Here is a 72089-nt window from a genome sequence, read left to right as displayed (position 1 = left end):
TGCATTTGTATACTCTAAAGCTCTATTTACCTTTAAAGCGACCCTCACTTTAAAGTAAATCTACTCATGAGCAACAATTTTCGGATTGTAATGCTTCGGCTCGTATGTAACAAGGTCATGATACTATTACTTTCACAAAGTAATATTTTTGAATAATAAGACATGTGCGATAAACTCCCACTGAACTATGCTCTCATACTATCTTCATAGATAATAGTTCAATACCAACTCCCACTCTATAATTCTATTACTTTCACAAAGTAACATTTCAACTATAAGAGATGTTTGTGACGATACATTCTACTCCCACTCTATCTCTCAGAAATACATCTAACTTCTTGAGAGATAGCTTTGTGAGGCACAAACATATATATTTAACGGAGTTTAGCTTTCAAAAGGCTATCCTAACATGGCAGCTTGATTATATGACAGTCTGATCCATGTAATCTGGTTTAATAGACTCTCTATTATAGGTATCTCATGGTTGACCATCCGTTTAGAATAATGTGTCCATTTGGTATCGTGAATTCCCTACTTGATGAGTTCAAAAACTCATTACAACTTTAGAATTGATCTTATATAAGTAAGTTGTTACTTTAAGTAACAAAGGCATAAGGAGAATCAAATTCATAGCTTATGGACATATAATGATCCCATCATCATAATCGTCTAATCAATCAATTTAAGTTGTTTATCTAATGTTTCTCTACGCAAGTAATTAATGATGATGATTTTAGAACAAATAACATAATAAAACAAGTGATTTGGGTTGAAAACCAAATCACCAATATCCAAAATACAACCCGTGTTTAAAGGATACAAACCAATTTCCGAGTCACACAAGGAAATCAAAATAGTTCTAAAACATGAAATACATCAAAAAATTAAAGACAAAGCAAATTAAAGCCAAGCTTCCATTGATCCATCACCATGGTCGGCTACTCTAGCTTTCCTCGTGATCCTCTAGACTTGCTTTTCCTTGCCTTTGTCCTTGGTAGGAGCCCCTATTTACAATAAAAAGGGTAATCATCACAACTTGTATCACATACTAATTGAGATTGAAACATAAAAGATAGGAATAGTTATATACCTACTGGAATAACCTTTCCAGCTTTGATTTCGCCAAGATACTTGGAACAGTTTCTCTTCCAATGCCCAACTCCACAACAATAGTGGCACTTGTCCCCGGAGGGGCCACTGTACTTGGGCTTGGAGGAGCTTGCTTCATAAGTCTTAGCTATGTTCCTGTTGGGAGTTCGCTTCTTTCCCTTTTTCCCGCTCTTCTTGAAGGTTCCTTTGCTCTTATGATTGACATTGAGCACATCTTTGGTGGTGCTAACACTTAGCCCCATGTCCCTTTCGGCTTGCACAAGCATTTTGTGCAACTCATCAAGGGAAACCTTCTTATCTTGCATATTAAAATTCACCCGGAATTGAACATATGCTTTGATTTTGCTTTGAGGAATGGAGAATTCGATCAATTACAAGTTCATTAGGAATTTCCACCTTATGCATTTTCAAGGTCTCAACATGCTCCATCAACTTGAGCACATGAGGGCTCACCTTTTGGCCCTCTTTGATGTTAAGATCAAAAAATGCGGAAGCCGCCTCATATTGAATGACCCTAGGAGCTCGTGAAAACATGTTCACAAGCTTCATGTAGATCTCATGAGCGGTGCTAATCTTTATAGCACTTCGTTGGAGTTCGGCCTCCATAGCAAAGATCAACACATTTTTGATCGCGGCCGACTCTCTTTGGTAAACCTCATAGGTTTGCCTAGCGGCGGGGGTGGACCTAGTAGTAATTTCGGTGGGAGATGCCTCGGTAAGGTAACGAAGCTTGTCGTCACCTTGCGCGGCCAAGCGAAGTTGCGCGTCCCAATCGGCGAAATTGGACCCATTCTTTTCTAACTTACATCGATCCATAAAGGATCGGAGCCATGACACATTGGTAAGCGTGGTGGAACTATTGGATGCGGACGCGTTTGGAGTTGCCATTGCGGTTGATTAAAACAAATTTTGACTACAAAATAGGAAATGAAGGAATTAATTTTCATCTATCGTTTTAATAATACTCGTAAATTTAACTACAAGCATTGCATTTATATAGTGACCTCCACCCAACTACATAAATGATTCCAAGATCCAAATTCATATCAACTCGGGCACGGTGAGCCGATTAAACCCTTATTAATATAACTCGGTGGATTAACCTTTTAATCGATTCTACTTTTAGAACTCCCGGTTAATAAAAATTACTCTAATTCTCATCTTTAGCCCGGAACACATGCGACTACGGTCAACAATACTTCCGTTGAGCTCAATCCAAATTTCGATGTAATAACTTTTTACTACCCCACTTCGCCAACGTAACAAGGTTTGTATTACGGTGAAGCCGGATTAACTCCCTCATGAAATTGGTACTTCGTGGGTTTCTACTATTTGGTAAGGCTATTTCTCAATTTTATTATATGTGAGAGGTCTTGTCAATTTATTATCTATCACGTTTTAGGTGAACTAAAGCGGTGAACTACGATAATTATAATTGACACGGTCGATGACTCGATATGATATGCATGTGTTGTTATGGCGATTTGGCAATGCATGCAACATATTAAAAGAAATGCAAAGCAATAAATAAAATTCCTAGTATGGCCTTCCTAAAAATAGAAAATCAAATAATCTATTACATATTCGGAAACCAACTCCCTTGGTCCCTTGAATCTTCAATTGGCATGCCTTCCAAGACAGCGTCTTTGTCGGATCACCTTTTCGAATGCACCGTCATTGAAGATGCTCCATAATTACAAATAATAATAAAAATACAAAGCTATTCCTATTATACATTTGTAAAATGGAAAAACTAATGAAATAAAAATAAAAATAAAAATAAAAGTGATACGAGATCACATTAAATTACAACCGAATCAATATTCCCTTTCATTACGGGTAATATCGATTAAAACTAAGGCCATACTAAGATAAAATTACATAATTCAAAATTATATAAATAAAATACATTCAACAATTGAAATATGCAGCATTATAATATGTACCTATCATGCAAAATCATGTGCCAAATCGCCCTATTTAACTTATGTCGTACATATAACCCGGTTTCATGGAAATGCGTGATAATAACCTTTTAAAATCACTAATTAACGCTTAAATCACATCTAAGCTCAAGTTAATTATACTAACACATTTTAGGACTCAAAAATCAGTCATCACTAAATTTTTGAGAATAATTCAACTTGATTTAATTTTATGCTCATTTTTGACCTTAAAAACACAATATTTATGAAATAAATCCAAATTAATTCATAAAAGTTTCAAAAAATGAATTTTACATTTTTTAACATTATGGATTAAATCCATGACACTCACAATGTCAAAAATAATGGTTAAAATTTTCGAATTAATTTTGAGAAAATATAGTTGCATATTTATCGTTTTTATCTCATAAAATGTATAAAGTATACGAAAATTAAACCAATAATTTTTACAACTTTAGATCTGATAAGTGGGATATTAATGCAACTTAAAATAATTTTCTCAAGCCATGCAATACGTTTTAGCTAATTTTTGCTAAAATAGTCACTATTTATGCCATTTTTACTCAAAAATCCATAAATCATGCTAAAAAAGATATTTAAATCTAGAAATTTACATACTCTCTGTAAATCTTGCATGTGACATCATATTAAAATATCATGGCTTAATTCGAAATTTAACTATTTTTAACCATTTTACCTCTTTTACTCCATCTTTATCTCATAAAAATCATAAATTATGCAATATTAATCAAATTAACTCGTCCTTTTACACAAAACTTGTAAAATATGCATGTGAGGTCATATAAATTTTCTAAGGTCAGAAACGAAATTTAACTATTTTTAGCATTTTAATTACCATTTTAGTCATAAAAATGTAATAAAATGACCAAAAATCCTTAAAATGAGCAATAAATTTCCATGAATCATAAAAATGACCTAAAAACATTTTAGGACCAGAATATATAACATGCATGGTAATTTCGTTTCTTATACTTATAAATCACAAATTTTTAAGTTTTATATGTTAACCTTTTAACTCGGAAAAACAATAACCGATTATGCATGCAACATCCTTATGCTCTGATACCACTTGTTAGGTTCATATACCTATTATTAGACTCCTCTAATAGTGAACTAATTAACTTGTTAATTATTTGTTCTTTAGATCTAGTGCATGCATAACTAAATGAAAGATTTATAAGAAAAACAATGTTCCTTACATTGTTGGTTGGTTCGAAATTAAGGGCACAAGTAAGGTCACCTTCCTTCACTTGTTCTTGAGCTTATAATGGTGGATGATCCTCCTAAGACTCCAAGTTTAGAAGCCACTCCAATAAATTGCACCCAAGATGAATCCCAAAAATCTCTACTAATATTAACTAGATATATAGTAGAAATATTACCTTAATCATACTAATATTCTTATATTACTACTTGTAGTAATAGATTTAGTGTATTAGTATTTATAGAGAGCTTTGTTGCATTTGCATGTGAGGATTTATTAGAGAAAAATAAGCAAAACTAGCAAAAACCAAGTAGTGTAAAATGAGCAACCAAATGCTCCTTTTAACATGCCAAAACCGGTGGCTTTGGGGATAAAAGAGGAATCTTTTTGTCATTTGTTTTTACTCTTTGTTTAGTTATAGGTAGAGTGTAGGATGTAGGTTGTAAGATGTGTCATAGATATGTCTCTATCACACTAAGTTACAACAAATGAACAAGACAAACTAGAGCATCTTTTGCTCTTGTCTTTGGCCGAAATATTGGTCCTTTTATGGACCATTTTTGCCTTTTGTCATTTGTCCCACAAATGCTTATAAGTCATATGTTTAACTATCTTACATATTTAATTATTAATGTAATCATTTAACACTTAAATATTACAATTAATAATATAATATACACTCCACTATTTGAGTAGTATACTACCATTATATCAACATATAATGGGTCCCATAATTACTAGTTGGTTAAAATTACAACTTCTTGTAACCAATGTTGTCAGGATCGGGATTCTACTTTGGATCGATGGGGAGGGTAGGATCGAATCGATAGAATCGGATCGTAGAATCGTAAGATTCTACAAACTCACTAAAAATAATTTTTTATTTAGTAAAAACATATAATTGAAATTCAAAACACTTATTTATTAATATTTATTCATAAAATATTGGTAATTAATGATTTTTGTATCATTGTATGAACAACTTACACGAAATTTGGGTGTTACGGTGTCATTATATAAAAATATATATTAATTTTTTTTATAATGGAATCGGATCGTAGGATCGTAAAATCGTAGGATCGTATTATGATCCCATCTCTAGAAATTTTCAAATTAATAGGATCGTAAGATTCTACAACTATGATAGAATCGTAGGATCCAGGATCGGTCAAGCATTTTTGGATCGTAAAATCGTAGAATCATTGGATCGAATCGCGATTCTGACAACAATGCTTGTAACTTTAAATAACTAATTACTTCTACCTCAAAACTTATATAATACCTCAACTAATTTAGTAATTTAACGCTTAATTACTAAATTAAATCTTATTTAATCACATTAAAATAAGACGCAAAATTGCACTCCCACAATTAAGGAATTAATTAATTCGTATCGCATACAATTAATTAAATATCTATTTGGGCCTCATCCTATAGGTGTGACCTAATGGGATCAACTGACCACCACCGTCACACGACAGTAATGCCAAACTCTAGTTAGCCAATCATTACCGATTAATGACGGTCAATCGACTGTATAAAGAATCATCCCTCACGTATTCTTAATATGAGATTTAATAATGATATTTAAATCATATGATCGCACTATTGTTGAGGACACATTTCCCAACAGGCCGGGTTTGTAAAATCCTCCCCATCTAGGTCACTCAGTCTCACTGCGCCCCCCGAAAGTATTTTCTTGACCAGGTATGGCCCGGCCCAGTTGGGTTTGACTTTTCCCCTCGGATCGACGGGTAGTGGTGCTCGGACCGATTTGAGGACCAAGTCGCCCTCCTTGATGTTCCTGGGTTTGACTTTCTTGCTGAATGCCCGTTGTTTACGTCGTTGGTATAGTTGGACGTTGTGCAAGGCGTTTAGCCACCGCTCGTCTAGAAAAGTGAGTTGCTCGTACCTTCGACGAGTCCATTCTGCCTCAGGGACTTGACTCTCCAGTAGGATGCGTAGAGAAGGGACCTCTAACTCTACCGGTTGAACCGCCTCCATACCGTATGCTAGGTAGAAGGGTTTGGCGCCTGTCGGTGTTCGAATGGAGGTTCGGTATCCCCAGAGTGCGAATGGAAGTTTGCTCGGCCAATCGCGGTAGTTGTCTTGCATTTTCTTGATAATGGTGACAAGAGTTTTGTTCGCTGCCTCCACCACTCCGTTGGTTTGGGGACGGTAAGGGGATGATCGATGTCGTTTGATCTTGTATTTATCCAGCAAGGTCTGTGTTTCCGCCCGGAAGTGAGAGCCTTGATCGCTGATGATTTCATGGGGTACCCCATATCTGTAGATGATGTTGTTTTGGATGAATTTGGCCACTTGTTTGGCGGTCAAGATTGCACATGACTGTGCTTCACCCATTTGGTGAAGTAATCGATGGCAACGAGGATGAAGCAATGCCCCTTAGTGCCTATCGGGTTGACTTTTCCGATGATGTCGATGCCCCAAGTGGAGAAAGGCCAGGGTGACGTCATGGTGTATAAAAGGGATGGTGTTATGTGTTGTATGTTGGCGAAGATTTGGCAATTGTGGCAATGTTTGACGTAGTTACGGCAATCGGCTTCCATGGTGGTCCAGTAGTAGCCTAGCCGCATGATCTTCCGGGTAAGCATCATTGCGCTCATGTGAGGGCCACATTCTCTGTCGTGGACCTCTCCCATGACTTTTTTCGCTTTGTGATGGTCAATGCAAAGGAGGAGAATTCCTTGGGGTGTTCTTGTATAATTGGTCTTGGTTTATCACGAATTGTGATGCAAGCAAACGGATGGCTTCTTGTCCTCTTTGATCAGAGTTGGGAGGGAATTCGTTTTTGGTTTTGGAGTTGAGGATGGCTTGGTACCAAGGTTCATCATGGCTTTCCTCATCGTCGTTGATGGCACAAATGTGAGCTGGCTCGCTCCTTCTTTCGACACATAGGGGCATCGATGTCATGTCGTCGGGTATATTGACGAGTGCGGCAAGTTTTGCTAGGGCATCAGCAAATTTATTTTCCTCTCGTGGCGAGTGGAAGTAGTCGATTTGGTCGAAGAACTCGGACTCTTGATTGATTTTCGCTTGGTAGGGAGCTAAGCTGTCACTTCGGATTTTCCATGATCCGGACACCTGATTGATGATGAGCGAGGAATCGCCGTGGACCCTCAGTCTCTTGATGCCAAGTGTGATGGCTGCTTGTAGGCCGATGAGGAATGTGACACCCTCATTTTTAGCATTAAATAAACACGTAAATTCTACAGAAAAACTGACAGGATATGTTTGTAATTGGTTCAACTAGATAAAACCTGTAATTTTTAAAACTTTTCTAAACCATTCACAAACATTCCAAAATGAAGAGTGCCAAAACCTGCAAATACTAACAAAATAATTTACATAACAATACTAAGTCGTGAGAATAAAGTGATACAAACCAAAGTAAAAGAGGGAGACATATGTCCCTCCAAAATATAAACACAACCATATGTTTAAAGGTTTACTACAAAATATAACCAAACTAAGTCCAAGGTTCTTTTGCTCACTAGCTCGTCCGTGTACCCCATCTAATCATCATCAACCTGTCAATCGCATTTTATACAAACACGAAAGCCACAATTAAGTGGGGAGTAACTTCGAGTCCTCCCAGCCACGAAATGTCATATTTAATGTAACATGTAATGTAACATGTAAACAACATCATAAATAAACTAATTATCGAATATACTAACATATGAACACTAAACTGACCAAATTAAACTATCATGTGAAACATATAACAAGCAGTAATCCAAACTTTATCAATAGTAACCGGCTTTCATCTCACCTATTACAATTCATAAAATCACCATACAAGAAAAGGCAATATATCAAAGACAGGCATAAGTTCTTAGCACCGTCAATAGTCACTCTGTAACTCGAGTCTATACCACGAGGTAGGGAAGGTAATCGAACCGGTATCTTGGCTCAGAGGTTCTACCAAAACATGGCCAAGACACAACACAACCCTAGTCCTAAATCTGCGCAGACCTAGACATGCGGATACACACCACCGCACCCAAGACCCACAATTTTTTTAAAACAAAGTGAGTACCCTAAGTAGTCCACCAAAGGGTTGGCTAGTACTTAAGCTGACCACTTACCCTCAAAATAAGTAACGAGGTCATGCCCCAACTTGGATATAAACCCACCAAGTCAGGAACACAAAGGCTATTAAGCAGTGAACATATACTCGTCAAAGACTATAAAGACCTATCTATGACAAACACAACAACCTGCAAGAAGTATTCAATACCAATTCCATTTCAAGCAATATTAACAATATTAAAGGTTTCAGGGAATCTAAGGCCGTTTCTACAATATAAGAACCCATTCAAAACAACCAACCACTTATGTGAAATAAAAACATAATTAATGGCCTAAAACAAGAATAAGGCCAAACATCCATTTTTTTCACAATAATTTCATCCAACCGAATTTTTACCCGCAACCCCAGTCCTGCGACAGGTACGGGTTCAATCGCGGCTGACCAATCACACAATTGACTGACATCGATTCAGTCAAAGGGACCAAGGGCTCAGTTTTCGGCATAATCATCCAAACATTACAATTATCGCTATAAAATTCATTTTATGCCTATTCATTACAATTTCATATTATAACCTATCCTAACATGTGCCAACTACCAATATAAACATAACTTTACCATCAACATTATATTTACTACTAACATTATTCATTTCATAAGACTACCCATATGTTACTTATACTAAATATAACATTAATACGCCCGAAACGACGAACAACGCATGAAAAACCGCGAAACAAGCAACGGGTCGACCCGGGCCAACCCGAGCCTGCCGTGGGCCTGCACGGGCCTGTCGGGCCTGCCGGGCCTGCTGGGCCGCCACCCCCAACCCTCCATTTCTCCATTTTTGTTCAGTTTAACATCGTCTGAAGCATCAATTAATCATTCCCATTTCATTTCCATACTAATATGTGAACTTAAACATACAAAAGACATGAATTTAACACATATTTTCATGTGAAATAAACTACTCAAATAATATTCACAAAATCATACAAAAAGCAAAGAATGTGACATTAATTCGTCGAGTAACTCGAAATATGTTACCTTTAGCAACAAAATGAGCAATTAGCACCTTGAACACCAAACCCTAATGTGCAAACTAGCCACTATCTTCAACAATATACGAGTCTCCAAACTCGTCTTCTAAATCTTCACCTAAATAAACAATAAAAACACACCTATAAGCACTAATAATCAAAACCCTAAAAATGGTGGACAAAATAAATTTAGGGCAAATGAATTTAGAACATACTAGGATGTTGGAAATGAAGAGAGGATTCCAAATATGTAATCCTTATGAAATTTGGAGTAGAAACGAGTAAATTACGATGAAAATTAGCTTAGAAAAGTATGAAAATGGTGGTTTATGTTTAGAATGCTTTAGAACATTCAAGGGAGATGAAGTTGGAAAAGAAAAATGTAAAGGAAAGGAGGAGGAAGGGTGTGGCGTGGCTAGGAGAAAGGAGACGGGATTTTTCCCGCGGAATTTCATTAGTCGGTTTTGGCTCGTTTCGCCGATAATTAGAACCGTTTGTCAAATGCAAATTCCGACGATGCCAAAGTTCTTAAACACGAGATTACAAGAAGATTGAGTACTCATATGACCCATTTCCAAAATCGTTTGCCCAATTTTCAAAAGAATTGCCATTTTTCCCGATATGCCCTTATTTCGAAATAAAAGGTTTTTACATGGTTTAAACTATTTTTAAACATTTAGAAACTATCAAATTAAATAATTTACTTCAAAATATAATAGAATTACATTTCGTTGAATTATTATTACTTCAAATACATTAATATTAAATTCAACTTGATTAATAAATTACTTTCGCAAAATAATAACGGTCCGAAATTACGGGGTGTTACAAGGCATGCTTTATATTCAGCGGTATTGTTGGTGACGGCGAAGTCTAGTTTGACTGAGATCGGAACATGTGCTCCCTCTGGTGATATTAGAAGGATTCCTACCCCGAAGCATCTCAGGTTAGCTGCACCATCGAAGTATAGGTCCCATGCGTCGGAGTCAGCACAAAGGATCTCCTCGTCAGGAAGTGACCATGTGTCGGTCGTTGGATCCTCGTTGATGGGATTCTCTGCTAGGAAATCAGTGACTACTCTTCCCTTGATAACCTTGAGGGGCACAAACTTGAGGTCGAACTCGGACAGCATGAGTGTCCACCTAGACAGCCTTCCGTTTAGTACGGGTTTTTCGAAGATATATTTGACCGGGTCCATCTTGGTGTAACACCCCAATTTATTAAGGAGCCTTTAGCTAGACATTCCCAAATAAATAGGACTGTTACCATCTCGGTTTCCCGAGGTAGTGAATAATAAAGTCCAACTCACCAAAGTACTTTAAATTATAACTTTAACGATTACATGTTTATTACAAATTAATCGACTAAAACCTAATATAAAATAATTACAACTCGCAGCGGAAATAAATAAAGTGATAAAACGTTCTATGTGGTCTAGACTTCTAGGTAGGAGGTCCAAGTCCTCACGCATTCCCATAAGCTCCCAAGTCAGCTAATCTTTAGTACCTGTCAAATCTGCTCCCCATAAAACGGTTCACCGCAGGTGTTCACGAATACACGGTCAACCACGAGGTTGAGTAGGAATAAATACTAACAACAAAAACATACGATAAATAATCCAATTTCCTTTTTCATTGCACAACCCCCTGACAACGTGCTCCTTCCTTTTACTTACTCATTACACTAATCATCCCGCCAATCCCCGGCCGGGCGACCTCAACCCGAAGGTGAGTAAACACAAACTACATCACCAAAGGTAATGTCCGCCTCAACATATAGTTGATTAATATCCACTGGATGCCCCGCACCAATCTGGGCCTGCCTCGAGTAAATACGATAAAATATCGTCCTCGCCGAATAAATCAAAAACGTCACCCGAAGGCTCTTACACGACGTCTGCCAATATAACCTCAATAATAATCTACATCACCACGAAGGGATATCAACCACCACAATTCTCATATGATCAATTCACTTTAATATAAATCATCCAACAAACATTATCGAGTAAAAGTTGAGTAGGATTTATCCCTACCTGGCAAGCGATTCCAATTATGCAGCTTAAGCAATCCAAATAATTAAAGCAATCCGACCCGGTTATAATTTCTTCACAAATCAACCTAATCAAAATAATATAATTATTCCACCTATTATTAATTATTACTTCTCATTACTATTTATAAATTTATATTCTTTATTCAAATTAATTAGTTATTATTATTATTAAAGATTTACGATACTTAAAACCCGACTCAATTATAAACCCGAGTCACCCAAAGCAAAACCCGTCTTAAAATAATAATAAAAAGTCATCCCACACCCAACAACCCACACAAACCCACGAAGAACTCCCTATAATACTCGTGTAAAACCCATCATCCACACTCACGCATACACCTCCAAACAACCCGTTTTATTACACCGAAACCCGGCACAACCACCTCTGCCACCTGCCCCACCGTGAGCCTCCACATCAAGCAACCCAAACACGCCCCAACACCAGCTTCAGCCACCTCCAACCGCCCCCAAACTCACGCCCTAGCACCCACAAGCATGAATACCAAATACCGAAAACCCGACACTCTCAACAACACACCACACGACACACCCCACAACCACGACACCATTGACACCACCACACGCCACTATTGACACCACCACACGCCACTATTGACACCACCCAGCACCATCAATCAACCAACGACAACAACAACAATTCTATACAACACGGTTTCCATCACAACAAAGCACAACCACACCGCCACCAGTACACCACGGTTGTCACCACTGGTCCATGGTGGTTCCATGGGTGTTACCACCTTCCACTCGCCCATCTAAACCACCACTACAAACCTCCCCAAAACCGACAAAGCGCAGAATAATACCCCCCCCTGTTTCACGTTTATCCGGCCGCCACCACACAAACCACCACCCCAGACCATACTACACCCACCACTAGCACCGACTAATCCCCATGAACCCAACCAACCCGGGTTCGAGCCAAGCAAGTCACGGAAAGGGTATAAAACCGGTAAACAACATCCTTGCCCTAAACCCGTAATTCCGGCAACCCCCGCGCTAAACACCAGAAACAACCACCCACGACCACCCATAAAGGTCGACTCCTCCCCCTGGTACCAACCCTAACCCAGGTCAGGTCCATCTTAGTCGAAGTTGGGTCAAAAACCGAGTCTTTGTATTGTTTTAACCCAATAAACACCACCACAAACTCCGGTCAAACACCCCCCTCCCAGACGGTCAACGGCGGTCTAACTTGGGTCCGGTCACCCCCTAGTGTCCCACGGCCAAGGTCACGGTCCCAGCTAGTCTAGAGACGGTTTAAGTTACGAGTTATTTAAGTTATAAAATCGTTACATTAAATTGTGAGATGGTCTTACCTCGAGTTAATTAGCTATGTAGATTCCGTCTTAATTCCTTCTATGTCTCCTCCTCTTTTCTCAAATTTTCAGTTTGCATATGATAAACTAGGTCAAGGTATTTATCTCTATTTATAGGGTAATATTAAAGAGTATGTGAGATCAATTAGGAAACTATCTTAATTTACCTATTCTAATTACTATAAAAATTACTATTATTATAATTATCATTATATTATTACTATCACAATTATATTATTATTATTACATATATCATAGGTAGGATTCTCTTATTTTATCTTTACTAATTTATTATTGTCATAAATTATAAATTATTATTAGTATTAATATAATTACTACCTTTCCATATTATATTATAATTATTTTTCGATGCAAATCCCGATTATACTCTAACCTTATTATACTAAATTACAGTCCAATTACTTAATGGCACATGGTCCAATACTCTATTAGCTAAGACTAATTCGGACTTGCTTTACTTATTTTATTATTTAATTATCGTCTTATTTGTATTTCATTATTAGAAATGCCCTTAATTAATTATTAAATTACATAAACTATTCTCATAACTTATTATTAAAATACGGGGTATTACACTTGGAGTAGATGTGGACCGTGTAGCTGAGCATGTAATGCCGCAACTTCTTTGTTGACCATACTAGGGCAATGCATGTCTTCTCCAGTTGGGTGTACCTTGTCTCGTACTCAATGAACTTTTTGATGATGTAGTAGATGGCTTGTTCTTCGCCGTCGATCGTTTGTGCTAGCATTGCTCCCATGGTTGTGTCGGTAACAGTCAGGTATAGGGATAAAGGGATCCCCGGTTGAGGTGGCATGAGGACATGAGGTTTGGATAGGATTTCCTTTATCCTGTCGAAGGCCTTTTGGCAGTCCTCGTCCCAATTGGTGTGATCAGAGGCGCGAAGTTTCACTACAAGAAAAACTAAAACAGGCGACCGAAATTTGGCGACTGATAATAGTAGTCGCCAATTTGGTGACTGATTAACAAATTAGCGACTGAAATCAGTCGCTAATTTGGCGACTAACTTTTTAAAAAAGGGTATCAAATTTGGCGACTGATTTTTCAGATTTGGCGACGGATTTCAGGTTCAAAATAAATGCAAGTTAATGAACGATTGCGTGATACGAGGTGTAACGAAAAGCACGAAGACTAATTTCGTGGGTCCAACTCCTACATCGTGGACACAAGTTTCTAATGCACAAAAAGAGGTGTGGTTCAATAACTTTCGGGTATATATTTTCCGTAGTTCTTTGTTTTAGAAACAAAATAATTAATTTTAATAAATTTTTTAAGATCCTAGTTAGACTTTTATTTTATACTGATATGAAATTTTGTCGCCTTTTTTTTTGTAGCAATCATTTGCTTGGGAACCGTCTCAAGAACAGAATGTCCGTAACAGGTACAATGAAGTCGGTACTCGACGATATCGGGACATGATCTGGGAGACGGTCAGGCGCCCGAAGGAGCCAGACAACATGAAAGGTATTTAATTAACTTGTTTTGTTATTTGTATTAATTAGCATATACTCTCTTATATTATAAATAATATCAGTAACTTATTAGTTATGATTTCATATATGTAATTGCAGGTGAGAAGTATGAAGGCTTAATAAAGCATACCAAAAGTGAAGCTTTTCACAAGAAGTCTAAGCAAGCATCCCTCAACAAAAAAGGAGGAAAGGTAGATGCCGTAGTCGAGCCTACTCATTACGGGGGATCACGATCGTTCTGGGATCGTGTACTGGGTGTAAGTTTGTCTATTATTTCACACTTTTTTTGGTTTTCAACATGTTTATTTTATGTTATAATTTTTGTTGATTTTCTAACATGTATGTTTTTTTTTCATTCAGAAAGGAAAGAAGAAGTCAAAGCCGGTTACGACGGTACCGGAACTGTTTTCGGACACGCATTCCAGGGTTGACCACAAAGGGATTAGAAGTTGGACTAAGCCAAAAGACAAGGAATTATATGTAAGTTTTCCCTAACACTTAATTTTTGTTAATTTATTCTCTTTTAAAATGTCTTATATAAGCTGGTTACCATATTAACTTACTACCATTTGTTTAACATTGTAGGATGCATTTGAACATGAAAAAGCCGCCAATCCAGAAAAAACGGATAATGACATATGGTTTGAGTTGGTGAATGGCTTCAAGAAAGGGCACGTGTATGGTACCGGAAGTTCAACACCGGTTTTCTATGAGAACACGCGTAGGATATCGACTTCAACAATTCCCAGCAACACCTATCAACCGAGAATTATTAGTCAACTTCAAGCTCAAGTAAGAGAGCGTGATGAACGTGAATGAAAACGTGATGAAGAATTCCGCCAAATGAAGGAAAAAATGGCAATGTTTGAGACTTGGTGGCAAGGTTGTAACCCCGGACCTAGACCCGACTACGATCCTTTTGATCCGCATGGTCCACAAGGGGGGAATGGAGCCGGTGTTGGCTTCCAAGTAGTTAAGTAAGTTTAATTTAGCATGTAATAAGACTTGAACTTTAGAATATGTTAGCTTGTAAAACTTTCATTTTCAATATATGAAATGAAGTTTGGGAAAATGTGTGGTGTTGGGTTGAAATTTGAAATGTATGGTGTTGTGTGCGTTGAAGTTTGGGATGTATGGCGTTGTGGAACTTCTGTTTGTATGCAGGTTGTAAATATTTGGCTAGCAATGAAAACGAAAAAAACCACCAAAACATTCAGTGGCTTTGGCGAGTGAAAAGGGATTCGGCGACTGAAATTCAGTCGCCAAATCCCTTTTCAGTAGCCAAATTTGACTCAGTGATATTGGCCTAGTCACCCAAATTTGGCGACTAAAAGTCAATTTAGCGACTGAATTTCAGTCGCTAATTTGACGACTACCTTGTTTCAGTCGCCAAATTGGCGACTACCATTTCAGTCGCTATTTTTATCATTTGGCGATTGATTTGTCAGTCACCAAATTTCGCGACCGACATTAGTCGCCAAAATTAGAAAAGGCGACTAATGTCTGCGACTGGCGTTTGGCGACTGAAATCAGTCGCCAAATTGATTTTAGCGACTGATTGCAGTCGCCAAAATCGGTCGCCTGTTTTATTTCTTTTTGTAGTGTTTCTTGAACATTGGTTCACAAATCATGGTGAGCTTGGCAATGATGCGGATGATGTATTGAACCTGACCGAGAAATCCCCGAATCTCCTTCTCGTTCTTAGGTCGTGGCATTTGTTGAAGGGCTGTGATTTTGGTTGGATCAATCTTAATGCCTCTTTTGATGACGACATCTCCCAAGAGTTTTCCGGAGGTGAACCCGAATGCACACTTCTTAGGATTTTGTCTCATGTTATTTTTCCGCAGACGAGCGAAGAATTTTTGAAGGGTGCTAATGTGGCCATCCCGTTCTCTTAACTTGACAATCATGTCATCGACATATACCTCTACCTCCTTGTGCATCATATCATGTAGGAGAGTGGTAGCGGTTCTCTGAAGGTAGCTCCGGCGCTGATGAGGCCGAAAGGCATGACCGTGTAGCAATATGTACCCCACTGTGTAGTGAATGCAGTCTTGTGCATGACTTCCTCAACCATTTTAATCTAGTTGTACCCAGCGTACCCGTCCATGAATGATAGGAGGGCGTGTTCGGCAGTATTGTTCACTAGAATGTCAAAATGTGGCAAAGGGAAATCGTCCTTTGGACTCGCCTTGTTCAGATCCCTGAAGTCGACGCAAACCCGAATTCTCTCGTCTTTCTTCAGTACAGGAACCATGTTGGCCACCCAGTCAGAGTACTCAGACACTTTGATTAAACCAGCCTTGAACTGTTTGTCTACTTCTTCCTTGATTTTCAGGGCCCATTCAGGACGCATTCGACGCAGCGTTTGCTTCACAGGTTTAGCTCCGGACTTAATGGGAATCCGGTGCTCTGCAATGTCCCTGTCAATCCCAGGCATATCTTTGTAGGACCAGGTGAACACATCCTTGTATTCGTGGAGGAGGTTAATGAATTGTTGTCTTTCCGAGGGGTCAAGGGTTGTCCCTATATATCCGAAGTTCTTGAGGTATGTTGTCGGTTCCTACGTTAATAGGTTCGGTCTCCTCAATGACGGGGGTTCTGGTTTCCCGTTTGTCAAGTTCTTTGCCTAGGTGAGGTGGGTAGTCACTCAAGTCAAATTCCTCATAGTCATTCAGAATTGCATTGCAGTTAAATTGAGACGAGTCATAAGAAAACTTAGCGTTTATTAAGTTGAAACGAGCGAAAAGCTCGGAGAGGACACACATCTTATGGTCAGTCAGAGGCGACACAGAAGAGGAGGTGGCCCCTGGAACAGGCTCCAGGTTGTCACCTTTCACGGGAGTGGGGATGACCCTAGTAGACGCAGCCTCTGAATCAGCCACGACTTTGTGATAAAACAGCGGGAAGGGGACTTTGACTGGGACATCAGGAGTGTTAGGAGCTATGACAGACTCTGACTCCAACTCAAACTCAGATTCTTCTTCACTTCCCTCTTTGAACATTGGGCCTTCTCCAGTTGTGATCTTGAGAACGCGGCCTTGGCGATCGGTCCACCTTGACGGTCTTCCTCCAGCCCTGTGTAGCTTTCTCCGGGTCAGTGTCGGAGATCAAGGTGGTTGGGTAAAATTGACTGTCCTTTAGAGCGATGTTGATAATGTCCTCATAGTCGAGGCGCTTGATGTTGTCCTCTCCAAAGAGGAGAGTGACAGCTTATCCGTCGAGGCATGAGGACGGCTTAGACTCAGTTGATGCAGCTTCGGTATTGTCGGGAATGAAGTAGCAGTGCTGGAAGACTTCCACACCCGGGTACTTGACCTTGGCCACAGAGTCATAGATCGGCTCCGGAAAGCCATGGTAGAGCTCGGACTCTCCCTCGGGGATAAAGTATTGATGTGACCATAATTAGAGCATATTTAGTCCCCGAATTAGCCTTGTTCCCATGCTTTTTAGTGCATATTTGGGTCATTTATTATCTTTAGTTCTTTGTTTTGCATATTCTTTGAGGTTTTGTGTCCTTCGTAGGAAATGAGTGCAAACCTTGCATTTTCATGGCAAAATGAGGCAAATTGATTGAATTCAATGACTAAGCATCAAGGAGAGACAAGATTAGAAGGCCTTTGTACATACTATAGTAGATGGGCAATGATGAGAAAAGATCCTTGTATCCTCGAGGAAATCCTCAAGGATTTTATGAAGAAAAAGGAAGAAAAGAAGAAGGAATAAAACTGCCTGACAATCCGTGCGGATTGCCCTGAAGACGCCCGTCCCTCACCACAATCCGAGCGTCTTCCTCCACAAGACGCCCGGGCAAAAGCTCCCAAAGACGCCCGTCTTCCCCTCTGGACGCTCGTCCAGGAACGCCCAAATCCGCCCGTCCCGTGCTAAAGACGCCCGGATTCCCGTACGCCCAATTGTCTTCTACAAGCTTCAAGGAAGGATGCACATCTTTTTCTAAGACCGGCAAAAAAGAGACCGGAGTCTCCCTAGAGACCGGCGATTCCTCAAGGACTTAATCATCATATAAGCCCTTAGTAAACCCTAATTTATGTACCTAATCCCCACTATAAATACCCCATTAGTCAAATTAGAAGACTAGGTTCTTCTTAGCAATCTTTAGTGTAGTTAATATCAATCAAATCTCTCTTTAATCTTGTAATCAACATTTAATAAAGTTTTAATACAAGTTTTATTTCCTTAATCTCTCTCTTGTTCATCCTTTATTTTGGGTAATTGAAGATTATTTTGGTTATTATTGGGAGATTGACAACCTTCCAATCAAGCATCAAGTACTTTTTTTATTCTTTGCTTTATTATTGGAATCATTAGTAGGTATAATTCTCTTAATCCCTTTTTAATTATTGTTAATCACTTTCATTTATTCATCATGTTTTACTTTGTTGGTATAATTGACAACCTTGCTAGCATGTTCAACATGATAATGAGTGAGTAGTTTCCTTAGCTAGGGTTAATGGGTAATTAGGGGAAACAAACATGGGGAATGATTCATGCTTAAATTAATATGCTTTCATAGTTTATTTGCTTGCTTGTTGTGATCTCAACTTATGCACATGTTATGTTTGATGAAATGCTAAGCCTATGAATCCTTGCATTTACAACCATCACCTATCTTTTCAATGAGACTTGTAAGACATAAACCAACTCGAGTCTCATTAAACCATGCATATTGTTGAGTAGGGAAGATTAAGTCGGCTTGTAGGTGTTGTACAATCTAATCGATTCGGCTCTAGGAGCCAAACTTTCCTAGGATTGTAAGATATAAACCAACTCGATCCATCACAACAATAATTGCTTGCTTATAACTTGAGAATATGTTTGTATGATCAATTCCCATGAATCCCCTATGACCCCATGACACCCTAGTCCCTTTTATTAATTGTTTACATCCCTTTTAATTCATCTTGCTTGTTTACTTTCATTGCTTTCTAGTTTAGTGATCTTCTACTTCAAACCCCAATTGTGACACCCTTAGACACCACTAGTTGCAATAGAAATCTCATGTCAATTCCCGTCCCTTGGGATCTGACCTTTACTTGCCTCTTTACTAATTGCAGAGTTGTTGGTGAAGTTATAAATTGTGTTTTGGTCTAGGTGCTCCTAACGACAAGTACTGAAAACTAAACCCCAGGAGGGATCACGACCAAAAATGGCACCGTTGCCGGGGACGGTGTTAACTTGATTTAGATTTTCTTGTATTGTTATTAGTTGTGTCTTTCTTTGCCTTGGGGAAGTAAAACTCCTCAAGGTTTGTTCTAATTATTTTTGAGTTGTTTGATATTTTGCATGTCTAGAAGATCACAAGGTAACTTGTTACCCTTTGATCACGAAATTGAAAGGACTTTGACAACCAATAGAAGACTTGCTAGGAGAACTTTGAGAGGTATTGGTGAGGTTGTAGATATTCAACCAAATACTATTGAGTTCATCAACCCTTTTGCAAGAGAAGGTGAGGAGAACCCAACACAAAATCCAACACAAAATCAACCCACAATGCCTAAGTTTTCAACACATTCCGTACCCACCGAGGAGAACCTACCCAATGGTACTCCCACACCACAACACTTAACCGAAAATTTTATTGCCAAATCCGCATTTATCCAATTAGTCGAAAGAAGCCAATTTGGGGGGATGCCTAGTGAAGACCCTCATTCTCATATGGAGACTTTTTGTGACTATTGTGATGCGATTTCTCAAACCGGTGTAACTCAAGACCAAATTCGATGGGTCTTATTTCCTTTTTCTCTAATTGGCACCGCGAAACAATGGTTGAAAGGCCTTGATAAGGCTACTCTCGGAATTGATTCTTGGAAGAAATTGGCTCTAGCTTTCTATAAAAAGTTCTATCCACCGGAAAAGACTAACATGCTAAGAGCTCAAATTACGGGCTTTAAGCAAGGAGATGAAGAATCTTTGTATGAAGCTTGGGAGCGATTCAAGGGAATTTGACGCTCATGTCCTCATCATGGACTTAGCGAGTAGTTCTTGGTACAACAATTTTGGAACGGTCTTTATAAAGATTCAAGGAACATTCTCAACATGGGATCAAATGGAATGTTCACCGAAGTTGATGACAATCAAACTTGGAAAAAAATTGAGGAAATGGCGGTCCATAACTCACAATATAGTAGACCTCGCAAGGCTACTAGAGGAGGAAAGCATGAAGTGGACTCCATTACTCAATTGGGTGCTCAACTTAGTGCTCACATTGATGTTGGAATTTGTGTCCTCCGACAATAATGCGATCACGACTGTTGATCATGATGATCACATGTTTAAGTCTCATTATAAAGAATACAATTCGGAAGTATTTTTTTTACTGTCAACTGATCAACATATATCGGTAATGATTGGCTGACTAGAGTTTGACATTACTGTCGTGCGATGGCGGTGATCAGTTGATCCCCTAGGTCATACCTATAGGGCAACACTCTTAATTGATCATTTAGTTAATCGTATAACGTTACGAGTTAATTAAATTACTTGAAAATTGACGGACGATTTTGGAAGTAATATTTACGTATTTCATTATAATATGATTAAATGAGATACGGTCTGAGTAATCGAATCGTATCATTACTCGGATGAAATTATTGTTTAAGGAAACAATTGAATTCGAATGAATAATTATAAATACAAGTTGTTGTGATTTATAAATTGGTAAAATATTTTGGTACAAGTAATTATGAATTACTAAGTCGATTTTTGTATATGACGTATTTTTATTAATACGTTGATTTTTAATATGTTAAAAATACATAACAAATTTATGTTACATATGACATGTGACATAAGACAAGTTTGACAAAAATAAAATGGGTTCCATTTTATGAAGGTGCCGAAATTAGGAAGGGGATTAAGCTAAATATTGTGTTTATAATATTAGTGGTAAACATAATGATTACTTGCCTTACTAGCCATGCAACCCTAGTTTACATTGTGAAGATAAACAAGTGCATGCATTGGCTCCCTCCACCCACTTACTCCACCCGGTTTTTAGAAAGGAAAACCACTTTGGTTTTTCCTCTCATTTTTACCTAAATACACAATAATGTTATTGTTGTTTATTCACTCATTCATTCATCTAAAATTTGATTTTTAGAGAGATAAAAAGCTTCCTTCTTCCTCTCCCATAAAACCGAAAATAATAAGTGTCTTATAATATTTTTGGGTCAATTTTTACAAGATTAATATTGTACTAGTATTTATAATATTAATTTTAATTAAGTGTGTGCCTTGGGTATAAATCCTTGGGAGAGATCCTACACTTGGGTCTTTGTTCATCCAAAAGGAAAGCTCAAGAACAAGAGAGAAAGGTGATCTCTCTTGTGCCCATTTGAACCGAAAATCCAATGTAAGAACAATATTTCTTCTTTATTTTGTTTAAGTGTTTGCATGCATAAGATCATTTGTTAATTTTATGACAAATTAAATTAAAACATATATGAATATGTTAAGTATATAGATCTACTTTTCCTTCAATCGGTATCATGAGCCATGGTTGTTTGCATGCAAATCGGTTAAAAGTTTTTCCGAGTTATAAAGATTAACATATAAAACTTGTATAATTTGTGTTATTATGATATATCACGAAATTAATTTATGCATGTTAAAATTTCTGGTCCTAAAATGTTTTTAGGATATTTTGGTTAATTTACGGATTTTTATTGTTCATATTATACAATAATGGCATTAAAATATGATTTTATGAGTAAAAATGTCATTTTCGGACTAAAATTAGCTATACTTCGTATTTTCCTGTGATTTTTGGATATGTTGTCACTTATATTATTTTGAGATAACCTGTAAATTTTCATAATTTTTGGACTTTTTATGCTCGAAAAATGGATTTTTCATTATTAAAATCGGATTTAAGTGAAAAATAGGTTAATATGAGATAAATTTCGAATCTGGTCATAGAAATTTAGTATGTTGTCACATGCAATTTTAAAAGATGTGTGTAAAATAATAGGCTATAGTGAAGTCTTTTTGCATGATTTATGGATTTTTGAAGAAAAATAGCATGAATAGTGATTTTATTAGTGAAATATTGATAAAACATACTTTATGACTAAAGAAAAATATTATTTGTTGCATTTTATTATCTTTTTCATATCTAAAATTGAAAAGTTGATGTATATAATTTTTCACATGTTTTTATGATTATTTTAGTTAAAACTGATAAACCGCAACATTGTTTTTTCCGGAAATATTCGAAATTTTTAACCTAAGGTTTTGAACATTATGAGTGTCATGGTATTTTTTTCAGAATGTTCATGAGTTTAAATTTCAAATTTTGAATTTATTTGAAATTTTGTGATTTATTTGAAGTTTATAGCTTATTTTTGTATTTTAAGTCCATTAATGAACAAATTTTTAGTAAAATGAGTTAATTATGGTCAAATAATTAGTGAAGACTAAATTTTGAGTCCTAAGAGGTTAGGGTAATTAACTTATGCATAAATATGAATTTATGTAATTTTTGTGATAATAAAATGTTGAAATCACGCAAATCCGTAAAAACCGAGTAATATACGATATTGGCTAATTAAAGGCGATTTAGCATAAAATTGGGCATGTTCATACATATTATAATGCTGCATTTTCTTTATGATTGTCATAATTTTAATTTATGTAATTTTTGAATTATGTATTTTTGACTTAGTATGGCCTTAGTTTTAATTGGTATTTCCCGAAATGTATGGGAATATCGATTCGGTTGTAATTTTATTGTGATCTCGTATCACCGTTTTGTAATTTAATAGATTTATTTTATTTTAATTACAAATGTATAATAGGAAATTATGTAATTTAATTTATCTCGGAGTTCCCAAAGACGGATTTCTTCAAGATGGCGATACATAAAGACGGTGTTACCCCGAGATGCGTGCCACAACCGAAGTTCAAGGGACCAATGGAGTTGGTTTCCGAATATGTAATAGTTAAATAGTTTTTCTATTTTAGGAAGGCATACTAGGATTTATTTTTATGTTTGCATTTTATTTATATGTCACATGCATCGCTAAATCGCCATAACTAAAACATGCATCTTCTCTCATCGAGTTTATCGACCGTGTCAATTAGAATTATCGTAGTTCACCGCTTTAGTTCACTTAAAACGTGATAGATAATAAATTGACATGACCTCTCGCTAAAACAATTAATTGAGACATAGCCTTACCAAATAGTAGAAACCATGAAAACCTATTTCGCGAGGGAGTGCACTCGGCCCTACCGGGGTACAAACCTTGTTACGTAGGGGAAGTGGGTGATGAATGTTAATCCACCGAGTTCATGTTAATGAGGGTTTCATCGGCCATACCGTGCCTAAATTGATGTGGATTTGGATCATGGACACATTTATTCGAAATTTGGATTGAACTCAACAAAAGTTTTTCGATAAGGGTTTCATCGGCCATACCGTGCCCTTGTCGGATGTGTTTTGGGCTATAGATAATTATTAGAGTAATTTTATCAACCAAGAGTTCTAAAAGTAGAATCGATTAAAACGTTAATCCACCGAGTTATATTGATAAAGGTTTCATCGGCCATACCGTGCCTAAGTCGATTTGAATTTGGGTCTTGGAATCATTTATCTAGTTGGGTAGAGGTCACTAGAAAAATGCATAAAACTTGTTTAAATTATACATTTTTACGAGTATTATTATTAAAACGACATTTGTTTTACTCCTTCTATTTTGTTTTGTAGACCACTTCTTTTTCTCATAACAAATGGCAACACCAACCCCTAACGCCACGCCTCTCGCTAATACATCATGGCTCCGATCCTTCATGGATCGATGTAAACTTGAAAAGAATGGGTCAAATTTCTCCGATTGGGATGCCCAAGTCAAATTAGCCGCCCAAGGTGACGACAAGCTTCGTTACCTTACCGAGGCCTTTCCACCCGAACCTACTACTAGGTCGACCGCCGCCACTCGGGAAGCATATGAGGCTTACCAAAAGGAGTCCGTCGCAATGAAAAATGTCTTGATATTTGCGATGGAGGCGGATCTCCAAAGGAGAGCCTTTCAAATGGGCAATGCTAATGAGATTTACTCCAAGCTTGTGACAATGTTTTCACAAACTCCGCGGATTGTCCAATATGAGGCGGCCGCGGCATTCTTTGATCTCGACTTCAAAGAGGGCCAAAAGGTTAGCCCTCATGTGCTCAACCTTATGGAGCTTGTCGAGACCTTGAAAATTCAAAAGGTTGAAATCCCCAAAGAACTTGTTGTAGATAGGATTCTACACTCCTTGTCCAAAGTCAAAACGTATGTTCAATTCCGGGTGAATTTTAACATGCAAGACAAGGATGTGTCTCTTGAAGAATTGCACAAGTTACTTGTGCAAGCCGAAAGGGACATGGGGTTAAATGTGAACCCACCCAAGGATGTGCTTAACATAAGCACTAAGAGTAAGGGGAAGTTCAAGAAGAATGGGAGGAAGGATAAGAAGCAAGCTCCCACATTCACCAAAGCTAGGACTTATGAAGCTAGCACTTCAAAAATCAAGAAGGGTCCTCTTGATAAATGCCATTATTGTAATGGTATGGGACATTGGAAAAGAAATTGTTCCAAATACCTTGGTGATATTAAGGCTGAAAAGATTACTCCAGTAGGTAAATGACTATCCTTTCTTTTATGTTTCTAATTTAACTATGGTATTGTGATACAAAGTTGTGATAATGTATCTCCCTTTTTATTGTAAATAGGGCCTCCACCAAGCAAAGACAAAGGAAAAGAAAAGCAAGCTTAAGAAACCATCAAGGAGCTAGGAATAGCTTTCATGGAGCTTCGCTTTTTATTGTCTTATTTTATTCATGTTTTGAATTTTAGAACCTTAAGTTTCCGTGTTCGACATGGAAAGGTATTTTGGATAATGGGTTGTATTTTGGATAATGGTGACTTGGTTTGCAACCCAAGTCACCCGTTTTATCATTTTATCCTTTTGTTCTAAAATTCATGTTTAAATGCTTACTCTTAGAAACATATAACTTAAAGTGATCTAATAGACAAATATAATGACGGGTTTCATTATATGTCCACATGCTTAAGGCTTGTGTATGATCATTTACAAAGTGGTGTTGAGTCTATGAACTCTCTTAAAGGAATGTCAATCACCAAGTACACTTACGAAATCTATAACTATTAGTCAATCTATGAGATAGTTCTCCTTATACTTCAACATCATTATTTGTGTCTCATATTCTATCTTTGAATCTCTAGTGTATTTATTCTAAAGATAGAGTGGGAGAAAAATGAGGACACAACACACGAGGCAAGATATATTTTTGTGTACTTGTGTAAATGAGATCTACGCAAGAGAGAATGATTTGAATGAAGGTATATCTATTTATATAGTATACCCAATAGATGAGATCTATGGTCTCAAGTAAGTTCTATATGACTAAAGAGACCAAGTGAAGTAATCGTAAGAGTATGTTCTCAAGATAACTACACGAGGAGACCAAAAGAAAGTTTTGGAACAAAATGACTAATGTAAAGTCTTAACAAGAGTTTTGACTAGTTTATGATAAATTTTGACCAATAGTTTTAACCTTAAGATTTACTTAAGAGCCTAAATGAATCAATGTAACATCCTAGTTATAAGCGATATTTATGACTAGAGGTTGCAAGGATTGATATACCGATATCTTCAATAGCCAAAGTTTTAAACCACGCAGATGTCATTACTTAACCTCATTATGAAAATGAATTGGTTAAACCTCCTTCTAAAAGGGATATTTTGAAGGATGTGTATTGGATATTACTTATATTTAATAAATGACATTGCCACACATCATTATGACATGAATGTGTTAGAGACTTAAAATCTCTTTCCATAAGGTTAAGATGAGACCTCTTCGAAATAGGAATTTTGAAAGGATATGATGGGAACATATATGGTTTCATCTTAATAACTTTGCAAAGCAACATACATTCCAAATTCTTGAAAAGTTTCAATTGAGAAGTCAATTTAGAAACATGTGGAATTGAGTGGGAGTTAGGAAATTATCATGTGAAGACATGGAATTTAGTGGGAGCTATCATCCTTTGAATGTTTACAACTCATCACTCATTAAAGAATGACGAGCTAATACCTTCTTTCATAAAGAAGCATTTGAGTTTTCAATTCTGGATGAAAATTGACTATGATGAATCCAATTACATCATGAGATGTTGGATAAGTATTGTTAGATACACATCGAATCAACGAGATACGTAGGTTATTCATTCAAATGAAAATGGAGTTGCCATTAGCAGTCATGGTCGTTCCTTGAACCTAAATATAGTTGATGACATGATTAAAAAGTTACTAATATTTCCGCCATTAGAATAATCATGCGCATGTCCAATGGTGAATCATATGCATAAGAGCATGATGATTGGGAAGCCATAAAAGAAACGTCATGAATTCTCGAGTAGAATCCAATGAGCGATTTCGGTGTTTGATAAAAATGCTCTGTTATGTGTCAAGAGATTGCACATATTGTAGAAAATCCGAGCACTTGTAAGGATTTATGAGAATCCTAAGCCTTTCAAGCTTAAAGGAGAAATAAGAGGTTTTTGGAAAGATACTTAGTTGAATAAGAAGTTACTCAAAACTAATCTTTCCTAACTATGCTAGGACTTGTAAGAAGTGCTAGGCTAATCATCTTGACAAATTGTTACAAAACATGTACCTAGTGCATTGTGTGTGGATGAAGTACTTGATCAGTACAAGTTATATCATTCACCACAAATTTGTTCGTTATGTGATAATCGATAAGGAAGTTCTTTCAAGATAAAGAACCGAAACCAAGGTCGAGAACCTTGATGTGTACTTGGTAAGGTTCATGCTATGAGTGATAACATGAATATAAAGGATAATACGATTAAGAAGTTTGAACACATGGACACATGGCATGTTAAACTTCTATTGCAATCAACAAGTGTTTACACACTTTTGATATGCATCACAAGGTTGTAATATGGTATTGACTACCCGAGTGTGATGTCGACATTTGTCGTTTGAGTTATTATTAACTCACCTTATACATTGTTATATCCAAACGGGTTGTAGAGATAATTGAACCCCGTTAAAGTGAACATGGATTAACATTGTATTTGCCCATAATTACTTACATGAGGTGACGTCTCGAAGTGACTAGAGTGTGATGCGATTGATGACAAGTTCAAGTGCCATAGAGTCATATGAGAATGACTAGTCGATCACATAGGCAGACTGTTAGGAACATTTTGTCGGGCCTAATGACCGCTTATAGAGTTCTGGCAAATTTATATAGCCTGGTCGTGGCGAGAGCTACTATTGTATTCAAATGAGTCGATTTTTTTGACTAAAGACTATTCGCCTAAGATGGCACAGTTTCAGATTAACTTTGATTTGTGTTACTACGACCTTCGTAAATGGGGTCAAATGGGCATATTTTGGGTTATGATGGATGTGGCTAGTCGAAGGGAATGAGTGCGATAGGAATTGTCCACCCCTAGTCAGGGTTATAACAATATCTCAGGGCCACTCGAGGAGTAATGAACTGGAAATGCGTGGCCACGATCGGAATGTATCCATGGTGGATAAATCCGGTCAATCAATTATTCTCCAGATCGAGGAAACCACTCTCGATATGATCACTTGCAAGTACGACCTGAAAGACACCTTGCATTGAGTGGGAGATAGTAATAGGACAAGAGAATTGGTGACACACACTTGTCGAGGACAAGTGGGAGATTGTTGGAATATGTGTCCTCCGACAATAATGCGATCACGACTGTTGATCATGATGATCACATGTGTAAGTCTCACTATAAAGAATACAATTGGGAAGTATTTTTTACTGTCAACTGATCAACATATATCGGTAATGATTGGCTGACTAGAGTTTGACATTACTGTCGTGCGACGGTGGTGATCAGTTGATCCCCTAGGTCATACCTATAGGGCAACACTCTTAATTGATCATTTAATTAATCGTATAACGTTACGAGTTAATTAAATTACTTGAAAATTGACGGACGATTTTGGAAGTAATATTTACCTATTTCATTATAATATGATTAAATGAGATACGGTCTGAGTAATCGAATCGTATCATTGCTCGGATGAAATTATTGTTTAAGGAAACAATTGAATTCGAATGAATAATTCTAAATACAAGTTGTTGTGATTTATAAATTGGTAAAATATTTTGGTACAAGTAATTATGAATTACTAAGTCGATTTTTGTATATGACGTATTTTTATTAATACGTTGATTTTTAATATGTTAAAAATACATAACAAATTTATGTTACATATGACATGTGACATAAGACAAGTTTGACAAAAATAAAATGGGTTCCATTTTATGAAGGTGCCGAAATTAGGAAGGGGATTAGGCTAAATATTGTGTTTATAATATTAGTGGTAAACATAATGATTACTTGCCTTACTAGCCATGCAACCCTAGTTTACATTGTGAAGATAAACAAGTGCATGCATTGGCTCCCTCCACCCACTTACTCCACCCGGTTTTTAGAAAGGAAAACCACTTTGGTTTTTCCTCTCATTTTTACCTAAATACACAATAATGTTATTGTTGTTTATTCACTCATTCATTCATCTAAAATTTGAGTTTTAGAGAGATAAAAAGCTTTCTTCTTCCTCTCCCATAAAACCGAAAATATTAAGTGTCTTATAATATTTTTGGGTCAATTTTTACAAGATTAATATTGTACTAGTATTTATAATATTAATTTTAATTAAGTGTGTGCCTTGGGTATAAATCCTTGGGAGAGATCCTACACTTGGGTCTTTGTTCATCCAAAAGGAAAGCTCAAGAACAAGAGAGAAAGGTGATCTCTCTTGTGCCCATTTGAACCGAAAATCCAATGTAAGAACAATGTTTCTTCTTTATTTTGTTTAAGTGTTTGCATGCATAACATCATTTGTTAATTTTATGACAAATTAAATTAAAACATATATAAATATGTTAAGTATATAGATCTACTTTTCCTTCAATTGATACCATCAATTTGATGTTTGAAAAAGCTATGGCTAGACTTGAAGAAGCCTCAAAATCACCAAAGCATCATGTTAATGCCATGACGTCATCTTCATCAATCCCAAGTGGGATATGTGAGAATTGTGGAACTTTGGGACATGACCAAAGTGAATGTAGGGGAACAAATGAACAAGTGAATGCTTTCCAAGCATACAAGAGTGGCACCCCTTATTCAAACTATTACAATGAAAACACCAAATGCCATCCAAATCTCTCATACAAAAGCCAAAATGTTCAAAACCCTCAACCAACATACACCCCACCTCCCATGAGAAACCAAAATCAAAGACCCTTTTACAACCAAAACCAAGGTTACCAAAATCAAACTCCATACAATCAACAAACCAAGGTTTTGATGTTCAAAAAGCGGTCCTCCAAATGCAAAAGAATCAACAAGAGTTTTTCACTCAAATGCAAAAAGACAGTCAAGCAAAGGAAATCACCATCAACAACATCCTAGCTCACACCAAAATGTTGGAAACCCAATTGACTCAACTAGCATCTTCAAGCTCACAAAGACAAAAGGGGAAATTACCACCTCAAAGTAATCCCCCAAGACATGAAACGGATAGTGCCATTCACTTGAGGAATGGTACAAGTGATGTGACCATAATTAGAGCACATTTAGTCCCCGAATTAGCCTTGTTCCCATGCTTTTTAGTGCATATTTGGGTCATTTATTGTCTTTAGTCCTTTGTTTTGCATATTCTTTGAGGTTTTGATCCCTTGGTAGGAAAGGAGTGCAAACCTTGCATTTTCATGGCAAAATGAGGCTAAATTGATTGAATTCGATGACCAAGCATCAAGGAGAGACAAGATTAGAAGGCCTTGGTACATACTATAGTAGATGGGCAATGATGAGAAAAGATCCTTGCATCCCCGAGGAAATCCCCAAGGATTTTATGAAGAAAAAGGAAGAAAAGAAGAAGAAACAAGACTGCCCAGCAATCCGTGCGTCTTCCCCAGAAGACGCCCGTCTCCACCACCACAATCCGTGCGTCTTCTCCCCAAGACGTCTGGGCAAAAAACCCAGAAGACGCCCGTCTTCACTCCAAGACGCCCGGGCAGACACCAACAAATCCGCCCGTCCCGTGCTAAAGACGCCCGGATTCTCAGGCAGACCCATTTCGTCTTCTTCAAGCTTCAAGGAAGGATGCACATCTTTTTCTAGAGACCGGAGTCTCCCTAGAGACCGGAGTCTTTCTAAAAAGACCGACGTTTCCTTAAGTAGGGACTTAATCGTCATTTAAGCCCTTAGTTAACCCTAAATCATCCACCTAATCCCCACTATAAATACCCCATTAGTCTAATTAGAAGAGCATGTTCTTATTAGCAATCTTTAGTATAGTTAATATCAATCAAATCTCTCTTTAATCTTGTAATCAACAATTAATCAAGTTTTAATACAAGTTTTATTTCCTTAATTTCTCTCTTGTTCATCCTTTATTTTGGGTAATTGAAGATTATTTGGGTTATTATTGGGAGATTGACAACCTCTCAATCTAGCATCAAGTACTTCTTTTATTCTTTGCTTTATTATTGGAATCATTAGTAGGTATAATTCTCTTAATCCCTCTTTAATTATTATTAATCACTTTTATTTATTCATCATGTTTCACTTTGTTGGTATGATTGACAACCTTGCTAGCATGTTCAACATGATAATGAGTGAGTAGTTACTTAGCTAGGGTTAATGGGTAATTAGGGGAAACCAACATGGGGAATGTTTTATGCTTAAATTAATATGCTTTCATAGTTTATTTGCTTGCTTGTTGTGATCTCAACTCATGCACATGTTATGTTTGATGAAATGTGAGCCTACGAATCCTTGCATTTTTTTACCCATCACCTATCTTTTCAATGAGACTTGTAAGACATAAACCAACTCGAGTCTCATTAGACCATGCATGTTGTTGAGTAGGGATGACTAAGTCGACTTGTAGGTGTTGTACAATCTAATTGATTCGGCTCCGGGGCCTTAACTTTCCTAGGATTGTAAGATATAAACCAACTCGATCCATCACAACAATAATTGCTTGCTTATAACTTGAGAATATGTTTGTATGATCAATTCCCATGAATCCCCTATGACCTCATGACACCCTAGTGCCTTTTATCAATTGTTTACATCCCTTTTAATTCATCTTGCTTGTTTACTTTCATTGCTATTTAGTTTAGTGATCTTCTACATCAAACCTCAATTGTGACACCCCTAAGACACCAATAGTTGCAATAGAAATCTCATCTCAATTCCCGTCCCTTGGGATCCGACCTTTACTTGCCTCTTTACTAATTGTAGAGTTGTTTGTGAAGTTATAAATTGTGTTTTGGTCTAGGTGCTCCTAACGACAAGTAACCGAAAGATTTAGTAAATCCCGACCAAAAATAGCGCCGTTGTCGGGGACGGTGTTAGCTTGATTTAGATTTTCTTATATTATTATTAGTTGTGTCTTTCTTTGCCTTGAGGAAGTAAAACTCCTCAAGGTTTGTTCTAATTGTTTTTGAGTTGTTTGATATTTTGCATGTCTAGAAGGTCACAAGGTGACTTGTTACCCTTTGATCGTGAAATTGAAAGAACTTTAACAACCAATAGAAGACTTGCTAGGAGAACTTTGAGAGGTATTGGTGAGGTTGTAGATATTCAACCAAATACTATTGAGTTCATCAACTCTTTTGCAAGAGAAGGTGAGGAGAACCCAACACAAAATCTAACACAAAATCAACCCACAATGCCTAAGTTTTCATCACATTCCGTTCTCACCGAGGAGAACCTACCCAATGGTACTCCCACACCACAACATCTAACCGGAAATTTTATTGCCAAATCCGCATTTATCCAATTAGTCGAAAGAAGCCAATTTCGGGGGATGCCTAGTGAAGACCCTCATTCTCATATGGAGACTTTTTGCGACTATTGTGATGCGATTTCTCAAACCGGTGTAACTCAAGACCAAATTCGATTGGTCTTATTTCCTTTTTCTCTAATTGGCACCGCGAAAGAATGGTTGAAAGGCCTTGATAAGGCTACTCTCGGAATTGATTCTTGGAAAAGTTGGCTCTAGCTTTCTACAAAAAGTTCTATCCACCGGAAAAGACTAACATGCTAAGAGCTCAAACCACGGGCTTTAAGCAAAGGGATTAAGAATCTTTGTATGAAGCTTGGGAGCGGTTTAAGGGAATTTGTCGCTCATGTCCTCACCATGGACTTAGCGAGTGGTTCTTGGTACAACAATTTTGGAACGGTATTTATGAAGATTCAAGGAACATTCTCAACAAGGGATCAAATGGAATGTTCACCGAAGTTGATGACAATCAAACTTGGAACAAAATTGAGAAATGGCGGTCCATAACTCACAATATAGTAGACCTCGCAAGGCTACTAGAGGAGGAAAGCATGAAGTGGACTCCATTACTCAATTGGGTGCTCAACTTAGTGCTCACATTGATACCATCAATTTGAAGTTTGAAAAAGCTATGGCTAGACTTGAAGAAGCCTCAAAATCACCAAAGCATCATGTTAATGCCATGACGGCATCTTCATCAATCCCAAGTGGGATATGTGAGAATTGTGGAACTTTGGGACATGACCAAAGTGAATGTAGGGGAACAAATGAACAAGTGAATGCTTTCCAAGCATACAAGAGTGGTACCCCTTATTCAAACTATTACAATGAAAACACCAAATTCCATCCAAATCTCTCATACAAAAGCCAAAATGTTCAAAACCCTCAAACAACATACACCCCACCTCCCATAAGAAACCAAAATCAAAGACCCTTTTACAACCAAAACAAAGGTTACCAAAATCAATCTCCATACAATCAACAAAATGATCAAGGTTTTGATGTTCAAAAAGCGGTCCTCCAAATGCAAAAGAATCAACAAGAGTTTTTCACTCAAATGCAAAAAGATAGTCAAGCAAAGGAAACCACCATCAACAACATCCTAGCTCACACCAAAATGTTGGAAACCCAATTGACCCAACTAGCATCTTCAAGCTCACAAAGACAAAAGGGGCAATTACCACCTCAAAGTAATCCCCCAAGACATGAAACGGTTAGTGCCATTCACTTGAGGAGTGGTACAAGGTATGAATCACCGAAGAAGCAAGTTGAGGATGAAGTTGTGGAAGCTAGTGATAAAGAAGAAATTGTGCAAAACTCCAAGGATGGAGAACCATCAAAAGAAGAAATTTCAAAGAAAACTGAAGACAAGGTCAAGGAGAAGGAGCCCATTGTGATTAGACTTCCTTTTCCAAGTCGTCAAGCCAAGCCCAAATTTGATGACCAACTTGGAAAATTAATGGAAATTGTGAAGAATTTGGAAGTCTCAATTCCTTTCACGGAATTAATCAATCACGTGCCGGCCTATGCAAAATACATGAAAGACATCCTCACAAAGAAGAAGTCGATCCGGAATCTTGAGACTATCGTCTTCACTAAGGTGAGTAGCGCAATACTTCAAGGGAGTTCACCTCCAAAACTCAAAGATCCGGGAAGCTTCTCAATACCGTGTACCATTGGCGACACCACGATCAATAAAGCCTTATGTGGTCTAGGGGCTAGTATGAGTGTTATGCCGTACTCGGTGAGTAAAAGGTTGGGGATGGGAGAGCTTAAATGCACCAATATCACACTCCAAATGGCCGATAGATCGACGAAGACACCATTAGGGATATGGGAAAATGTTCCCGTAAGAATTGGGAAATTTTTCATCCCGGTGGACTTTGTCATTGTTGACATGGAAGAAGACTCCAACATTCTAATTATTCTAGGAAGACCTTTCTTACACACCGCGGGTGCGGTGATTGATGTGAAGCATGGAGAGCTCACTCTAGAAGTGGGAGATGAGAGCATAACTTTCAATCTTGACAAGACCATGAGAGCTCCCCGTTTGCATGAACCATGCTTTATGGTTGATCATTATAGCCGGAAGGATGATAGGAAGAAGTCGGAATTTCAATGGAAGAAGAAAATTGAAGATGCTCCATTCAAAGAGCAAGTGAATTGTAGCAAAGAGAGCTTGAAAACCTCACCAAAGTCAAGAAATGAAGAGGATGGCCTCATTGGCCAAGACAAGAAAATGGGAGAGTTGTCTCCATCAAATCAAGAGATCTTTAGTGATCAAGTAGATGAAGTTTGTGGTCTATGGGACGATGAGTTTGAAGGGATTTTCAATCCCTATATTGGTAATGATATCGATCAAGACAGACAACAAGGGCAAAGGTCTATTGAAGATCTTTATCATGATAATGAACAAGCTTTTGATTACTTCTTCAAGGTGTTGAGCAACATAAACAACACCTTGGACATGCCCCCATGACATCTCACTAAGGATGAGAGTTTGGTGGAGTCCTCCCTAAACCACCATTTGTAAATATTTCTAACTCCCTAACTCGCATTTTAATTCTTACATTGCATTTTTTTGTCATTTTTGGGTTTTTATGCTTCGATCAAGATAATTATCATTTTTGAGAGAAGTGAGGGAGGGACTAATGATTCAATTGATGTGTAGTGCTTTAGCTTAGTGTGGGGATAGAAATTGTCTAGGCTATTCATGCCTTAGTAGTGCCCCCACAATGAAGAACACGAGATTTGAAGAATGGAAAATGACAAGGGATATGCAAGTACACAGATGGAACTGAATCCAGGTAAAAGGGGCAGAACCCGAGCGTTTTCTAGGGAATTTGCCCGTCTTCAGGCAATCCGGGCATATTTGTAAGAATCCGCCCATCCATCTGAGCTGAAATTTTGAAATTTTGTGACTGTTGATAAATTCGAGCGTCCTGCAAGAGAAGACGCCCGTCTTCAGAAAGACGCTCGTCCTGAAAGGAAAGACGCCCGTCTTCTTGGCTGGGAAAAACAAGAAAACTCACTGGAAGAGAATCTGCCCGTCTTCAGCAGAAGACGCCCGTCCCGCAATTGAACAATCCAAGCGTCTTTGCTGAAAGACGCCCGTCTTTAGGCGAGAACTCTGAAGCCAAAACAGGCAGAATCCGAGCGTCCCGAAGGAAAGACACCCGTGTTCCCGTGCAATTCAAAAAATTTCGGGTCTTTTATAAACCCCATCCCCCATTCATTTGTTCATTCCTTCATTCAAAACACTACCCATAAACCCCAAAACTCAAAACCCTCATCCTCTCCATCACAAAAACAAGATTTCCTCAACCACATTCATCAAAATCAAATCAAAACATCCTTCTAACAACAATAAATCACTCCTCTTTCAACAAAAATCAAACCAAGCACCAAAATCTTCAACCTTTGAGTTGATTTTTGAAATTATAAAGGGAAAGCCTTTCACCTTAAAATCGATTTGGGTATACTTGGAAATTGAAGATTTTCACTCTTTTCTTGGTTCAATCATCAATGGCAAGGACAAAAGGAGCAACAAAGGCACTTAAGGCAAAGGCACTCTCAACAAGACAAAAGAGTCTTCAAGCAAAAAAAGCCTCATTGGCTGTGGTGGTAGCTAGCTCAAACTTGGAAGTGCAACAACAACAACCTTCCTTGGAAGCAAAAACATCAACAACTCCGGAAATTGCTCAACTTTCGAACTATCCGGAGGTCATTTTCATCTCTAACTCCCATAGGGAGACATTTACCAAGTATGCTAGAAAATCCTTTCTATCCACCAAGTTTATTTGTGAAGATGCCTTAGATAAGTTGGGTGTCCTTGAGCAAACCAAAGCCTTCTTTGAAGCCATGGGGTTTTGGAAAATTGTTTGCAACAAAAGAATTGACATACCCCTCCCTTACCTTAGAATTCTTGAGTTCTTTGAAAGTTACAAAGGTAGACACTAGAGAAAACATCGAGTTCCGCCTTGCTAATGCTAGTAGGCGCATCACCTTTGAGGAATTGGGTATAGCATTGGGTCTTAGTGATTCACATAGTTATTTCAAGAATCCCGAAAAGTATGACCCCGCTCCTTTTTGGGAGGCGATTTCCGGAAGGAAATTTGAGAACTATCATGCTATTCGTGCTCTATTAGTCCACCATCCGGGCATTAGAGTGTGGCTAAGGTCATTGGGAATACCATCATTGCAAGAAAAGACACCAACCACTTTACCAAGCTTGATTGTGTTCTTCTTGAGTCGACCTTAAATATTGGAAAGGAATTCACCAAGCCTTTCAATTCTCTAAGGCTTTTGGTGGATAGATGGCTAAATGTTGATTGTGGTAAGCAAGGCACCACCATTATTGTAAATGGAGGTCTAGTCACTCTTTTGGCTAAGTACTTTGATCCGAACTTCAACAAGGATAGCAAGTATGTAGCGAAAAAGGGGGGTCATCTCATTTATATGGATGCTACGATTAACAAGTACAAGTGGGTTACCCATAACCCTCTTGACACCAAGTATGGCTGGCTCACCAATGAGGCTAGATCTTTTACTTTGCCTTCTAAGATTTGTCGTTTGAGTGTCCATCGGACCAACTACCTCCTTCCTCTTTCAAAAGAAGCCGAATACATTATCCGACAACAAAGGGATGAAGTTGAAATGCCCTCCTCTTGCATTGTCACACCACCCTATCCTTTTAAGTACCAAGAGTTCAAACCCGAGGGTGTTGAAGCAAGCAAAGATTATATGACTCTAGTTATGCAAGAGATGCACAAGCAAGCTTTTAAGGATCGGGAAGATGCTTACTTAGCCCAATATCCACCCCTCCTTCATTTAGCTAGGCAAGGACTACTTGATCCTTCATGTCCTTTGCCTAGTTGGGCGGATAGGGAAGTCTTCTTTCCGAGTGCATCTAGGAGTGAGGTTCTGGGTGACGATGAGGTTGTCGGTGATGAGGTTGTTGATAGCATTGCTGAAGAGGCTAGTGAAGAAGAAGAAGAAGAAGAGGATGATGAAGGAAGCAAGCAAGAAAGTGAAGTGGGAAGTGGTGATGAGTCCACTTCTATTGAGGAAGATGATGATAATGATGATATGGTGGAAGACTAGCAAGCTTTGGAGGCTCCTACCCTCTTGAGGTTTGCTTACTTCTTTCTTTGTTTTATTTACTTTATCTTGATCATGGTTGGAGTAGTCCTAGCAACATAAAAGACTAACACCTCGGCCTCATTGAGGTGTTCTTATTTCATTGTTCCCACTTTTGAAAATCCAAAATGACAAATTTAGTTTCATGCATTGCATCTTGTGTGCATGAACTACCCCAACTTTAGGACATTAGAAATAATGTCTAACTCGATTTGGGGAAGTACATGCATACGCAACGGGAGGTAATCTAAATTACGCTCTCCGTCATAAACAAAAAAAACCATGCATCATGTAGTGTAGATTAGTGTAGCTTGCATTTATAGTAGAATTCATGCATCATTCTTACATGATTTCCCATCATTTTGGCCATTGAGGACAATGCCCATATTAGTGTGGGGATGGGGAATTCTAACTTAACTTTTATTCAAAAATCCAAAAAATTTGAAAAATTTGAAAAACCATAAAAATTTGAAAAAGATTGAAAAACCAAAAACAAGTTCATTTCCCTTGTAGTGTAGTCATGTATATATTGTTGTACATATTGTGTTTGTTTTATCCTTGTTCACATTGATCGACTACGCCACATCCGAGACATGAGGATATTGAAGACCGCATGGTATGATCTTTCCAATATCCTTTTTCCTCTTTATGTTAATGACTATGTGGCTTTATTTTGATTGATGCGGTATAACAATGTGAACTTAGGACTTGCATTTAGTTTATATGGCATATTAGTTGGTAGAATCATTTGCATTAGGATGTTTATATGCTAGTTGCATCATGGCATGTAGTTTGCATGTTAGAAAAATTTTGCGAAACCGTCTACTTGGGAAGCTTGACAAGTGTATATAGGCCCTAGTAGATGCTTTGTCTTATTAAGACTTTGCTTGTTAGAATACTTGTAAAACACCCTAGAATGTGTCATGCTAGTATCCTTTGACCCATGGATTAAGGCCTAGTCAAGAGTACCTTGTGGTGTGATAACTCCTTGGCTACCGTTTCTTCCAAGGTGACCCTTGAAACCATGCATCCATCCATCATCCATGTTCTACCACATTTTTGTCATCAAAGGGAATGGGCACAAAAAGAAATCAATTTGAGTTCAATGAAATGAAAAGTGAAAGAAAGTTTGCAAAATGCATCAAATGAAAAGAGGAGCAACAATAGAACTCCTAAAGCTTCAAATATAAGCAACCCTCACTACATATGGGGTGACTTTGAAAATGTTCAAAAAAGAAATGGCAAAGAAAGTGTTCTCAAATGTCAAATGCCACAAGAAATTGGGGGGAAAAACAAAAACAAAAGCAAACTCCCAGAGTGAAACTCAAATATCTATTGATCCCTTTATCCATCGTATCCATTTTTGTGCATGGTAGAGAGGGGACGGCCCTTTTTCTTGTCTAGGCAAGAGGGGGAATTCCGCGATCCTCCAGTGTTTCTAACACCATAGGGAGTCTACTCTTGACAAAAGCATTTAACGATTGAGGACAAAGGTACCCTAGCTTGACACAATTTGGAGGTGATTTATTGGTATCCTTCAAGGCTTAGTAGTTTGAAGAAATTGCACCTATGAAGGAGTGTGTACCCTTGAATTGCTTCCCTTGTAGATAATTTCCGCCACTTAGATGAGGAAAGTGGCTATTCTTTTGTTGATGCATCCATTATTTGATTTTGTGTGCTTAATGTTTGGATGTGTCGCCATTTTGGCAAGACCCACCTTGCCTTGCAAGAAGGTATCCTACCTCATGGTTGTCTTGTTATGAGTTGAAGGGGCGGAGTGAGACCCGCTAATTGTGTCACATCGGCTATGTTATTATGTTAGTTTAAATAATGGTCCTAGTCTTTGTCACCTCTTTACTCGGGACGAGCAAAGGTTCGGTTTGGGGATATTTGATGTGACCATAATTAGAGCATATTTAGTCCCCGAATTAGCCTTGTTCCCATGCTTTTTAGTGCATATTTGGATCATTTATAGTCTTTAGTCCTTTGTTTTGCATATTCTTTGAGGTTTTGATCCCTTGGTAGGAAAGGAGTGCAAACCTTGCATTTTCATGGCAAAATGAGGCTAAATTGATTGAATTTAATGACCAAGCATCAAGGAGAGACAAGATTAGAAGGCCTTTGTACATACTATAGTAGATGGGCAATGATGAGAAAAGATCCTTGTATCCCCGAGGAAATCCCCAAGGATTTTATGAAGAAAAAGGAAGAAAAGAAGAAGAAACAAGACTGCCCAGCAATCCGTGCGTCTTCCCCTGAAGACGCCCGTCTCCACCACCACAATCCGTGCGTCTTCTCCCCAAGACACCCCGGCAAAAGACCCAGAAGACGCCCGTCTTCACTCCAAGACGCCCGGGCAGAGACCACCAAATCCGCCCGTCCCGTGCTAAAGACGCCCGGATTCTCAGGCCGACCCATTTCGTCTTCTTCAAGCTTCAAGGAAGGATGCACATCTTTTTCTAGAGACCGGAGTCTTTCCATAAAGACCGGCGTTTCCTTAAGTAGGGACTTAATCGTCATTTAAGCCCTTAGTTAACCCTTATTCATCCACCTAATCCCCACTATAAATACCACATTAGTCTAATTAGAAGAGCATGTTCTTCTTACCAATCTTTAGTATAGTTAATATCAATCAAATCTCTCTTTAATCTTATAATCAACAATTAATCAAGTTTTAATACAAGTTTTATTTCCTTAATTTCTCTCTTGTTCATCCTTTATTTTGGGTAATTGAAGATTATTTGGGTTATTATTGGGAGATTGACAACCTCTCAATCAAGCATCAAGTACTTCTTTTATTCTTTGCTTTTTTATTGGAATCATTAGTAGGTATAGTTCTCTTAATCCCTCTTTAATTATTGTTAATCACTTTCATTTATTCATCATGTTTCACTTTGTTGGTATGATTGACAACCTTGCTAGCATGTTCAACATGATAATGAGTGAGTAGTTACTTAGCTAGGGTTAATGGGTAATTAGGGGAAACCAACATGGGGAATGTTTCATGCTTAAATTAATATGCTTTCATAGTTTATTTGCTTGCTTGTTGTGATCTCAACTCATGCACATGTTATGTTTGATGAAATGTGAGCCTATGAATCCTTGCATTTTTTTACCCATCACCTATCTTTTCAATGAGACTTGTAAGACATAAACCAACTCGAGTCTCATTAGACCATGAATGTTGTTGAGTAGGGAAGACTAAGTCGACTTGTAGGTGTTGTACAATCTAATCGATTCGGCTCCGGGACCCAAACTTTCTTAGGATTATAAGATATAAACCAACTCGATCCATCACAACAATAATTGCTTGCTTATAACTTGAGAATATGTTTGTATGATCAATTCCCATGAATCCCCTATGACCCCATGACACCCTAGTGCCTTTTATCAATTGTTTACATCCCTTTTAATTCATCTTGGTTGTTTACTTTCATTGCTATTTAGTTTAGTGATCTTCTACAGCAAACCTCAATTGTGACACCCCTAAGACACCACTAGTTGCAATAGAAATCTCATCTCAATTCCCGTCCCTTGGGATCCGACCTTTACTTGCCTCTTTACTAATTGTAGAGTTGTTTGTGAAGTTATAAATTGTGTTTTGGTCTAGTTGCTCCTAACGACAAGTAACCGAAAGATTTAGTAAATCCCGACCACCAAGGTATGAAGCACCGAAGAAGCAAGTTGAGGATGAAGTTATGGAAGCTAGTGACAAAGAAGAAATTGTGCAAAACTACAAGGATGGAGAACCATCAAAAGAACAAAATTTCAAAGAAAAATGAAGACAAGGTCAAGGAAAAGGAGCCCATTGTGATTAGACTTCCTTTTCCAAGTCGTCAAGCCAAGCCCAAATTTGATGATTAACTTAGAATTAATCAATCACGTGCCGGCCTATGCAAAATACATGAAAGACATCCTCACAAAGAAGAAGTCGATCCGGAAGCTTGAGATTATCGCCTTCACTAAGGTGAGTAGTGCAATACTTCAAGGGAGTTCACCTCCAAAACTCAAAGATCGGGGAAGCATCTCAATACCGTGTACCATTGGCGACACCACGATCAACAAAGCCTTATCTAATCTAGGGGCTAGTGTGAGTGTTATTACGTACTCGGTGAGTAAAAGGTTAGGGATGGGCGAGCTTAAATGCATCAATATCACACTCCAAATGGCCGATAGATCGACGAAGACACCATTAGGGATATGGGAAGATGTTCCTGTAAGAGTTGGGAAATTTTTCATCCCGGTTGACTTTGTCATTGTTGACATGGAAGAAGACTCCAACATTCCAATCATTCTAGGAAGACGTTTCTTACACACCGTGGGTGCGGTGATTGATGTGAAGCATGGAGAGCTCACTCTAGAAGTGGGAGATAAGAGCATAACTTTCAATCTTGACAAGACCATGAGAGCTCCCCGTTTGCATGAACCATGTTTTATGGTTGATCATTATAGCCGGAAGGATGATAGGAAGAAGTCGGAATTCCAATGGAAGAAGAAAATTGATGATGCTCCATTCAAAGAGCAAGTGAATTGTAACAAAGAGAGCTTGAAAAGCTCACCAAAGTCAAGCAATGAAGAGGATGGCCTCATTGGCCAAGATAAGAAAGTGGGAGAGTTGTCTCTATCAACTCAAGAGATCTTTAGTGATCAAGTAGATGAAGTTTGTGGTCTTTGGGACGATGAGTTTGAAGGGATTTTCAATCCCCATATTGGTAATGCTATCGATAAAGACCGACATGAAGGACAACAAGGGCAAAGGTCTATTGAAGATCTTTATCATGATAATGAACAATCTTTTGACTACTTCTTCAAGGTGTTGAGCAACATCAACAACACCTTGGACATGCCCCCATGACATCTCACTAAGGATGAGAGTTTGGTGGAGTCCTCCCTAAACCACCATTTGTAAATATTTCTAACTCCCTAACTCGCATTTTAATTCCTATATTGCATTTTTGTCATTTTTGGATTTTTATGCTTTGATCAAGATAATTATCATTTTTGAGAGAAGTGAGGGAGGGACTAATGATTTAATTGATGTGTAGTGCTTTAGCTTAGTGTGGGGATAGCAATTGCCTAGGCTATTCATGCCTTAGTAATGCCCCTACAATGAAGAACACGAGATTTGAAGAATGAAAAATGACACGGGATATGCAAGTGCACGGATGTAACTGAATCCGGCTAAAACAGGGAGAATCCGAGCGTCTTCAAGGGAATCCGCTCATCTTCAGGAAAGACGCCCGTCTTTGCCAGAATCTGCCCGTCCATTTTAACTGAGAATTTGAAATTTTGGGACTGTCGAAGAATCCGAGCGTCCTGGTAGAGAAGACGCTCGTCTTCAGAAATCCGCCCGTCTTTTTGCCTGTGAAAAACAACAAAGCTTGCTGTCTAAGAATCCGCCCATCTTCAGAGGAAGATGCTCGTCCTGCAATCAAAGAATCCGAGCGTCTTTGCTGAAAGACGCCCGTCTTTAGGCTTGAATCTTGAACCAAAAAAAGGCAGAATCCGAGCGTCCCGAAGGAAAGACGCCCGTCCTCCCCTGCAGTTCAAAAATTTTCGGGTATTTCAAATACCCCCTCCCACATTCATTTCTTCATTCATTCATTCAAAACACTACCCATATATCAGAAAACTCAAAACCCTCATCCTCTCCATCACCAAAACAAGATTTCCTCAACCAAATTCAACAAAATCAAATCCAAACTTCCTTTTAACAACAATTAATCACTCCTCTTCCAACAAAAATCAAACCAAACACCAAAATCTTCAACCTTTGAGTCAATTTTTGAATTATAAAGGCAAAGCCTTTCATCTTAAAATCGATTTGGGAAATTGAAGATTTTCACTCTTTTCTTGGTATTTTCATCAATGGCAAGAACAAAAGGATCAACAAAGGCACCTAAGGCAAAGGCACTCTCAACAAGACAACAATGTCTTCAAGCAAAGAAAGCCTCATTGGCTATGGTGGTAGCTAGTGCAAACATGGAAGTTCAACAACAACAAATTCCTCCCTTGGAAGCAACAACTCCGGAAATTGCTCAATTATCAAACTATTCGGAGGTAATTTTCATTTCTAACTCCCATAGGGATACATTTGCCAAGTATGCTAGAAAATCCTTTCTACCCACCAAATTCATATGTGAAGATGCCTTGAACAAATTGGGTGTCCTTGAACAAACAAAATCCTTCTTTGAAGCCATGGGGTTGGGAAAATTGTTTGCTACAAGAGAATTGACATACCCCTCCCTTACCTTAGAATTCTTGAGTTCTTTGAAAGTTACTAAGGTAGAGACTAGAGAAAACATTGAGTTCCGCCTTGCTAATGTGAGTAGGCGCATCACCTTTGATGAATTGGGTAAAGCATTAGGTCTTAGTGATTCACCTAGTTATTACAAGAATCCCGAAAAGTATGACCCCGCTCCTCTTTGGGAGGCGATTTCCGGGAGAAAATTTGAGAACTATCATGCTAGTCGCGCTCTATTAGTCCACCATCTGGGCATTAGAGTGTGGCACAAGGTCATCGGAATAACTATCATTGCAAGAAAAGACACTAACCACTTTACCAAGCTCGATTGTGTTCTACTTGAGTCGGCCTTAAATATTGGAAGGGAATTCACCAAGCCTTACAATTCTCTAAGGCTTTTGGTGGAAAGATGGCTTAATGTTGATTGTGGAAAGCAAGGCCCCACTTTTATTGTAAATGGAGGTCTAGTCACTCTTTTGGCTAAGTACTTTGATCCGAATTTCAACAAGGATAGCAAGTATGTGGCGAAAAAGGGGGGTCATCTCATTGACATGGATGCCATGATTAACAAGTACAAGTGGGTCACTCATAACCCTCTTGACACCAAATATGGGTGGCTCACCAATGAGGCTAGATCTTTTACTTTGCCTTCCAAGATTTGCCGTTTGAGTGTCCATCGGACCAACTACCTTCTTCCCCTCTCAAAAGAAGCCGAATACATCATCCGTCAACAAAGGGGTGAAGTTGAAATGCCCTCGTCCTCCATTGTCATACCACCCTATCCATTCAAGTATCAAGAGTTCAAACCCGAATGTGTTAAAGCAAGCAATGACTACATGACTCTACTTATGCAAGAGATGCACAAACAAGCTTTTAAGGATCGGGAAGATGCATACTTAGCCCAATATCCACCCCTCCTTCATTTAGCTAGGCAAGGACTACTTGATCCTTCATGTCCTTTGCCTAGTTGGGCGGATAGGGAAGTCTTCTTTCCAAGTGAATCTAGGGGTGAGAGACCGGGTGACGATGAGGTTGTCGGTGATGAGGTTGTTGATGAAAGCATTGATGAAGAGGCTAATGAAGAAGAAGAAGATGATGAAGGAAGTGAGCAAGGAAGTAAAGAGGGAAGTGGAGATGAGTCCACTTCTATTGAGGAAGATGATGACAATGATGATATGATGGAAGACTAGCAAGCTTTGGAGGCTCCTACCCTCTTGAGGTTTGTCTACTTCTTTCTTTGTTTTATTTATTTTATCTTGATCATAGTTGGAGAGTCCTAGAAACATAGAGGGCTAACACCTCGGCCCCATTGAGGTGTTCTTATTTCATTGTTCCCACTTTTGAAAATCCAAAATGACAAATTTAGTTTCATGCATTGCATCTTGTGTGCATGAACTACACTACTACAATTTTCCTCTAAGTGGACGCTTCTAAGAGTACGGTTCGGGACGGAACCGTCATATATTAAGTCAATTGATTTGGCGCCAGTAGTGGTTATATACCTAGGACGGTTGATAGGGACACCCATCCTTATTGTAAAAGTAAGGAGGACGGTTGGTCAATAAAACCGTCCTCTTATTCATTTACAAGACGGTTACATTAATGGACCGTCCTCTTTTGTTTTAATAATGATGTTCCCAATTCTATTTCTAATTGCGATACTCCATCAGTCCATCGTCATCTTATACAAGCACAATACACAAAACCCTTATACCCTAAATCATAAACCACCCTCATGTTGTTCATCTCTGACGTGACCATCAGCGCCTCGCAAACCACTGCCACGACATTCTCCTTCATCACCACCCTAACGCAACATCGTATCACGGATCATCGCCAGTCGTTCCTTGCCTTACCGAGGTGTGTGTCAATTTTCATATTCTTCATTTAGTACCTGATAAATCTTATGATTTTATACAAATTGATTTCGTAAATACCATAATTGAACAATGAAATCAATTCTGCATATCATATTCTTCCTTTAATTTCTGATAATTTGTTAATCTGCTTGTGCTCATATGAGTAATTCTTGATCTCGTAAAAGTATGTACTTATTTTGTTGCTCCATTATTTCGTTAATCTGCTTGTGCTTATCCCCAATCCCCTTAATCCCTTAATCTGCTCTCCAATCTATCCATACCTCTTATGTTTAGCATGTTACTGGTATATAGTTCTTAATATTATACTCTTGTAATCTTTGGCTTTAATATTTAGTGATAGTTTAGGTGAATTCCTGTATAAATGTAATAGCAAACCCAATGGAATAAATCATCAATCCTTCTCCTTTGTGCAATACAAAGTGTTATTCCGGCCCCCTTTTCGAATCCGATTCTAGCAGAAGGGATATTATCATTTATTTCCGGACTGATAATCCCATCTTTTGATGTTGGGAAATTGAAACTGCAGAATTCAATGGCGAAAGAAGGGTCCGCAACACAATTGTCATAGGACGCAATACAAATATTATTGGAATTGGAGAGTATAGTTAAGTGATTCAAGATATTGAAATATAATTATCTAAACTTAATAGTAGTTACTTTAGGAAGCAATAATCCTGTTGTGTCAGTAATAAAACTTATATCATTGAAGAAAATTGTTTGGTTGTGGCAAATCCATAAGAGAGTGGCACCGTTAGCTTCTGAAATGTTGTTACTTGAAATAGTGGATGCTTATTTGTTGATGGTCTAAAGGGACCGATGTATGTAGTTGAAGCTTAGTACGGAGTATTGTTCAGTTGAGTAGCGATTATCATTTGTCACTTGCCAGGCATTCGTCCCTGAGTGTTCTCATTTGACGGATTTCATGCCTGAGTTGATATATCAAGGATATTTATGAGATACTAAGTCACTTAGTAGTGTAGAGTCTTAGTAGTGCAGAGTGATAGCCAACATTTGTGATTCCCGGGATGTTTTAAACAAAAGCGCGTTTCCAAGTACAAGTATTGTGTCCGCTTGAAGAACGTGAGGCGATAAGAGTTCCGTTATTGTCCCTTGAGTTGCATCACTTACCCACATGTTAATTTCTTTGCATACTTCTTCCTGCATGTCAGCCGTGACCCCTACATTTCAAACAAGTTATCAAGGTTCTTATAGCGCCACAAACTTGAACAAGATGCAACAATCAATTCCAAGATCAAGCCTCAAACCGAAATTTAGAATACTAAGTTACTCTGGGACTTGAGAGGAATGTGCAGATCACAGACACATAAGCAGGGTCAATTTGACAGTAACTTCAACGTGAGACCTTTTACAAAACTAGTAAAATAACGGAAGATGTAATACCCTTCACTAAGGCAAAAAATTGTTCCTACCTTGTTCTGGAAATCAAAAGCTTTTGCATCAGCCTTGATAGTGCTTTGAAGAAGCTTCTAAAAGGCAGACTTTAAAATAAAAATAGACAAGATCCATTCCAACCTCCTCATGCCTGCTTATGGAGTTCAATTTGGCCATTGGCCATTGTCCCCTGATCCATTCGTATCCCCCTTTATGATGTAAATTACTGTTTTTGTTGTTGCAAATTGAAGATTATACAATGTAAACAGGCCATTAGTGAGAAAAACAAGAAGAATGGTGGTAAGTATCTTTTAATTGTTTAACTTTCTGCATTCACAATTATTTGATATTTTAGCCAACTTAAGTTAAATGCTTTTTTATAGAATGCAGACTTTGTCGCAAAGGGATGCCCATTGGAGACAGTTAATCGATATTTAATTTGGCTAAGGGCTCACAAGTCTAAGAATGGAGATATGACTGATTATGTTAAAGAAGTGGAAAAAAAATTGTAAGTTAGTATAACATTTGAAATGTTGAAACTAATATACATGTAGCTAATTTTATACACAATTATTTTATTTTATATGAATTGGTGCAGGAAGCAATAAACAAAGATCTGAAGGCAGGTGTATTTGTTCTCAGGGGACGAGAAGATATACTCGCTAAGGCACTTGGCAAGGCCGGACATCCTGGTCGTGTTCGAGGAGTTCCCAATGGCATAGGCATAAAAGAATATTTTGGGAATGCTTCCAAAAACCCGACTCTAACACAGTTGAAGGAAGAAGGTAACTTATTACTTATCATTAGCTAATTAATTGAAGAGTTGGAGAAAAGTTGGAGAAGTGTTTAATAAGAAGTTGATTTATTATTCAAATTTTTTCTTATGTAGATAAGTACTTGGGAAGAGCAACTGATGGAAACTCAAATGATGATGGTGAAGTTTTGGCAAATGGGTGAGCGACCAAGTGAAGAAGAATTAGCTCTTTTCATGGACGCGATGACTAAAAGTACACAAGGAAACTATGCATCTATGGAGGGGTCTTAGTCACAAGCTAGAGAGGAGTCACCTCATGAAGAGCCATCTCATAGGGAGAAACGATGCGAGCCATATCGTACATCTACTAAGGAGCCTCTGATGAGGTTTTCCGTACTCCAGTGGCCACAATTCCAAAGTTTTCTACCTCACCACTAGAGGTAGTCAAATTATAATCTCTCCCACTATATCATATTTATGTATTTGCTGACTTGAATTTTGAGTTTGTTTGCTGTGAAAGACTGATATCAAAGTTAGCTAAACATATCAAAGTTAGCTAAAAATGATTTGAGCTCACATACAGAATGACATACTTGAAGTTATGTCTGTCGATATATGTTTGAAATCATTAGAGGACGATATATTAATATTATTCCAAGTGTACGTCCTTTAATTTGTTTCTTTGGTTTCAATAATTATTTGGTTTTATATAAATTACACGTGTTGATATGTAAATAATTAAAATTGTGTTTTTTGGTTGTATGTAGTTCATGTTTAAAGCCCCAAAGACATATTGAGTTCAGCAAATTGACGAGGTGTAGGACATTTGGGCAACATATGCATAGCAGTTTAGGGCGCAAGTATTTGATGGCAGCGTTTAAAGTATGCTAACATTTTGATGTTATCTAGGTAGCTTAAAAGTATAGTGTGTGGATGGAAAAACTCTTGTTAGTGCTTGTGTTAAACTTATTGTCGATAGTTCGTATTTTGGAGGTTCAAACTTATTTTGTTTTGTTTGGTTGAATTTAGAGTAAAAATGTAAGGTTTGTTGAATTTTCTGAAATGTAGGATATATTTAAGCTATAGTCGTATAGCGTATGAATGAAACAATTTTTATTTCTAAAATTCAGTTGTTTGGGCGACTTTCATTCATAAATTGGCACTAAATTAATTTTTTTTAAAAAAAATATGTGAAGACGGTTCCTTGACAAAGCGTCATAAAGTTGGCGTCAAAATTATGCGCGCAATGAGTTTAAAACAAGACGGTTGAGACTCAGGACCGTCCTCCTTAAAAATACAAAAGAAGACGGTTACAGACCCCAACCGTCCTCTTCTGAAAATCCAAACAGGACGGTTTGACTTTTGTCAACCGTCATCGTAGGCAACGAGGACGGGTGAATTAAGGACGGTTGTTGTAAGGTTTTAGGACGGTTTTTAACCATCCTCTTTGTCTGTTTTTGTAGTAGTGCTACCACAACTTTAGGACATTAGAAATAATATCTATCACGGTTTGAGGAAGTACATGCATACGCAACGGGAGGTAATCTAAATTACGCACTCCGTCATAAACAAAAAACCATGCATCATGTAGTGTAGATTAGTATAGCTTGCATTTAGTGTAGAATTCATGCATCATGTTTGCATAATTCCCATCATTTTGGCCATTGAGGACAATGCCCATATTAGTGTGGGGATGGGGAATTCTAACTTAGCTTTTATTCAAAAATCCAAAAAAAAAAAATCAAAAATTTTGAAAAACCATAAAAATTTGAAAATCCAAAAACAAGTTCATTTCTTTTGTAGTGTAGTCATGTATATATTGTTGTATATATTGTGTTTATCCTTGTTCACATTGATTGACTACGCCACATCCGAGACATGAGGATATTGAAGACCACATGGTATTATCTTTCCAATCTCCTTTTTCCTCTTTATGTTAATGACTATGTGGCTTTATTTTGATTGATGCGGTATAACAATGTGAACTTAGGACTTGCATTTATTTTATATGGCATATTAGTTGGTAGAATCATTTGCATTAGGATGTTTATATGCTAGTTGCATCATGGCATGTAGTTTGCATGTTAGAAAAATTTTGCGCAACCGTCTAATTGGGAAGCTTGACAAGTGTATATAGGCCCTAGTAGATGCTTTTTCTTCTTAAGACTTTGCTTGTTTGAATACTTGTAAAACACCCTAGGATGTGTCATGCTAGTATCCTTTGACCCATGGATTAAAGCCTAGTCAAGAGTACCTTGTGGTGTGATAACTCCTTGGCTACCGTTTATTCCAAGGTGACCCTTGAAACCATGCATCCATCCATCATCCATGTTCTACCACATTTTTATCATCAAAGGGAATGGGCACAAAAAGAAATCAATTTGAGTTCAATGAAATGAAAAGTGAAAGAAAGTTTGCAAAATGCATCAAATGAAAAGAGGAGCAAAAATATACTCCTAATGCTTCAAATATAAGGCACCCTCACTACATATGGGGTGACTTTGAAAATGTTCAAAAAGAAATGCAAAAAGTTGAAAAGTTGTCAAGTATTGAAATGCCAAAAATCAAAAGAAATGGCAAAAGAAAGTGTTCTCAAATGTCAAATGCCACAAGAAATTGGGGGGAAAATAAAAACAAAAGCAAACTCCCAAAATAAAACTCAAATATCTATTGATCCCTTTATCCATCGTATCCATTTTTGTGCATGGTAAAGAGGGGACGACCCTTCTTCTTGTCTAGGCAAGAGGGGGAATTCCGCGATCCTCCAGTGTTTCTAACACCATAGGAAGTCTATTCTTGACAAAAGCATTTAACGATTGAGGACAAAGGTACCCTAGCTTGACACAATTTGGAGGTGATTTATTGGTATCCTTCTAGGCTTAGTAGTTTGAAAAAATTGCATCTATGAAGGAGTGTGTGTCCTTGAATTGCTTCCCTTATAGATAATTTCTGCCACTTAGATGAGGAAAGTGGCTATTATTTTGTAGATGCATCCATTACTTGATTTTGTGTTCTTAATGTTTGGATGTGTCGCCATTTTGGCAAGACCCACCTTCCCTTGCAAGAAGGCATCCTACCTCATGGTTGTCTTGTTGTGAGTTGAAGGGGCGGAGTGAGACCCGTTAATTGTCTCATATCTGCTATGTTATTAGGTTAGTTTAAATAATGGTCCTAGTCTTTGTCACCTTTTTACTCGGGACGAGCAAAGGTTCGGTTTGGGGATATTTGATGTGACCATAATTAGAGCATATTTAGTCCCCAAATTAGCCTTGTTCCCATGCTTTTTAGTGCATATTTGGGTCATTTAATGTCTTTAGTTCTTTGTTTTGCATATTCTTTGAGGTTTTGTGTCCTTGGTAGGAAAGGAGTGCAAACCTTGCATTTTCATGGCAAAATGAGGCTAAATTGATTGAATTCAATGACCAAGCATCAAGGAGAAACAAGATTAGAAGGCCTTTGTACATACTATAGTAGATGGGCAATGATGAGAAAAGATCCTTGCATCCCCGAGGAAATCCTCAAGGATTTTATGAAGAAAAATGAAGAAAAGAAGAAGGAATGAAACTGCCTGACAATCCGTGCGGATTGCCCTGAAGACGACCGTCCCTCACCACAATCCGAGCGTCTTTCTCCACCAGACGCCCGGGCAAAAGCTCCCAAAGACGCCCGTCTTCCCCTCTGGACGCCCGTCCAGGAACGCCCAAATCTGCCCGTCCCGTGCTAAAGACGCCCGGATTCCCAGACAGTTCCATTTCGTCTTCTACAAGCTTCAAGGAAGGATGCACATCTTTTTCTAAGAACGGAAAAAAAGAGACCGGAGTCTCCCTAGAGACCGGCGACTCCTCAAGGACTTAATCGTCATTTAAGCCCTTAGTAAACCCTAATTTATGTACCTAATCTCCACTATAAATACTCCATTAGTCTAATTAGAAGAGTAGGTTCTTCTTAGCAATCTTTAGTGTAGTTAATATCAATCAAATCTCTCTTTAATCTAGTAATCAACATTTAATCAAGTTTTAATACAAGTTTTATTTCTTTTATCTCTCTCTTGTTCATCCTTTATTTTGGGTAATTGAAGATTATTTGGGTTATTATTGGGAGATTGACAACCTTCCAATCAAGCATCAAGTACTTCTTTTATTCTTTGCTTTATTATTGGAATCATTAGTAGGTATAATTCTCTTAATCCATTTTTAATTATTGTTAATCACTTTCATTTATTCATCATGTTTTACTTTGTTGGTATGATTGACAACCTTACTAGCATGTTCAACATGATAATGAGTGAGTAGTTTCCTTAGCTAGGGTTAATGGGTAATTAGGGGAAACCAACATGGGGATTGATTCATGCTTAAATTAATATGCTTTCATAGTTTATTTGCTTGCTTGTTGTGATCTCAACTTATGCACATGTTATGTTTGATGAAATGTTAAGCCTATGAATCCTTTCATTTACAACCATCACCTATCTTTTCAATGAGACTTGTATGACATAAACCAACTCGAGTCTCCTTAGACTATGCATATTGTTGAGTAGGGAAGATTAAGTCGACTTGTAGGTGTTGTACAATCTAATCGATTCGGCTCCGGGACCCAAACTTTCCTAGGATTGTAAGATATAAACCAACTTGATCCATCACAACAATAATTGCTTGCTTATAACTTGAGAAGATGTTTGTATGATCAATTCCCATGAATCCCCTATGACCCCATGACACCCTAGTGCCTTTTATCAATTGTTTACATCCCTTTTAATTCATCTTGCTTGTTTACTTTCATTGCTTTTTAGTTTAGTGATCTTCTACTTCAATCCCCAATTGTGACACCCTTAGACACCACTAGTTGCAATAGAAATCTCATCTCAATTCCCGTCCCTTGGGATCCGACCTTTACTTGCCTCTTTACTAATTGTAGAGTTGTTGGTGATGTTATAAATTGTGTTTTGGTCTAGGTGCTCCTAACGACAAGTACTGAAAACTAAACCCCATGAGGGATCACGACCAAGTATCCATTGAGGGTCAGATGATAGGGACGAAGGATAACCCCGTGCTTCTTGCGCTTTCGAACTAGGAGGTTCATTTCCTGGATATCTTTATCGGTAGGCTCGTATCCTAGCCCGAAGGGGATGTTGGGGACCTTAGCCTGTTTCAAAGGAGGCAAGGTGCTTTTTAGTGGATTGAGAGGTAAACCCGGGAAGTAACCCTGGCGCATCAGAATGCGGTTGACTGTGAGGTTGGCAAACGGATCACAATCAGAGGGTGTTGACTCGTTAGTTATGGCGTTCATGGCTTGGAATCCCCACATTTCATTATCATCCTCCTCAATGGCTTGGGAGGCTATTCCCTTTCTCATGACAGCTTTGTTCGGGGAAGCAGGAATTGTGATTCTTTTCCCGTTGAAGGGGACCCTGATCTTCTGGTGGAGAGTTGAGGTAACTGCCTTGACGGCGTGAATCCAGGGACGTCCCAGGAGCATGTTGAAGGAGGCGTCGATGTCGACCACCTGAAAACTGGTTTACCCTTCCAGTGGTCCGGTTGCGACGGTTAGAGTGATAAGCCATGCGACCTTACGACGAGTGCCGTCATAAGCGCGTACTACTTGATTTGTCGGGACCAAATCGGCTTCCTTAATGCCCAGTTTGTGAGCCGTCTTGAGGGGAATGACATTCACCGCGGATCCGTCATCCACAAGGACCATGGGCACATTCTTCTTGAGACATTGTACGGTAATGTAGAAGGCAAGATTATGATCGGCTCCGAAGGGAGGGATATCTTCGTCAGAAAAGACGACCGGGTTGTTCAAGTCAGGGGCGTCCCTTCTCATATGTGCTACTATTTCTTCAGGGGAAGAGGTAGAGGGCACAGTTAATTTTCTCGAGCCTTATAATAAAGCCTGTCGATGCTAAAAGGATGTCGCAATCAGTTGCCAAATTGAGATTTCGGCTATTTCCTTCTGGAGCTGTTTGAGGATTGAATTCTCGGGAGCCCTTGGTTGTGTGCCCATGTCCGGGACAATTTGGTCATTCGTTGTTAGAGCGACCGTTGGATTGTTCGGGTTCTGATAGGGGAGTCCGGATCGGGTAAGGTGGCCAATCTCTTTCGCCTGCTTCCCTGGGACGATATAGACATCCTCAACATCATCTCTCCAGATGCCATTAATTTACGAATTCCGAGGGTACCTTGGAGGGGTATTCCTCGGTGGGCAGTTTTTGTGAGGGATATTTTTGTGGGGGTGATTCTTGTGAGGGTAGTTATTGTGGGGTTGATTATTGTTAGGGTGATTATCGTGAGGTGCATGCCAGAATGGTCGCGGGAGCAATCCATCCTGGTGAGGGTAGTTTTGGGCGTTCGGGGGACTCTCCCTCGGGCGTGGTGGTGGAGGATTGAAGATAAGTCGACGGTAGGCATCGTCAAGTCGGGTGATCTTTTCGGAGAGACTGGCTATGGCTTCCTCAACCTGTTGGAACATAGTGAGCATAGTGGCGGCACTGAACACAAATAACCCATCTGAGGCATCCTTCTCCAGGGCATTCACCTCGTCATCAACTGGCAGGATGAGGTGTAAGCAGTCCAGAGTTGGCTCATCGTTAGAGATGGCGTAGATTCCTAAAGGGTTGGTTTTGTTGTTCGGCTTAGTTAGCGGGGGTTAAGGCAATTCCCCTTTCTCGATCATGTCTTGGATGATGTGTTTGAGTTTGAAGTAGGTTTCTGTGTTATGCCCTTTCCCTTGATGGTACTTACAGTAGGCATTAGGGTTCCAGAAGCGGGATTTCTTAGCATCGGCCGGATCTGGGGTGGTTCCGATTGGTTGTAACTTCCCTTGGTCTATGAGCCTCTTCAGGGCGCTTGCATAAGTTGACCCTATATTAGTGAACACACTCTGGGGGCGCTAAGCTCTCTTAGTGGTTAGTTCAACGAGGTTGACCTCATCGATCTTGTTCGTCTGGCCATAAGGGCGAGATCCGGTTGAGGTGGATCTCTGGTGGCCTCTGCCTGTGGTCTTGGCTAGGACACCCTTTCGGAGGACATCTTCAATGCCTGTCCCGAGGATTTGCAGATCCTGGAAGGTCTTAATGTTCTGGTACCTCAGTAGATTGGCATACACTGGGCGGAGATTGTGGACAAACGTTTCCACCAAGGTCGACTCGCTCGGCTTGCTGACCAACTGAGTACTTACCCTCCTCCAACGGGTTAAGAACTCGGTAAACCCCTCCTTGTCGTTCTGGGTTAGGACCTCAAGAGTACGGGTATTGGCCTGAATTTCAACATTGTTGGCATATTGCTTGGCAAATTCACTGCGACCTCATCCCAAGTAGTAAGGTTCTTTGGATCAAGGGAGTAGTACCAATGGCGAGGGATCGGTTCCAAGGATGATGGAAAGATCCGGGTGAAAAGTTCCTATTTAACCCCTTTTATGGCCATGTAGTCTTTGAAGGCACGAATATGATTGAGTGGGTCTTCCACTCCTTTGAACTTGGGCACATCAGTCAGGGTAAAGTTGTCGGGTAGCTGATCCCCAACAGGTTCGAACCTTCGGTTGTTCTCAAGATGGATATTGTTACTCCGGGCTAGGAGCTATTCTTCCAAGAGCTTTATCCTCTTCTCAGTTTCAGTCAAAGGTGGAGTGTTATGTTCTCCAGTTTCCTTGTTTTCCAGGGTGTCGATACGGGTCTCGACACGATCCAGGGTGACCTTAAGAGCAGTGAGCAGGCTGGCTAGTTGAGCAGTTGTGACATCTCTGTTGTTATCATTGTTGTTGTTGGACGAAGCTGAAGACGGGGCCATGGCTCTGAGGCAGAAAAATGGCTCACATTACAACTCAATCTGACACGGTTCAAAGACTGAATGCAGACAACACGAAGGACGAGACAAAGAGCAGACTCAACAAGACGAGGATGACCGTGTGTGGTACCTCGGTGCTGACTCGATTTATGATGTGACGGTGATGACCAAACTTTTGATATGCGTCCAATGTAGTGGCGTGACGCCATTGGACAAGTCTCGTGGTGAGACGACTTATAAGAAAAGACCCATAAGTACGTGTGCTTCGACTCGATAGACACGAGGCGGAATTGGAAAGGTGGACTGAAGTTTTCGAAAATAGAAATTTTCAAAAAGATTCATTTGTCGCTTTATGGACGGCTTCCAAAGATAGGGATCTCCGCAAGTCGGTCAGTTGAAAGGGTTGTCTTAAGTTTATTTGCAAAAGATGGTTTTGAGTTTGAGTCGGCTCGGAAAACAATGTACTGTTTCCCAAGACGGTTTTTTTTTTAAATTCAAAATTTTATGTTTTGAAAATAGGGTTTGAAATATTTGAAGAGGTCTCGGGGACGGTGTATGTGTAACACCCCCATACTCCAAGTGCCTTACCAGGACCACTCAGGTATGAAGACATTACCATCTCGGTTACCCGAGGCAATGATAACCAAACAACAATAAAGAAACAACGTTTATTATAAATGATTAACGAATAGTTACAATCCTCAAAACCAAACCAAAAGTACGATACATGTTCTCAAACTGACTGTTCTAACTGAAATGTAAATAAACTAAAAGCTACAGCGGAAGACTCCTATCATCATGTCGTGGCATCCCAGCTATCCCAGTATTCATCTCAATACCTGCTCAATATCTACTCACCATCCCCGAATGGATCACCGCAGGTTTACAAAACAACACCGGGGTCAGTACTAATCACACAATCAATATAAACAACAACGATAAGATAAATAGACAGCTTACTGTCACACACACACACACACACAACCCATCGATTCCAATCATCTCAATACTGACTGTCCACTGGACCAGCCCTGCCAGTGGGGGACCGCAGCCGTACCCACCAAATCCCCGCTCCACATAGTGAGCGATAACCCTGTCCATTAATGTGCACATCCCTTCTGTGGCGGGTTCCACGAAGGCGAAACTAGGGCGTGAAGTCACTCCCGCAAGTGACCCCACTCAGTAGAGGCCACGCCCGCGAACCATCAACAACGATCACAACCACAATCACAAGACAATTATTATATCAAACAACCAAATACAATACATCAACCAATATCCCATTATGGGACTAATACGAGTAGGAAATCCTACCCGGTATGCACACAATCGACGGTCTCTCTTCTTTGAGTCAAAAAGCCTCTTCTATGAACCCTCCTCCTATCATATAACACATAGAGGCTACACATCACATACTACACATAAAAATCCCCAATCTCTAAATTAGGGTTTAACCAAATCAAAGGAAATACAATAAAAAGGGTACATAGATCTTACCCTCGACGCAAGGAACTCAACGGTATGAACAACGACAAGAACTGACCGTCTGAACTCCGGGAATTGCTAAGAATGCGATTAAGAAGATGAACTTGTTTGCTTTCTCTCTTAAACAGGAATTTAGGTTTTGTAAAAGTGATTTAGAATAATGACGATGAAGCTTAAATACCTTAATCGCATAATTAACAAAACCCGAGAAAACTCCCCGTAAAACCGGACACTCGATCGAGTACCCAAGGTACTCGATCGAGTACCCCCTTACTCGATCGAGTGCCCCAGCTACTCGATCGAGTACCCAACCGTCGAAAATTTTATTTGAAACTTACCCTTACTCGACAGAGTAAGGCCTACTCGATAGAGTACCCCAAGACTTATAAATACGGAGTATTACAGTCTTCCCTCCTTAAAAGGAACTTCGTCCCCGAAGTTCAAACCACTACTAAACAATGGTACTCCCACAACATTCCCGACTCAACCATCAAACAAAATTCAACATAAAACGTGATACTAACCCAACTCATCCCGACAAACATACCGACACAACATATAAAAGGGGTATAAAACTCTTAAAAACTGCTCGCGATCATCTCCTACCCCCCTAAAAGAAACAAGGTTACGTCCCCGTAACCATACATACCTGATCAAAAAGGAAAGGGTAACGCTCTTTCATAGCTTCCTCTGGCTCCCATGTAGCTTCCTCGGTCTCGTGGTTAGACCAAAGGATCTTAAGCAAAATTGTCTCACCACCCCTAGTCTTTCTAACCTTTCGGTCTAGAATCTTCTTAGGCACCTCAAGATATGATAAGGACTCATCTAGCTCTAAGCTCTCTGCCTCTAACACATGTGACAGGTCACTCACATACTTCCGCAGCTGCAATACATGAAACACATTATGCACTCTCTCTAATGCAGCTGGTAAAGCCAGACGATAAGCAACTTCCCCAACTCGCTCTAAGATCTCATAAGGCCCTATAAACTTCTGACTTAGCTTGCCTTTCTTCCCAAATCTCATAACCCCACGCATAGGAGACACTTTCAAAAGAACCTTGTCCCCAACTTGAAACTCTATGTCCCGGCGATGTAGATCTGCGTAACTCTTTTGTCGATCCTGAGCTGCTCTCATCCGTTCCCTGATCATCTTAATCTGTTCCACCATCTCATGCACCATCTCTGGTCCTAAAACCACTGCCTCAGCACTATCGTCCCAACAGATTGGACTCCTACATCTCCTCCCATACAAAGCCTCAAACGGTGCCATACCTATACTGGTGTGATAGCTGTTATTGTAAGAAAATTCTATCAAGTCCAACCTCTGCTCCCAGCTACCACCAAAATCCATCACACAAGCTCGCAACATATCCTCAAGAGTCTTTATTGTTCTCTCAGTCTGCCCGTCTGTCGCAGGATGAAATGTTGTACTCATCTTCAAAGTTGTTCCCAACGATTCCTGCAACTCCTTCCAAAACCTCGATATAAACCTCGCATCTCTGTCAGACACTATGTCCTTAGGGACTCCATGTAACTTAAGCACGTTCTTTCGATAGGCCATAGACAGTTATGCCTTAGTCCATGTATCTTTCATTGGAACAAAGTGAGCTGACTTGGTCAGACGATCCACTATTACCCAAATCATGATGTTACCTTGTTGACTCTTCGGCAAACCCACAATGAAATCCATGGAAATGGATTTCCACTTCCACTCAGGTACCTCTAAAGACTGAATCTTACCTTGTGGTCGTCGCTGTTCCCCTTTAACTCTCTGGCATGTCAAACAACGGGATACAAACTCGGCTGTCTCTTTCTTCATCCCAGGCCACCAAAACGTTTTCTTCAAATCCTTGTATAGCTTGTCTCCACCTGGATGAACTGAATATGGTGTGCAATGTGCCTCTGTCATGATAGTCCTTTTCAACTCCTCATCATTAGGGACACACCACCTACCATCAAACCTCAAGCTACCATCTGTATGAATAGAAAACCGGGACACTGTCCCTTTCTCTACTCCAGCTCTCCACTCCACTATCTTAGGATCCAAAGCCTGCTTACCTCGAATATCATCATAAAACTCAAGATGTACTGTCATATCACCCATGGCATCTCCTTTCTGCATCATATGTATCCCAAAACTCGCTACCTCATCCCTCAGCCTCATCAAGGATAGAGGCTGTACACGAGAATGTACACTCTTCCTACTCAAAGCATCAAAGAACAACATTGGCCTTCCCTTCATGGTAGATGATTTCCATGTCATAATCGCCAATCGGCTCCATCCACCTCCTCTGTCTCATGTTCAACTCCTTCGCATGAAGATGTACTTGAGACTCTTGTGATCAGAAAAATACCTTAAAGATTGCTCCATAAAGGTAATGTCTCCAAATCTTGAGAGTAAACACCACCGCACCCAACTCCGGATCATGAGTAGGGTAGTTCTCCTCATAAGGCTTCAATTGCCTAGAAGCATAGGCAATCACTTTACCATTCCGCATCAACACACATCCCAGCCCATTCTTCGAGGCATCTCGTATAAACCTCAAAGTTCTCGCTCCCTTCGAGCAATGCTAAGACAGCAGGTGGTCAAACGCTCCTTTAATGTTTGGAACGCCGTCTCACAACTCTCATCCCAACGAAACCTGTTCTCTTTCCTCATCAACGCTGTCATAGGTCTAGCTATCTTGGAGAAATCTTTCACGAATCGTCTGTAGTATCCAGCTAAACCCAAGAAACTCCTAACCTCGGCAACATTCTTTGGTGCTTCCCACTTTGTCACTGCCTCAATCTTCGCCGGATCCACAACTACCCCATCTTTAGAGATCACATGCCCAGAAAAGCAACTTTCTCTAACCAGAACTCACACTTGGACAGCTTAGCATACAACTCATGATCCCTCAAATTCTGCAACACGATCCTCGGATGCTCCTCATGCTCCTCCTTAGTCTTAGAGTAGACTAAGATATCATCGATAAACACCACTACAAATCGGGTCCAAGAACTGTCCGAAGATTCTGTTCATCAAATCCATAAACACTGCCGGCGCATTAGACAACCCAAACGGCATCACCACATACTCATAATGGCCATACCTCGACGTGAAAGTCTCTTTGGTATGTCCACCTCTCTAATCTTCACCGATGGTACCCCGACCTCAAATCAATCTTAGAAAAGACTCATTGCACCACTCAACCGATCAAACAGGTCATCTATCCTTGGCAAAGGATACTTGTTCTTTATCGTCACTCGGTTCGGCTCACACCGTAATCTATGCATAACCTCAAACTCCCATCTTTCTTCTTCACGAAAAGAACCGGTGCTCCCCACGGCGATACACTTGGTCTAATGTATCCCTTCTCTATCAGATCATCCAACTGCTTCCTAAGCTCCTCCATCTCCTTAGGACCCATACGGTGCGGTGCCTTAGAGATTGGCCCCGTCCCAGGCTTCAACTCAACGGTGAAATCTATCTCCCTCTTCGGTGGCAACCCCTTAATCTCCTCTCGGAAAAACATCTCGCAAACTTCCCCACCACTGGTATCTCATCAACTGTCGGACTCTCTATCCGGTCATCTCTCACATGGCACAAGATCAAATGACATCCCTTCCTCGAGATAAGACTTCAAGGTAACAATAACAATCAACTTAACTTTGGGTTTGACTAGAAACCCACGATAAGACACACTAACACCCTTAGGACCTCTAAAAGACACTTTCTTTTGATGACAAATATCTTAGCTTTATACTTTCCTAACCAATCCATCCCGACTATCATCTCAAAACCGTTAAAAGGAAACTCTAGCAAGTCTACAGGGAAATCGACTTGCCCAACTATCAAAGATACATCTCTGAACAATCTCCCACACGATACAGACTCACCCGAAGGTATGAAAACTTGCTCACTAACAGACTCATATACTCTCAAACCCAATCTGTTTGACATGACTCGAAGACACAAACGACCGAGAAGCCCCCGAATCAAACAAAACAAAGGTAGGAATACCATTAACAAGGAATGTACCGGTGATAACGTGCGCATCTTCCTCTCACCGCTTTCTTCTCCATCATAAATAACTTGCCGCTGGTCTTCTGCCCACCTCCCTGGACAGTACTGGCTGATGTGGTCGGCTTAGCACCCGACCCTTGATTGTTGTTGTTGCTCGCTGGTGGTTTCTGATAAGAATTACCGCCGTTGCGGTTGCCTCCACTCTGGTAACTCTGACTTCCCCGGTTTGGCCACGATCCGGTAGGTGCATTTGCTCGCGAAGCTCGCGCGAGTCTCCGGAAAGATCCCGGTGCACTTGTGCACTCATGTCTCTTGTGGCCTACACCACCACAGCTATAGCAAGTCACTCCCCAACTATTACTCACACTTCCACGGCCACGCCCAAAGGAAGCCCCAGCACTGAACCCAGACCCAGAAGAAAATCCCTTAGACTGATTGTGGTTGCCTTTCTTGTGATTCGATTGGCCACCACCCTCGCTCTCAGACTTCCTCTTCTCACCACCTAACCTCTCCTGAGCCATCTCCACCAACCTCTCAGCTCTCCCAGCCCTCTCATAAGCTTCCTTAACATCAGTAAGGACTCCCACGGGTAACTTATCCATAATCTTAGGGGTCAACCCCCTCTCAAACCTCAATGCCAGATTCTCCTCACTCAAATCCATATCCTCGGATACCTAGACTTCTCATTGAACGACTGTAGTACTCAGCCACGACATCTCGGCATCATCTTAAAACCATCAAACTCTTCTCTCAACTTACTCCTCACATGTTCCGGTACAAACTCCTTCCTCACAGTCCTACGAAACTCCTCCCAAGGTATAGCAGGTAAGCCTTGGTTTGTATATATCTCCTTAGCACTCACTTTCACTGAATCCCACCACTTGTCTGCTGCCTCCCTCAGATAGAACGCAGCCTGTTCCACTCTCATCTCATCAGGACAGTGAACCAAATCTAATATGTTCTCCATCTCTCTCAGCCAACTATCAAGAAGATTAGGCTCCCCAACTCCGTTGTACTCTTTCGGGTTAAACCTCGCAATGTAGAGGCTGATTTTTGAATGGTCAACCTCCTTCTCCTTATCTTTATTCTTATCCTCATTCACTTTCTTTAGGGTCTCAGTAAGAGCATCCTGGTGCTCTAACATCTTAACGATGTCTTCCATGGTCATAAGCTCAGCTCTCGCATACAAAGCAGTCTTCTTGGGCGGCATCTTGAAACTATATATATATAAGAAAGGGTAGATATGAACACACGTACTAAACTTCAAAACACGAAAACACGCCACCCAGGACCTACTCGATCGAGTTCCCAAACCCACTCGATCGAGTAACGGGCTACTCGATCGAGTGCCCAACATACTCGATCGAGTACCCAAACATCAGACCCCTAACAGACCTTCTGATCTCTTACCTACTCGACCGAGTAGCTAGGCTACTCGGTCGAGTGATCCCCTACTCGATCGAGTACCCCTAATTACTCGATCGAGTACCCAAAAACACGATTCTGGACTCAAAATAGTCAAAAACCCACCCGATCGAGTCAGTCCCACTCGATCGAGTCATGCCAATCTTAAAGGCTACCCGCATGCTACGTCATATGCTAACATGCTAAACTTTATAAACCACATTATATCATAATAAACATGCTACGCATCTTTTCTACTATCTACGAGATCATTTCATCATGTTATTAAATGCCACATTGTAAATCATCCAACATGTTATCATCTCATCAACAAGTTCCCACATATCACCATTTTCTTTCACATGCTCAACTTTCTACTTCAACACCCAACAATTAACACATTTCATCACATTCTTACACAAGTTAACCAAACACACATACGACTCGACAAACACTTCCCCCATGTGACCGGTTCAAAGTTGTAGGGCGACCCCTGCGACTTTAGGACGTCTCCCAAGCCTTTGCACTAGCTCCTACAACTTTTACCCCGGGTTCATTTTAATTGACTCCCTATGTTCATTAGGTTCATTGGTTACAGGTTTCAGGAACCTAGCTCTGATACCATTTGTAACACCCCCATACTCCAAGTGCCTTACCAGGACCACTCAGGTATGAAGACATTACCATCTCGGTTACCCGAGGCAATGATAATCAAACAACAATGAAGAAACAACGTTTATTATAAATGATTAACGAATAGTTACAATCCTCAAAACCAAACCAAAAGTACGATACATGTTCTCAAACTGACTGTTCTAACTGAAATGTAAATAAACTAAAAGCTACAGCGGAAGACTCCTATCATCATGTCGTGGCATCCGAGCTATCCCAGTACTCATCTCAATACCTGCTCACCATCCCCGAATGGATCACCGCAGGTTTACAAAACAACACCGGGGTCAGTACTAATCACACAATCAATATAAACAACAACGATAAGATAAACAGACAGCTTACTGTCACACACACACACACAACCCATCGATTCCAATCATCTCAATACCGACTGTCCACTGGACCAGCCCTGCCAGTGGGGGACCGCAACCGTACCCACCAAATCCCCGCTCCACATAGTGAGCGATAACCCTGTCCATTAATGTGCAAATCCCTTCTGTGGCGGGTTCCACAGAAGGCGAAACTAGGGCGTGAAGTCACTCCCGCAAGTGACCCCACTCAGCCGAGGCCACGCCTCGCGAACCATAAACAACGATCACAACCACAATTACAGTACAATTATTATATCAAACAACCAAATACAATACATCAACCAATATCCCATTATGGGACTAATACTGAGTAGAAAATCCTACCTGGTATACACACAATCAGACGGTCTCTACTGCTGAGTCAAAAAGCCTCTTCTATGAACCCTCCTCCTATCATACAACACATAGAGGCTACCACATCACATACTACACATAAAACCCCCAATATCTAAATTAGGGTTTAACCAAATCAAAGGAAATACAATAAAAAGGGTACATAGATCTTACCCTCGACGCAAGGAACTCAACGGTACGAACAACGACAAGAACTGACTGTCTGAACTCCGGGAATTGCTAAGAATGTGATTAAGAAGATGAACTTGTTTGCTTTCTCTCTTAAACAGGAATTTAGGTTTTGTAAAAGTGATTTAGAATAATGACGATGAAGCTTAAATACCTTAATCGCATAATTAACAAAACCCGAGAAAACTCCTCGTAAAACTGGACACTCGATCGAGTACCCAAGGTACTCGATCGAGTACCCCCTTACTCGATCGAGTGCCCCAGCTACTCGATCGAGTACCCAACAGGTCAGAAACTATTTTATTTCGCAACTTACCCTTACTCGACAGAGTAAGGCCTACTCGATAGAGTACCCCAAGACTTATAAATACGGAGTATTACAGTATGGTCCTCGGGATCTCGAAAGTGTCTCAAGAAAAGGGTGTGTGCTTTTCTCGGGTTTTAAAAGAGCCATTGTCGGCGCAAAATGGGTTAAAGTCCGTGTCTAGACGCGGCGGTTATAACGGCGTAAAAAGGTGATTTTGAAATGGTTGTTGAAAACCGATTTTGAAAATCGTCATTATGACGGTCTAGAAAGGCGTGTTGAAATGGTTATAAAAACCGGGTTTGAAAATCGTCATTATGACGGCCTAGAAAGGCGTGTTGAAATGCAACGGTCGGCGAAAGACCGAGGTTTGAAATGGTCATTATAACGGCGCAAAAAGGTGATTTCTGAATGTTTGAAAATGACACGGAAGGACTTATGATCAAGTAGCACATAAGCACTCACAGTTTCATTATATTATGCATAATGCTGACACGGGTTTTGGCTTAGAAGGATGGGTTACACACCAAGCAATCAAACCCCGATTTGCGAGAGGGATACCAATACAAACAAAATGTGTAAGGAGGGTGCCCTAGCCTCGTGCTCGAAAGTGAAAAAAGCTCTTTGACGAAACAGAAATGTGTAACGTCAATGGTATGCTTGACTCAATCGGGATTCAAAACGCGGGGATGAGAAAACTCACGCCGACGAGAGGAGCCAATTGGTCGAAAAGGGTTAGGTTATGGGCCCGGACAAGGAACCCGACCGTGACCGTAATATCAATTAATGCATTCCAACCAAGACCTCGTTCGAGTCTCACCATCTAGGGATCATAAAGACGTAAGTGTCCTAGTTTTCCCCAGCGGAGTCGCCAATCTATGGACATAGCCCCCTACACGCCAAGCCAATCTGTGGACGTATAGCGGTCTTTTGAAAGCCACGCTCGGCGGCGTAAATATGCTTTCGACAGGATCATTTTAGATCTGTCGGTTTCATCTTGGTAAGGGTCTCGAAACGATTAGACATGTTCGGAGTCGCCACCAAGCATTTGTGGGATGCTTGGAACCCGTTCGAATCCACTTTATACCTCGGTCAAACGAAGCACAAAGCAGTGTTTGACATAGGTACTAAAGATAAGGAATTGTCCCTCTTTAGCATCCTATCTCTTGAATGACTCTCGTACGCCCTGGATAAAGTCGTCCACTATCCAAAGTTTCTGAGTAAGAGGTGAAGGTACGTATTAGGAAGCCCTTTAATCAGACACCCAATCCCGCCCGCGGTAGCGGCTTCTACTGATCGATCTTGGTTGGTTGAATGCAAAAGTTGATAAAACGGTTTAAATGCATAAATGCGCATCCAATAATTTTAACCTAACATGTTAGATCTTTCTAAGTCGGTTGATTTAATCCAAGTATCAAGTATAAGATGTCGAGTTGGATTAATGGTTGATTTGCATGCAAGACGGAAATTAAACATCCATTTACCGTATTAGGTTTAGGGTGCATAACGTGATCCATTTGTCTTAGTAAGGCATTTTGCAAATGTGATTTTTGAATGAGCAAATTAGTCATCTGATCCGTCCTATATTCGGGTTGGCCAGAGACGGGATCGTCCTTGACTGATGCTGGAAAGGGAACAGACCCTACACCAGGCGGCCACATGAGGCGCGAGCCTGTTGACGATACAAGGGGGTCTCCCCTGGTTTTGAAAATAGGAAAGAAATGGCCTATTTAGGCGCGGGTCAGTCAACGGTTTAAGACGTGTTCTGACCATTTGAAAAACGTTTATAAAACGTGTTGAAAAATGGGTATTTAAACCCGTTTTGGTTTGAAAGGGTCGTTTAGACCGCATTTGTTGATTTGAGGAACGAGACTCGAATAATCATCATTATTTTGATGATATTCGGTGTCGGGTTCGACTTGGCAAGCTTGACATGAATAGTTTTGAAAATAATTATGAACTAATTGTTTTAAGTTCATTTGAATATAATTAGTCAATACTCATCATCGTACTCGGGTTAAAATCCGACATGGTATGTAGAACCAAGGATGACTTTGTGTTGGTGACTAATACATTTATTTTGAAAATGCAAAGAAATGAGGAAAGGCTTTAAAATACCTTCCGAAATGTAAAGAAATGAAATAAAAGGCTTTAAAATACCTTTTAAATGTAATTAACCAAATATTATCACCGAAACACGGATTAAACCATCATGGTATTAAGAACCAAGGTTGAAAAATGTTTTATGGTTAAAAACTTGTAAAAAAAATAAAATAAAAGAGGTTTGAAAATATATTAAATGGTAAAAACCGATTACAAATATGAAAATAGATTAAAGAGGAAAGACGAGAACAAACGCGGTTGAGTCTAACCTGGACACTCCGTTGAGGCGCGAGCCTTTGTGCAGAACAAGGGGCTTCTGTCTCAGGCCAAAACTCAGTTTTAGCTCGTCTACTCTATGTTTTGGATCGTGTTATGCATGATTTAGCATGTTATAGTCATGAAATAAGTAAAGACATGATAAAAGAAGGATTTTTACACCCTCATACTTACATGCTTGGTTATGGCGAGAAACCGGCGTAAGTGTAACAACTCGTTTGGTCGGAAAAGACTCGGTTTAAAACCGTTTTAGTAAGTAAAAAGAGTGTTTTATTAAGATTATTGACGGTGTAGTGGTCGAAGTGGTCGGTCAAGTGATTTAATGCACGATGACGGTACCAAACAATGTGTAAGGCTTGTATTTACGATCGGTAGGTCGTAAATACGCGTCGGAATGTGACTTAGGAAGTCGAGTCGAGAATTTTAAGGTAGAAAAGAGGGGGCGGACACTCGCGTAACTTCTCAAATGGGGGCATTTGAGGGGTATTTACAGGAAAATGAGCGGTTGTGTGAGTTTTGAGCGACGTGGCCACCTGGGCTGCTCAAAGAGGCGCGAGCCTGTTGGGAAATGTGTCCTCAACAATAGTGCGATCACATGATTTAAATATCATTATTAAATCTCATTTTAAGAATACATGTGGGATGTAATATTTTACAGTCAACTGGTCCACACATATCGGTAATGATTGGCTGACTAGAGTTTGACATTACTGTCGTGCGACGGTGGTGATCAGTTGATCCCCTTAGGTCATACCTATAGGGAAATACTTTTAATTGATTATTTAATTAATCGTATACCGATACGAGTTAATTAAATTGCTTAAAATTGACGGATGATTTTGTGAGTATAATTTACGTGTCTTATTGTAAATATGATTAAATGAGACACGGTCTAAGTAATCGAATTGTTTTATTACTTAGATGAATCATTGTTTACAGAAACAATTGGAACGGAATGAATAAATCATTATAAATACAGAATGTTGTAATTTATAATTTGGAAACATTTTGGCACGAGTAATTACGAATTACTAGTCAATTTTGTAAATGACATATTTTATGAGTATGTTGATTTTTAATATGTTAAAAATACATTACATTGTGACATGTCATGTAACATGTTACATGTGACAAAATTGACAAATGACAAAATAAAATGGACCATCCATTTTATTATGAAAGTCTTAAATTAGAGGGAGTGTTGGGTTAATATTGTGTTTTCATATTAGTGGAAAACATAATTATTAAAGACTACCTACTAGCCTTGCAAGCCTAAGCTTTTGAGAAGAGCAAAAACAAAAGGCATTGGGCATACTACCCAATGCTCTTTTCGGCCATCCCACAAGAAAGAGAGAAGAGCTTTTCTCTTTCACATCATTATTCATTCTTTTGACCATCATAATTTTCTAGAGTAAGAAAAATGATATTCTCTACAATCTTATAAAAATTCTAGAGAAATAAAACCTCATAAAATGCTCCCTCTTGACCGAAATATTCAAGAGTAAAAATACAATTTATTTTGTGTCAATTTTATAGTAAAACATATATTATTACTAGATCATAATAATATTTGTTATTGAGAGGTTTCCTTGGGTATTCACTTTTGGGAGAGATTCTATACTTGAATCTTTGTTCATCCATTATTTCGAATGCTCAAGAACTAACAAGAAGGAGATCTTATTGGTGCCCATAAAACCGAAATCTTCAATGTAAGATGATGATTTCTTCTTTATATTTACTTTTGTTTGCATGCATAAGATCACTTTTAATTTTATGACAAATTAAAAATTAAAACATATATGCATATGTTGAGTATATAGATCACCTTTTCCTTCAATCGGTATCAAGATCCATGGTTGTTTGCATGCAAATCGGTTAAAAGTTTTTCCGAGTTATAAGAATAACATATAAAACTTGTAAAATTTGTGTTATTATGATATATCACGAAATTAATTCATGCATGTTAAAATTTCTGGTCCTAAAATGTTTTAGGATATTTTGGTTAATTTTACGGATTTTTATTGTTCATATAATACAATAATGGCATTTAAATATGATTTTATGAGTAAAAATGTCATTTCCGGTCTAAAATTAGCTATACTTCGAATTTTCCAGTGATTTTTGGATATTTTGTCACATATATTATTTTGAGATAACCTGTAAAGTTTCATAATTTTTGGACTTATTATGCTCGAAAAATGGATTTTTCATTATTAAATTCGGATTTAAGTGAAAAATAGGTTAATATGAGTTAAATTTCGAATCTGGTCATAGAAATTTAATATGTTGTCACATGCAATTTTACAAGATGTGTGTAAAATAATTGGTTATAAAGAAGTCTTTTTGCATGATTTATGGATTTTTGAAGAAAAATAGCATAAATAGTGACATTATTTGTGAAAAATTAATAGAACATAATCTATGACTAAGGAAAAACGTCTAATGTTGCATTTTATTATATTTTTCAGATCTAAAATTGAAAAGTTAATGAATATAATTTTTCCATGTTTTTATGATTATTTTATTAAAAATCGATAAACGGCAACATTGTTTTTTCGAAAAATTTCGAAATTTTTAACCTAAGTTTTTGAACATTATGAGTGTCATGGTATTTTTCCAGAATGTTCATGAGTTTAAATTTCAAATTTTGAATTTATTTGAAATTTTGTGATTTATTTGAAGTTTATAGCTTATTTTTGTAATTTTTAGTCCATTAAATTTCAAATTTTTACCAATCGTTGGTTGGCGCAGTGGTAGCATGGGGCTGCGCTTGGTAGGGAGGTCTGCGGATCGATCCCCCACAACTGCGATTGGGAGGGGTTTAAATACCGTAATCCTTGGACACGCCCCGAAATCCGGATTAGTCGGCCCAATGTGGTTCGGATTACCGGATGGTTTAGACCAAAAAATGAACAATTTTATAAATATGAGTTAATTATGGTCAAATTATTAGTGAAGACTAAATTTTGAGTCCTAAGAGGTTAGGGTAATTAACTTATGCATAAATATGAATTTATGTAATTTTTGTGATTGTAAAATGTTGAAATCACGCAAATCCGTAAAAACCGAGTAATATACGATATTGGCTAATTAAAGGCGATTTAGCATAAAATTGAGCATGTTCATACATATTATAATGCTGCATTTTCTTTATGATTGTCATAATTTTAATTTATGTAATTTTTGAATTATGTAATTTTACTTAGTATGGCCTTAGATTTTAATTGGTATTTCCCGAAATGTATGGGAATATCGATTCGGTTGTAATTTTATTGTGATCTCGTATCACCGTTTTGTAATTTAATAGATTCATTTTATTTTAGTTACAAATGTATAATAGGAAATTATGTAATTTATTATGTAATTTTATTCATTTCGGAGTTCCCAAAGACGGATTTCTTCAAGATGGCGATACATAGAGACGATGTTACCTAGAGATGCGTGCCACAACCGAAGTTCAAGGGACCAATGGAGTTGGTTTCCGAATGTGTAATAGTTAAATAGTTTTTCTATTTTAGGAAGGCCATACTAGGATTTATTTATTTTCATGCTTGCATTTTATTTTATGTCGCATGCATCGCTAAATCGCCATAACTAAAACATGCATCTTCTTTTATCGAGTTTATCGACCGTGTCAATTAGAATTATCGTAGTTCACCGCTTTAGTTCACTTAAAACGTGATAGATAATAAATTGACATGACCTCTCGCTAAAACAATTAATTGAGACATAGCCTTACCAAATAGTAGAAACCATGAAAACCTATTTCGCGAGGGAGTGCACTCGGCCCTACCGGGGTACAAACCTTGTTACGTAGGGGAAGTGGGTGATGAGTGTTAATCCACCGAGTTCATGTTAATGAGGGTTTCATCGGTCATACCGTACCCAAGTTGATGTGGATTTGGATCATGGACACATTTATTCGAAATTTGGATTGAACTCAACAAAAGTTTTTCGATAAGGGTTTCATCGGCCATACCGTGCCCTTGTCGGATGTGTTTTGGGCTATAGATAATTATTAAAGTAATTTTATCGACCAAGAGTTCTAAAAGTAGAATCGATTAAAACGTTAATCCACCGAGTTATATTGATAAGGGTTTCATCGGCCATACCGTGCCTAAGTCAATATGAATTTGGGTCTTTGGAATCATTTATCATAGTTGGGTAGAGGTCACTATGTAAATGCTATACTTGTTTTTCAAGTATTAATAAAACGATAAATGTTAAGTTTTCCTCTATTCCGTTTTTTATATTATTCTATTTCTTTACCACAATTCATATACGATATCATTTCGATTTTGATACAAATCTCCATTAAAACATCGTAACTAAAGACAAAATTTGAATTTGCTTCTAAAACCTCAAACGAACCATTGCTAAGGATCTCTTGTAAAGAGTATATATTAAAGTTATTCATTATCAAACAGGTTTTTGATTCTAGACTAACACATCTACTTACAATGGATTATTTTTCATGTACTTAAATGAATTAAGTACCTTGAAGCGATAAAGTGTTTTGGTAATTAGTTTTGTCAAGAATTCGTAATTGACCAAAATAACGCAACCACTTCAATGAATGTTTTAAGACTAAAACGAACAAATGAAGAGTAATCTTCATGAATTCAATTTTGCTTCTCAAAGCAAAGACTCATTGAAATGAGTGGGAGCATTCTCTTAAACCGTTAAGATGAGGACGAGGTTCAAGAAGTAAAGATTATAATGGAATTGATACAAGATAATGTTAAAGGTAAAGTTGTTGAGAATGACGATACTAAACCTATCAATCCCGACCGATAAGTTTCCATTGTCTTAAATGTTAGACACGAGAAAGGGAACTACCCTAAATTATTGAAGAATCAACAAGTTAGTTGTGGGACATCTAATGGGACCTTCTTCGTTAAATGTTTATTTGATTAAACATAAATTTTGCTAGTATTACTTCGTCAATATTAGAAACCGGTGGTGGTTTTTCATCATTATGTTTGATACATAGGATGATTAGAATATGACGACTAGCAACAATGAAGTCAAGAGATAGAGTCATTGTATACTAAATCTAGTTATCGGGTTTGGAGTTGTACTTAATTGTGACTATTAAGTACATAAACTCTAAATAAGAATACAATTTGTTAAAGATACAAAAGAGGTTTCACTTTTGTGACCCTATACACCATGATTTGATGAATGGCTAGCCCATCATCAAGGTGATTATATTCTAAACCAAACTAGAATGATAAATCATGAAGATGATGCAAGACTCAAATTGGTAACCCAAGATTAAACCTCAAATTTTGAATGATGAACGCAAAGAGTTATCAAGTACTCTTGAAACCATTAGATTGTTAATGGTATATGCGCATCTTGTATTCAAAGCAAGATATCTCGTACCTTTTGGTTGAAAAGGAGATCGAGGTTATAAATCATCAATCCAAAATAGGCTGATCATCATCTTTTACCAACGATTTAAGTTGACACTAGTGTGTTCACTTAATAAGGTAAATAAAGAAATCTTTGAAGAAGTTCAAGAGTTCAAGGAATCACGATTTAGTCGTGATGGGATT

At 38.8% G+C, this 72089-nt stretch overlaps 2 non-coding genes across 2 annotated transcripts; both read right to left on the bottom strand.

Moving 5' to 3' along the window:
* Window positions 1-20171: 20171 nt before the first annotated feature.
* On the bottom strand, window positions 20172-20278 carry LOC141625920 (small nucleolar RNA R71). Its single transcript, XR_012535662.1, has one exon. It is a non-coding gene; the product is annotated as a small nucleolar RNA R71 (small nucleolar RNA).
* Window positions 20279-32449: 12171 nt separating this feature from the next.
* LOC141624766 (small nucleolar RNA R71) lies at window positions 32450-32556 on the bottom strand. Its single transcript, XR_012534571.1, has one exon. It is a non-coding gene; the product is annotated as a small nucleolar RNA R71 (small nucleolar RNA).
* Window positions 32557-72089: the final 39533 nt, after the last annotated feature.

Source organism: Silene latifolia, chromosome X, assembly GCF_048544455.1.
Source record: "Silene latifolia isolate original U9 population chromosome X, ASM4854445v1, whole genome shotgun sequence".
In the NCBI taxonomy this organism is placed as follows: Eukaryota; Viridiplantae; Streptophyta; class Magnoliopsida; order Caryophyllales; family Caryophyllaceae; genus Silene; species Silene latifolia.
This window is presented reverse-complemented; position numbering and strand designations above follow the sequence as displayed.